Raw genomic sequence first — 60,948 nt, 5'->3', positions numbered from 1 at the left:
TGAGAACGGGAGTTTGCAGGCAGGAGATAGCAGTGTGGGACTGCGAGCCAGCTTTGGGGGGGTAGAGGGGATGTCAGGCATCATGAGAAGTAGGGAAGGAGGGCCTGAGACCAGCACACACACATCCCTGTGGCTGCACCTGCTGTTAGCATCTTAGCACCAGGAGGTGCACAGGAGAACAGTACCCTGGAGTTAACTGTGGACTGTCCTCTTAACAAAGCTCAACTAGATGTCCTCAAAGGGATGAGTTAAGAGATCTGTTGTTTCTTTTTTTAGGTTGAAGTCTTTCAAACAAATATGTAAAAAAAAATGGCAACATTTGTTTCCTGCAGCCCTATACATCAAATAAATAAACACAGTAAATCCTCTGTTACAAAAGGCAGGGGAGTGGTTATGGGGACCCACCAAGGGGTAGCTTCCATTTCTGGCGGCTTCTGCAGAGCTATACTGTATTCCTAGTTCATGGCAGGCTGATCTCACTAGCACTTATCCTGTTCTACCTGCTCCCCGAGGCACACTGCAGAGGACTGGCCGCGGTATTGTCAAACTGGATAGAATCCAGAGCAGAGCAACAAAAATGATCAGGGAAATGGAGGATTTACACAGAAGAAATTGAAATATATTTTTGACTGATGATAGTATATTTTCTCCTCTGTTCAACATTGGTGAGGCCACAGCTGGAGTCCTGTGTTCAGTTTTGTAGTGGGCCGCCCCACTACAAAAAGGGCGTGGACAAATTGGAGAGACCAGCAACAAAAATGGTTAGGGGCTGCTGCACATGACTTAATGAGGCGAGACTACAGGAACTGGGTTTATTTAGTCTGGAGAAGAGAAGACTGAGGGAGGATTTAATAGCAGCCTTCAACTACCTGAAGGGTGGTTACAAAGAGGATGGAGCTAGACTGTTCTCAGTGGTGGCAGGTGACAGAAAAAGGAAAATCACTAGCGGTGACAGCAGGGCCCTCAGGGCAGGATGATGGATCCACGGGGCTGGGACGAATGCGCTGAGACGTGCGTGAGAGCGAGTAAGTGCGCCCTGATGCATGCCCAGGGCTGTGCTGGCTGCTCCCCCCTGCAGGCCATGGCGTCTCGTGGCGGGGGTAAGGGGTGCACTGGCTCAGCTTGGCACGCTCTCGCTCAGGGGTAGGCAACCCCGGCCCGGGCACAGTGTGGCATTTTGCTTGGCACTTGTGCCTGGGGCAGACAGCGGGGAAGGAGCCAGGGCTGCGCTGCCACGACAGGGATCCGGCCGGGCACACCCTCCCCTTACAAGCCGAGGGTGCAGGTGGCTGTGGCTGTGGCAGGCGGGGGCAGGCCGGCTCCCCGGTGCATGCCCGCTCCCCCCGCCTCCCGTCTCTCCTCCCCTGTCCCCTCCCCTGCTCCCGCCTCCTTCCAGCTGCAGGTCCCGCGCTGAGCCGCGGCCGCGGGCGGCTCCGGAAGATGTCCGAGCGCGGCGGCTTCTACAAGCAGGAGCTGAACAAGACGGTGTGGGAGGTGCCCCAGCGCTACCAGAACCTGACCCCCGTCGGCTCCGGTGCCTACGGCTCCGTGTGGTGCGTGCAGCCCGGCGGGAGCAAACAATGCGCCGAGGAGCCGGGCGGGTCCCCGGGGTGGGCGGCGGGCTGTGCTGAGCCGGGAGCCGGAGCCCCGCGGCGCACATCGGGCCCCGGCCCCGGCCCGCGGGGGATGCTGCAGGCGGCCGTGGGCAGAGCGGGTTTGCGGAGGGCGGCTTCCCCAGCCCCCGCCGGGCCGGGAGGAGGCGGCCCCACAATAGCGGCGAGCCCTGGCATTCCTCCGGCGTTGCTAGGGGAACCCGGGCCGGGCCGGGCCGGGCCGGGCCGGCTGGCTGCTGCGGAGAGGCTTCCCGCAGCCCGCACGGAAGGAAGACCTTCCTCATCCCCGAGCCGCAGGCAGGCACGGGACCTGGCCCTGCTCTGCCCCTGCTGCCGTGGGCGGGGGGCGGGCGAGGGAGGGAGGGAGGACCCGCCTGCCCGGCCTCTCGGGCAACTTCACGTTTCCTCCCTGGGACAAAACTTTGGGTGGGCAGATCGCGGGACCCGTCTTTGCCCCCGCCCCTCGGTATCTTTTCGCTACCTGGCGTTGCCCTGTGACCTGTGAAGCCTTCACCTCCAAAGACTTCGTGTGAAACCTGTTTGCAGATGTAGGGAAACAAGGCGGAGGTTTGCTTGCGTCCATCAAGGAGGCGTTCATTTTCTGACCACGTCTAGCTCACTGCACATTGCAACACTGACAGGGATCTGCGCAGTCATTGTCCCTGGGAATCGGAAATCAAGCCTGCCTGCCTACCTTTTGAACGGGGGAAGGAAGTGTTGGGGGATTTTTGGCATGAATATCAAAGTGCTGCTTATTCCTATTGGGAGAAAAGTGGTTGCCCTGTGTCATGCTGGCTCTAGGGTTAGGTTGAACGGGATTTTCATGCCTACAGCTCACTTGATCCATATTTGTGGTTATAAGAACGCCCTCTCTAAACTACGTGTTTATGAGAGAGATGTAGTGCCTGGCAAAGAGATTAATGATCATGATCACAAGATAGGAGCTGAAAGAATCAGGATGAATTGGAAGCAAACATCATTTGAGATGAGCAGTAGGACAAATGAAGAAGTTCAAGGGGTCAGAGTCGGTTCAGTTATGCCAGCATAAATCAGTCAAGTCGTTCTGGATCTACAGTGGTATGGAAGAGAATAGGATTTTGCTTGCTGTTGTCGCTGGGTTTCCAGGCCAGGGAAGACTGCAGATTGTTTGTCATGCGAGGATTTATGGCCTCTGCTTTCTCTTAAATGCTTCTATTCTTATTAATTGGTTGCTTACCTATCACATACACGTTATTCATTTGTGCTTCCTGTCCTAAAGGATCAAGATACTTTCCCATCTGATTCACCCTTTTCTGTATTTATAAGAAGCCTGGAATTGTTTTCAGAAAGTATGTTAATTTTTAAATGGCCATTGTCATTTGGAAAATATTTGTCTTTTCTGGATGATATCCACTGATTTATTTTCAAAATATGTTTATTTACATTTTCAAAATATGGTTATCATCAAAGACACTAAAAATAACTATTTTCTTGATTGATTTATGTGCAATTGACAAAACCTTTTAAATAATAAGTTTCACTCTTGCCCCTGTACAGTCAGTTCCCTAGAGCATGCTGTATGTTATTCTTTTTAACTGATATTATTTTTTTGGAATCTTTCATTTAGCCGAAGGGAAGAGAGAAACATTTTTAAAGCAGGAAGATATTAAAAGCTGTACCTTGATTTGGAGGCAGGCTCAGACTTGTGCAGTTCCTCGAAATTTATGTTAACTAAATTTTAGGTTTGTCATTTCCCTGTAAACAAATGTGTGAACATCAACATCTTTCCTTGCAACTAAAGAGGCAATCCAGTGAAGAACATGCTACTATGACTGGTATCAGCTTGTCCTAAATTAAGAACTGCCAGTTTGAAACAGAACTTTTTACCCCAATAGGTCTCAAGTGATTTATTGGATTTAGAGTATAAAACACACACCACAGTTTTCTGATTTTTGTCTTTTTCTTATGCTCAGCTACTTCTAAGACAAACCTATTCCACTGAATCTGTAGTGTAATACCCAAGATTCTCCAACAATAAAAAAGGAAGTGGAAATATATGGTACTTCACTTGCCGCACAGCTGGTCTGTTTTCAACTGCAATAGGATTACAGTTTACTCCACTTACTTTTTTCCTCTTTGATGCTCAGGAATTTCTACTAATTGATCAATGAGAAAGCCCAGAAATTAAGACCCAGAATATCGGGAATATGCTTCCAGACTAGGAAAGGTGGCTAACTACTGGAACGTAAATTTGGGTCAAATTTAACCCCCTAACTTTGGTAAACTCTTACCTATAGTAGAAACTGGTTTGTTTGAGTCTGGGGCTCTTAATATGTCCCATCAAAAGAAAAAGATTGTACAGGCAGACCTCAACTTACGTTTCAACTTACAACGTTTATAAATTGACACCCAGTTTCAACTTTCTGACATCAGTTTTGACTTTACAACGCTTGATCTGATGTGATGCCACTCCAGCAAACAAGATCACTGTGTCACCCATCTTCCTGGAGAACATCTGTCCAAACTTCCTCGGACACTTTCTTTCAGAAAGCAGATGAGACTCCAGAAAAACCTACAGCCAAGACTCCTGAGAAGACTCCAGCCAAGAACCCTTCAAAAAGTCCAACCAAGAGCCCTTCAGAAAGTCCAGCAAAGTTACCTCAAAGAAGTCCTTCCAAATTGATATGATTGCTATTGTCAATATAAATACATTAATATAGCAATATTACTCATCTATAATTGATTAAGTACAAAATTCTGGGGTATTTTTGGTGAAAATAGGGTATCGGGCCTTGGTTCAGGAACCAATCCCCCATTTATAACATTTTCTTATGAGAAAATTGGTTCTGAGTTGCAATATTTTGACTTAAGACGTGGTTTTCAGGAACCAATTGTGTCGTAAGTCCAAGGACTGCCTGTACAACAGTTTTAGTATCCACTGATACTTTGAATCTTTTCCACATACTGGAAACCAGTTGATAACTTGTGTATCTGTCTTATTCAGCCAGGAAAAATGGTCAATCCCCTGACTAATGTATTACAGTTCTTCCCTGAGTAATTACGTGTTTCTTCAGCCAAGTACTTAAAGCATATTTAAGTCTTACTGAAATCATTGGAATTAAGCAAATTCTTAAGTGCTGTTCTGAATTGAAGCCATAGTCCTGATGTCCAAACATTTGGCTTTGAGGAGTATCAGATTTTGATTTTTAATAGAATCAAACATTTCTTAACAATAGTGAAATGCCCCCTGACTTTCTAATTCAGGGAAGTTCTGTCGTAGTGCTTCTCCTTCCATTTGAACATAACTTCCCAGGCATATATAACAATCTTATACAATTATAAATAGGAATTTGTGTAACAAAAGTTGTAATCTAAGTATTTACACTTAGACCAATTCCTGCTTGCCCTTTTCATGCCGGTAGGTCAACTAAAATCAATAGAACAATTTGTGTTATGTGAACATGTTTTGGCCCAGAATCTAGATGCAACCAATTAGTTAAGATTCAGTAAGAGAAGATTACAATCTTGGAGTGGTTTGTGTATGTTGGTTAAACTTAGTAGAAATCCATGTACTTTCTTTAGACAGAAATAAAGGGAGATTCAAACTTTTTTCATAGAATCATAGAAAATTAGGGTTGGAAGAAACCTTTAAGTTTCTAACTTAAACTTCCCTTTCCGCAACTTGAGACCATTGCACTCATTGTTCTGTCATCTACCATCACTGAGAACAGTCTTTCTCAGGGGTGGGCAATTATTTGAGCTGGAGGGCCACTTAAGGAGTTTTGGTGAGCTGTCGTGGGCCTAGGTCCAGGTCAACAACCCTCAAGTCACCAACCACCCCCTCCCCCCCGCCCGCCAAAAAATTGCCCGCCCCTGATCTAAGGGCAGAGAGAATAAAGGTTAGGAGAACCGAAGCTTCATTCCCCGCTTCTCCCTGCACCCTTTCCCCTGCCCAGAGTATCCAGCATGCAGCCAGGCCAGTGCCTTGCTGTGTTCCTGTGTGCCACCTTAGGCCACATGAGTGCAACTCCCATCAACCTGGCTGTGTGGTAGGGACTCAGGGCAGGGGAGAGGGTGCAGGGAGAACAGGGAAACAGAGTGTGGCACTGGCCCAGCTGGTCCCAGATGACCCGTGGCTCCCAGACCCCTTCTTCATGCATCCCCTCCCCCACTCCAAGTCTGGAACATGGCTGGGTTGGGCAGGAGCTGCAGCATCTGCACCCACATGGCCCAAGGCGATGCATAGGAACATAGCGCAGCACTGGCCTAGCCGCATGCCAGGGACTTGGGACAGAGGAGTGCAGGGAGAAGAGGACTGGGAGCCATGGGTTATCTGGGCCCAGCCAGGCCAGTGCCACACTGTATTCCTACTTGCCACTTCAGACTATGGGTGCAGATCCCAATCTGGCCACGTGCCAGGGACTTGGAGTTGAGCAGCAGCTGCACCAGCTGTTCAAACTGCGTCCGTGTGGCTCAACCTAAAGTACCATGCAGCAATACAGCACAGCACCACATTATCAGTGCCTGTGCCTCTACCACGCCCCATCCCAGCAGGCCCTGGATTATCTGTGGCTTTTGGCCCTCTTCCTCCTGCACCCACTCCACCGCCAGTGGGGAGAACCTAACCTAAACTTTGACTCGCTGGGTGCCAGGCTGTCTCATCTACAAACAGGAGTAGTATGCAGACAGCCTTGCTCAGCACCCCCTGCCTTGGAGCATGTCCTAGGGGCTCAGCATATGCTGAGGGCAGGCCAGCCAGGGAGGGGAGTGGCTGCTGCTGCTGCAGCCAGCTGGCATGGGGAAGAGAGGAGGGTGAGTGGCACCGAAAACCAGGGTGGTGCAGGCCAGAACAATTCACCTTCAGAGGAGCAGCCGCAAGTCCAATAGAATTATTTGTTGGGCCAGATCCAGCCTTCGGGCCGTATTTTTCACACGCTGAAATTACAGTCAGCAATTAAATCCTCCCTAAGTCGTCCACTCTCTAGAGTAAATAAGTCAAGTTCCTCAGCCTGTTCCTTAAGTCATGCTTCCTGGCTCCTTAGCCATTTTTGTTGCTCTCTACTGGATTCTCTCCAATTTATCCATATCCTTTCTGTAGTGGGGGGGGGGGGCCAGGACTGGACACACTACTCCAGGCTTGTGGCCTCACCAGTGCCAAGTAGAGGGGAAGAATCACTTCCCTCAATCTGTTGGCAACACTCCTACCGATGCAGCCCAGTATTCCATTAGCCTTCTTCACAACAAGGTCACACTGTTGGCTCACGTTCAGTTTATTGTCCACTGTAACCCCCAGATCCTTTTCTGCAGAGCTGCTGCCCAGCCAGTCGGCCCCCAGCCTGTACCAGTGCATGGGATTATTCTGTCCTAAGTGCATGATTTTGCACTCACTTCTTGAACTTCATGAGATTTCTTTTGATCCAGTTCTCCAATTTGTTGAGATATCTCTGAATCCTAGCCCTATCCTCCAGTGTTCTTGTAAGTCAAAAACCTGATCAGACATGATTATTTGGAGTCTGTTTTCTTTATGTGAATGCAAACTGTATGCTTTAGTACCAGATGGAATGTATAGACCACTTGTTCTCAAACTTTTTCGAGTCATGGCAGTCCTCCTTAACTTTTTTTAATTTGGTTGCACCCAAGCTGAGAGTGACTGTTATGTTGCCTCAGCTTACCTTAGTGGTTCTCAATCAGGGTGCCACTGCCACTTTCTCAGCCACGTTGAACTATCTCATGCTTTTTTGCGCAGCCATGTCAATAAGGGTGGTGGCAGGAGTGTGTGCTGCTGCCTGCATTAGGTTATTCTGATCAGCCTGAAGTAGTGAGGAACACCCATTCTTGTGGCAGCCCTTCCCAGTCTGGCCCTCACCATGGTCCTTCAGGAAACAAAGGTGTGGGGGCCAGTTTTACCTGCTCCATATGCCTCTGTTACCAGAAAGTGCCATGCAGAGTCAGACCAGGAAGGGCTGCGGAAGGAACGCACGCTTTATGCTTGTCAGGTAAGCCTAGTGCAGTCCTTCCCAATGTGACTGTGCGTGAGCCATGGGAGGCAGTTCCAGCTAGCTGCTGTAGCACCCCTGAAAGTCTTGTGGCAGCCCTGGGTGCCATAGCACGCTGGTTGAGAACCACTGATATTGACCATTTCTGACCCAAAGTTCTGCTAATCTACTCATTCTACAGGCAGGCAGTTTAGGGGTTCATTCTTGAAGATCAGGGAAAGCATTGCAGCAAGCCTGCCAAATATCATTCCAGAGAGCTCTGGTGAAGTCCTTCCCTCAGGCACTGGGCCCTTGCAGTACATTCTTTGCTACTCAAGTAAGCTAACTCTGCAGATACATTGCACAGACTTCCTTACCTGCATGCTTAGATTTGACCCAGTAGACGTTCATTCATTTACTTTGGTGGGTGAAGAATCAGATCCTTTAAGCTTAAAACCCCAAGCCCTGTGAAAATAATGGCAGTATGTATAGCCCATGATTTTCAAAGAGTCATAACTTATTCAAATAAAAAACAAGTTATACTGGAATATTCAAAAGCCTGTTTTCCTTGCAGAAAGCTGCCCATGTTGTACCAAATGTCAGTTTTCCATGCCAAGTGATTTATCTTGGAGTTGTTTTTTTTTAAAGTTGTGAAAAGAAGTTATAATGTAAAAGTTTTATTCGTTGGCAGTTAAAAATTAATGTTTAGTTTTAGTGCAGAATGTTTTAGCTCAGAATTGCTCCCTGGAAACATTCAGCTTTTGTTGTAGAGCAAGATAAACATACCAGGCAAGAAGAGAAGGCTTCAGGAAATTGTACGCGACTGGTAACAACAGATTAGCATGGAAAGTGTTATGCAACTTTTATAACAATTACTTCTGTCATAATAAAAAAATGGTTTATTAGAGAAACTGCCACACTAATATGCATTTTAGCATCGGCAATACAGAACCCTTTTTTGAAGAAATGCATTAATGCATTAAACATCTCAGCAGAAATCTTACATTCTCTGACATCAGTAGAACTAGGAATTCACTCCCACTGCTTGTGAGTTTTAAAGTCATTTTTGTTTTATGTATATTTCTTTCATTAACTTAGTGGTTGCAACCTACTGAAGTTTTTGCAGTGAATTTCTTAGTATCTGCCCATGTTGATTGGAAGGAAATCACTTCGAAGTGTATGATGTGATAATTTTCTTCTGTGTTGCCATCTTGCGTCAGCTTTAGGTCAGGAAGAAAAAAGGGATTATGCCATAGTTACAGGATGTGCTGCATTTTACATCTTCTTTTGTCTTCTTCAAGTACAGCCCTTGGGTGAGTGGCCTGCCTGTCTTGATCTCTTTCCAGGGTGGAGCCATGTGATTATACCACACTTTGTATGAACCCCTGGGGTGTCTCCCTTTATTTCCCAAGTACTAACCTAAGAGACCCAACTGTGTTTGGCACCTGTAAGTCTGTCCCTCTAGGAGCTGGTAACAGCAGCTGATTAACTCAGAAATTGTTTTTTCAAAACAAAGCAGTATGTATTCACTCAGAGTTGCACAGCATGCAGGGAAAAGAGTAGAAACAATAATGTCTAGAAACATATTTCCTCTTCTTTACACTTAACTTTTTCCAGGCTATCTTTGTTAAGCTCTCTTCCACTCCATTGACCCCACCTCTGGCTAGAAGAGAGAGATGTTTTTGCACTCTGTCCCAGGGTGTTTCTCTGTCTGCCTGCTGATAATCCAATCTTCTGCCTTTTTCCCTGAGATACACTAAAAAAAGATGCTATCCTTTGATTCTAGGTTTTAGTCCGGGAGGAGAACACCTTGCAAGACTTGCTGGAGCCAGGCAAAGATATTCCCCAAACAACAGCATCCCCCTGTTATCTCAAGGACCCTAGGTGTCATTTATGATGGCTCCTTCTCTATGCTAGTCTTTCATTTTCTGTCAGCTTTACCATTACAGTCTCTTAACTTAGGTACAATAATGTCATACAGACAAACTAAGGACTATGTACTTTTAAAAAGCAATACATGTAATTGCTTCATTCTCTACAGACTATAATAAAATAGGTCCTGATTTACAAAAATAATCATGTGCGTAAGGCTCCTTGATATTAATGAGACTTAACCATGTGCTTAAAGTTAAACTTGCAGACATGCTTTAGTGGGGCTTTTGGGGGCATTTTAATCTAATAGCTGAATGAATCAACTTTCCCTGTGGAAGTGCCTGATCTACACAGATGCTGTGGAGCCGGGTTAAACTAATGTGGTGCTTCTTCCAGTAAAGTGTGTTTTGTTTTGTTTTGTTTTGTTTTGTTTTGTTTTGTCTTGTCATGTTTGTCAGCAGCCTAAGTTAGCATGCTCTCCTAAAATCCTGTCCTGGATTAGTCTCATTTTGTTTGAAAATGTAGCGATATAGTCTCTAAATTCTAATGTTTCACCCCTTCAATCCTGTAATACTTCTGAGCTTAAAATCACCAAATACATGAGGGCTCAATGAACAATGTTTTACAATCAAATCTGCATCAATGGATCCTTGTACCCTCACAGAGCCAACTGATTTCAGGGTCTTTGCACAGTCTAAAGGGTGGTGTACCCATTTGAATTTGTTTGCTATATTTGAACCAGCATAGAATTTCTGGTCAAAGCAAAAAAGAAATCTACCAATACGTCAGTGGGAAAAATGGGGATACCATCAAGCCATAGTCTTTCTTGGCTCCAATAATATTTAATTACTCATTCAAAGTGGAACAACTCCAGCAGGAGACATAGAGAGACTGGCTTTATATCTCAGTAAATAGGATAGACTAAGTAGACTCAGAACTTGAACCTGAATCTCCAGCAGTGCCCTAATTCAGAGGGTTGGATATCTTGAAATAGAGTCATCTCACTTTAGGCTCTCACTCTCACATAAAAATGACTCAAGTGTCGCTTTCATTTCCATAAAGACTGGGAACATTTCCAAAATATTGGCCTTTGTTGCAAACAGTGAAAGATGTTTCCTGCCTAGATCTAGTTCTGATAAGTTCTGCCATGGTCCTGAGAAGGGCATTCGTTGAAGATGATTGCCAAAGAAGTGAATTCTTCTTGCAGAACTTTATAGTTATTTACAGGGGTTGGAGACCAGGTTTTTCAAACAAAGCCTGGTAAACGATAATACGAAGGGAGTCTTAACATCTATTTTCTATGATACTTTTTTTTTAAAGAGAAAATGGAAGGACTCCTGCCAGGAAACAGGCTTTATGTTTCTAGATAAAAATTGAGGTACAATTCTGAAATAAAAATTGAACAGAATGGAGTCTGCTTTTCCTGATTTTTTCATAGCTCTGTCATTTTGGAGTTCATGTGGAATTTTTCTTGAGCTCATTCACTCAATCCTCCCATTTTATAATGGATCTTGATACTAATACAGCCTGCTTCTGATTGCTGGAAAATTTGTATTAAAGTTACGAATTATTATTTTTGTCATTTGTATTAAAATGGCACTTAAACTATAGGTATAGACACCATTGACCTAGGTGCTGTACAAAACACACAGAATAAAAATATGTTCCCTGTTCCCAAAATGTTACAATTTATGTATTGGACAGTAGATGGATGTAGACAGCTGGACAGGGGAATGGAAGAAAACAATAAGACAATATTGGTCAACATAAAAGAAAGTGCACCATCAGCTTAACAGTTGTCCCGTTTTTATAGGCATTATGGAAAATTATGTTTTGGATAAGATAACACATTTATTTTGTGGATGTTTATAATATGCTTCCCCAAACGGGAAAAAGCACAAAGCAGCTTGTTTGAAAATGTGGGAAGCAGGCAATGACACTGAGCAGAACAGAGATGGGAGGAGTTGAATGTATGGGGCTGTTTAAAAAGGGGAAGGTAGCGAAAGGGCAGCATTCTAATTGTTATGTGTGGACAAGATGGAAAGCATAAGTGGGCATGTCTACACGAGATGCCTTAATGCGCAATGGACTGTTCTACTGAGCATTAACATGTCACAGGAAAAATCATGCGCGTTAAGCATCGCAAAAAAAAATTTGCCTTTGCTACTGCGTATTAGTGCAGCTACTGCACTTTTATCTAGGACCTCACATTAGAGGTACTAAACTTAATGCACAGTAGAAAAGGCGCATTAACAAACATATAGATGCACCCAGAGTGTAGCAAACCCACTCCAGCTTTAAGCCCGAATGAAGCGTTGTTAAAAGCCTTTTGAAACTGTTCCAAATGTAAGTTCCCTTACTTTGAGAAGTGAAATAAAAGGGAGATGGAGAGGTCAGTGAAGTTGAGTGCGGTTTTATTTAAGATGAGAACTAAAGTATGCTTGTATTTTAAGGGGAAGAGAGTGAGCACTGGAGTTCAGTAGGTAGGATGGGATCACTAGGGCAAGCAGAGGAGTTAGAGGGAACTTACATGTCTGTGCTGGGGTGGGGGAAAGAGTTGTAGGAGGGAAGAGAAAGCAAGTGGAAGGGAGGACAGGGGAGTAGTGAATAAGAAATAAAAGGTAGAGTGAAAATAAGATCTAAATGAAACGGCAAATAATCGCTTTGTAGGAGAAAGGAAGGACTGAAGGAGTAAGTGTCAAAGTGGTAGCTGGGATTGCAGCTAGGGGATAGAATTTAGTTGGAGAAGTAGAGTTATTTGGTTAGGAAGATGGCAGAACTGAAAGAGGAGAAAATTAATGTGTAGCAGAAGGAGCCAGCCTGATCAGGAGAGACGCTTTGCTGCACAGCAATAGGAGGGGAGGAAGTGGATGTTGGGAGTGAGCCAGGGTTGGGCCTTGTAATAGGAGATGGGGCAAAAGAGTCAAGGGTGGAGGAGAGCAAAAAATACAAGAAAATAATGGCTATGAAATCTGTGAGTGGAAGAAGGGGAAGAGAGGTCAGGGAGGAGAGGGCTGAGAGCAGACAAGAAATAACTAATGCTGCTGGACTGGAATGCCTAACAAAAGGGCAAAATAGTGATGACAACAACTCAGTGATGATCAAAGAGGAAAAACACAGCGACAGAAAAATTAGTGAGAACAGTGCCGGATAAACACCAAGGTCCCTTTTGATGCATAGGAGAGTTGACTTAGGGCTGTAAGTTAAATTAAAAAATGAAAGGGAAAGGCATAGCTAAACTTGCAGATGAGCAGAGATGTGAGTTTTCCAGAAAGTTTTGAATTGCAAAATGTTCCTATTCCTTTCAGTGCCCTAAATCTGATTTAACGTGTTTATTTGGCTTATATTTAGTAAACAAAACTACTAATAGTACCCCCATGTTAATTTTATGTCCTAATAGCCACAAGTATTTGAACTGAAACATTTGATTAGGAAAAAAATGAAATACAGCACACTTAATGTGGCTTAAATGTTATATTTAAACAAATTCAAAGCTTTATGTGGAAAGAAATTATTTTTATTGGAATATTTGTAAAAACGTGAAGACTATACACAATAGCATGTACTGCCCTTACATTGTTTAAATTTAAAGAAAAAAAAGAAGACACTGAAAACTGTTGACACTAATTTTAGCACACCCAAAGAACTGTGCATGATATGCTGTGGTTGTCCACTCATCTACTTCAACAGAGCTTAACTCTCTTCCACTGAGGTCATTGTGGCACCTCCAGTTTCACTGTCACTATCTGTAGAATCACTTGCACTACTTATTAGTTCCATTTCAGAATCAGATTGAGACAACTCGGATTCAGAACTACTTGAACCACATTCTCTTTCATTAAAGGATGGTTTTACCAATGAGTCCATGGGTAAGGGCAACTTACCATCACGCTGCATCTTTTTCACTAATTGTGCTTCTGACTGATTCTCCAGAAGCAAGAGATTTTGAGAAATAGAAACAAACTTAGAGATGCGTTCATTTGTTAAACTATTCCTCTTTTTTATTTTGATTGATCTGAAAGCCTTCCAGTTCCATCCACAAGAAGCTGCTGTTGGTGGAATGCTTAGGATCCTTAGAGCAATCCTGGACAACAGTCAGGTGTTCCAGTATCCCTTCTACCATGTGAGAGGAGACATATTCTTTGCTGCCCACCAAATGATGTCTTTGCTCCAAAGTTTTTCTTTTGCGCAGTACTCGGCAATGTCTGTCATCACAGCTATTTCATCGATATTGGGGATATTCTTAGCTACTTCCATGATTGTATTGAGAGATAATTCATCTTCTGATAAATGCTGTCCTCTGTGTTGAGGATCCAAAAGGTTTGCTGCCAGATGAACTGGATGAGAGCAAAACTCGGATCTCAATTTGTTTTACTCCTACTACTTTTTTGGATAGAGGTGAAGAAGGCAAAAGCTCAATTAGTTTTACATTCAATTGTCTGAGTATCTGTGGAATATTTGAAAGGGTCGGTGTATCTCCTTCAGGTTTCTTGATAGCCACTGAAACTGGTAGTAGCAAATTTAATGTTCCTTGAACTCAAACCCAAACCCAGAACACATTGTTATTGAGAATCTGCTTCCGAATGTTCACAGGAATAACCTGGGATACCGTGTCATCTATTGGAGCACACTGCAAACAGTTCTTCGTGCGCAGCAAACTATGTGAACACTTTGTAGTCAAGCCCCATCTAGTTTTTCCTGGCAATAAAAGTTCACTTTCCTTCCCCTGCTTCTCTTTCTGTAATTTCTTCAAAGTCTGATTAGCAACATGATAATTGTTGAATACCTTCACAATTGCTTTGCAGTTTGCCAATATTGCCTTCATTGTATTCTCACTTATGATGTCCTTTGCCAGAAGATTAAATCTATGAGCAAGACAGCCAAATACTATTCAATGGGGATACTTTTCCTTTAATGTTTGCTGTGCAGCTTTCATATTACTTGCATTATCAGTTACAAGGGCTTGTATCCTGGAGAGACCTACACTTTTAATCTCTTCTCTCAGTAATTTGGCTATGTATTCACCTGGATGACAGGAAGATTTGGTAGCAATTGCTTTCAGGAATATTGGTTCAGGTGTTTAATATTCAGTAAAGGATTTCCTTGTATATCAGTCCATCCATCTGACATCAGAGTCAGTGATTCTGCTTGATCAATCCTTTGAATAACCATTGTTTGAACTTTGCCATACTCTCTATGAGAAAATGTGATAAGCAATAACATGATGGTAACTTATATGATGGGCGAATTAGTTTGTAATGTTCCTTCCAGTATTGATTTTTATTTATGGATAGAGGTGTACCACTTGCAAATATAGCTTGAGCTAAAATCTCATCTACTTTTTCTTAATCTTCTTTTGAAATTTTTCCACAAAGCTTGATAAAAAGCTTGACTGTCTTGAACACCTACTCATGGTGGATCACATATCTGGTGATAGTCATCTTGAAAGCGAGGATCCTGTTGCTTCTTCCCCCAGAACTGGCAGCTCAATATTTTCATTTCCTATTTTTTTGCAAATCTGCTTTTTCACTTGAGCTACCAAGTTCCTGCAACAAAAGGGGGAAAAGATTTTAATTTTAGCCAATTGTAGTCTTGCCTCATCCATCAGAAGAAGTGGCAGTGAGCTAGCTTCCCCCCTCCCTGCCAGAAAGAACACTTTGCTGCTCAGTTGCCCTGGGACTGCAGAACCAAAGGGAAGTATAGTCTGGCCTCTGCTATCAGCCAAAGGACTAACCTCACTCTGCTGGGTCAAAATAGTTAACTGTTTATCTATTATGTAATTTTTTTACATAAAAGCAGTGGTGGGAAATGAAAGGGAGCAGCAGTCGAGCTGCCCCCACCCCACGAGCCATGGCTCCATTCCACAGCCCCTGCCCCCTCCCTCACCGTGGGGGCATTGATCTGCCCCCCACCCAGCACCCCTTCCCTCCCCCTTCCCCTTCTGATTTACTAGCTAGAGGCAGCTCTCCACGCTGCCTGCTCTGCTCCATGCTGCATTGCATGGGCATTTATCGGCCAAATTATCAGCCCCATAAGGCCAATATCTGATATAGGCAATTTTCTTCATATTGGTACCGATCCGATAGAGGTGCACCAATACACTGATCCGATAATCTGTAGCATGGAACATTGTTTTTGTTTTACTAGGATCTTCTGAAACTATGTTAATGACCTACTTCCCTATCATTGCAGTGACTGGGCTTTGGCAGTGCCCTCATCTCCTCTACTTTGATAGGGTGTTTTTCATGTATAGAAGGGTTTGAAGTGGCAGTTTTTGTGTTTCTTTGGTTAGTGAGCTCCTATGAGCAAAAAAGGCAGGACTCAGTGGCACAGGAGGCCCCTTCCAGTCCTGTATTTTACAAGCATGAGTAACTACTCATATGATTAGTTCCACTGACTTCATCCATGATGTCTGTAACCCTAAGCCCCTTCCCAAAGGTCTTCAACATGACTATTTTTGTGTGTAGTTACTAATATATGTAATTATTAGTAGAATGGGCATCTAAAAGGCAAAGATCAGACAAAAATCACCCTGGTAAACCTAGGGGTTTGGAATAGTTTAGTTTAGGATTTCATTATTTTAGAATTGTGGTTAATAATTGATTTGTATTAACAGTTGTAGGTAACAACTAGATTTTGTTGGTAAACTAAGACTTGTCAAATTGCAAATTAAGGAACAGCTGTCTGCAGTTTCAGTATTTTATGATCAGTACAGTATATCTAGAGTGGTTAACACAGTAGCAGTTTGCTGCTTTTGTATTTAATCCTAGCTGTAAATTCATCCTAGATCATTGACACCAGTCATACTGGAGCTAAAACAATTGAACCTAAAACTCAAGGAAGTGTGTAAGAACAATATCTAAAGAATACAGAATAGTTTTACAATGCAATAAGGCATTAGCACCAACAGGGTAAAGCAGGGATTTTCAACTTCTTTTGGTTGGGGTACCCCCGGCGGCCAGTCAGGAAGTGGGGGGGGGTCCCCTGGCGGCCGTTTGACGAGCGGGGCAAAGTGCCACAGGCTTCTCCGCACCGCCACCACATACCCCCAGGGGCCTTTCAAAATACCCCCAGGGGTACCCCTGGGATTAAAGTAATGGTTGTTCCTTTACCAGGAAGATTAATACATTATTTCATTGTAACCTGTTACACATCCTCTTTCCTTTTGTCTTGCTACTTTAAAACAAAATATATATATACATTCAGATATGTACCCACATATAATTTGGTATTGTCAGCAGGCAGGAAACAGTGTGTGTGCTGACTTTGTACTGGTTAGTCAGGATTTTTTGGGTTTCCTCTGAGGCACTGTGCTGTTGAGACAAGCTTAGGCTGGAGGGGGTTTTGACTGGGCTGCACTGATGCTCCCATCAGTACTAGAAAACCCAGAGGTTCCTAGCTAGAGAGTTTTGCTCTGTCACGGGGCATAAGGCATAAGCTTTTGTAGGTGACAGCCTGTTTCATCAGATAGGGTTAGTGTGTACAGGGGAAGATATTTCTGTTCCTTGTGTTTACTTAGCTTGTTTGTCATTATGGCTTATCAAAGGCTAACTGCATAATAGTAGGAGTGCAGCTTTGCTCCCTTCTAATTCTGCTATGGTTCCAGTAGCTCTTATGGTATATTTTCTTGTAGTCAGAAAGCTGGAACAAGTGCTGTTTCCCAAGGCTACTGCTCCATAATTCAGTAGACTGGCTGCTTCAAGATCAGTGTCTTCTGAGTCCTTTCTAGTTCATGGATGTTTGTAAAGATGTGTTGCACCCTTTATATACAAAACTAAAACTGCTACAGAAATACAAATGTGTTCAGCATCATCACTTTCACTCCCTCATGTAGCATTTACTTGCACCATAAAAGAGGAAATTGATCAGTTGTCATCACAGTTTTATACAATTCAAACTTTATGATCAGGAATGGTAAACTAGGGGCTTGGGTACTTCATGGCTAGTGAAGACACTAGGGACTCTCTTTCCTTTCTTCCCTTCCCTTCCCTTTTGCCTGCTACTATATGGGAGGGAGCCACTATCCTGTTCCTATCTCTGTAAGGGACTGCCAGCAAACCCCCAGCCTGGTCTATTGTATGTCAGCATCTCTGTTCCCATTGCACCACCCCAAGGTGGAGGAAAAGATATACATACCCTGCATTTCCTCACCACCCCATACTAGGACATTTTTCCCCTGTCTAGAGGAGCTAAGAGTGTGTCCTAAATTCCTCATTCCCACCCATACCTGCCATTGTGAAGGGATGCAGTCCTATTCATCTTCTTTCACACTTCCCACTCTCCCCATGATAAACTGTTACTCACCTGCCCCTCCCACTCCTTCCCCCATACCAGTGACTCCCTTTTGCTGCCATTGTAGGGGATCCATGTGCCTTCCTACCTTACTCTCCACCCACATCCCTAGTGCCTTCTTTCTGCCTTGTTTGTGCCATTCAGGGTGTTAACATTTTAGATTCTGTTGGGAAGACTGGCAGAGATGAGGTGGGGTATAGTAGTGCTGAGAGACATTAATAAACACCAGCTCTGATCTGAAGGCAGTTGCAGAGCTGCTAGAAGGTGTGCCTGGTAAAGAGGTGGCAAGGACTGTGTCCTCCATTTTTTTTACCTTGCAATTTTCTGATTTTCACCCAAATCAGTCGGTTGGTGCTCACCGATGCTTGGGACATTGCCTGAGATTTTGCAACAGCTCAGATAGACCATGTACTTGTATGCATATAGTAGCTCTCAGGTTAGAGACAGACTTAGAAATTTGCATGAATGAGTGCAGACCTTGAAAGCTTATCCAGGAGATTATATAAAATAAGAAAAATATTAGCTTCTTTCTACCTGTTTCATACTCTCACACATACATAAAACAAGGGTTAAAATGACATAACTAGTTATTTTAATTACATGCTGTTTTTTATAAGCATATAACATATATAAACCAGAGTATTCCAAACCCAGGAGTTAGGCATGAAAATCACGAAATTGGTTTTAAAACAAAAACTACTTTTTGTTTTGTCTTTTCTTTTATTGTTATTCACCTTCTGTCATCTGAGCCTTTAAGCTACTCTCATTTGATATGATGTAGCTATACTTTGCAACCATGAAACTTACTTTTTTCAGAAAAAATAAAAGAGGAAAGGGTTAGTTAGCCATGTAAGTCCGAAGTCAGACGAAAAGCAGGGCAGGGTGGCACCTTACGGGCATTTTATACACATACCTTTTTGTCCCGCAACATGCTGGAGATCTGTCATTTCGTAGCAGACTCGATTAATTGTATAAGTAGCAAAATGCATGTCAGTGCACATTAAATGGTGACGGTCTGCTTTTGAACCAAAGCACCTCCAGTGTGTTTTAGTTCAAAAGCACACGGCCGTCATTTTCTTGGTGCTGATGCGCATTTTGCCACTCATACAACTACATGCGTTGCAGCACTGGATGCTTTTCAAAGCGCCCAGCGCTGCGGTGCTTGCACATATAAATGAGCCCTTAAAGACTAACTTGTTCACAGAGGCATAAACTTATATAGGAGATAACCTGCTTCTTCAAATGCTATGAATAGACTTGCAGGATCACGGGTACTAAATAGAAAAGAATAAAATAATTTGACTACAGAACATAGGGGAGGAAGCGAGGAAGGAAGGAATAGAAAAGAGTTAAGATTATTTCAGCAGCTGGTGGTTTCATAAGAACATTAAATATTGTAAAAGTTTGTAACACTGAAACAGTCTTTTCTACAAATTAAACAGTGATAGAAAAATGTACTGAGCAGTCTCTGACCAGTGTCAAAAGAACCCTGTCCTTCTAAATGGAATAGTAGCTGTTTTTCCAGCCTGTTATCTCTTGACCCTGCCAAGGCAGCAGACAAGAGGAGGTACTGAGGGGGTCTGGGTCAGGACAAATCACAAAATTAGTTCTTGTAAAAATAAGGTAAGTAAAACATGTTTCCAGGAAATTTAATGTATTGCATTTCAGTAGTAAAGAACCATTTAAAATGACTTTCCCCTGAAATGTCTTTATCCCTGCTAATACATGTGGATATAAATTCTAAGTGAAAATATACTATTTAAAAACAAATTTGTTTTCACTGTCCAAGATAAATTAAATGCAAACAGTAAAGATTATTGTGGAGATTATGGAATATGTCTTTATCATTTGTATGGCTATTATGGATACTTGTTTACTTGCATGAATTGTTCTGTGGAAACAAATCAAAAGCGGCTGTTACAAGGATCAAGCAGGAAATGAAAAACTGACCAGAGATAAGACACCTGCGGACAAACAGCTTCATGGGAGTTCAAGAAACAGTAGTTGGACTGTTAATTGGAATGATGCTATTCCCAAATAGAAGTAGTTAGCTATTCCCAAGTGTCAAGCAAAGTTACAGAGCTGCTTTGGCAAGTCAAAGGCCTAATATCAAAAGGGTACTCAACAGTTAAAAATTGTCTCTCCAGAGAGAGGAAGGGGGAGCAATTTGTCAGGGCTGCTCTGGAGAGCTGCTGAGAGACCCAGACACTACAGCAGAAGACAGTTTCTCCCAGCACAGGGGGCACATCTGTTAAGATGAGTTTACTGAAACCAACAAGGAATAATTATGGTTCTGAGATTTTAATAAGTTTGACCCCCTCCTCTGATGCCATATGCCTTTTGATGGTTGATATCTTTGTTGTGAAGCAGTTGTTCTGAATCAATTTAATCAGCAGCTGGGCACAGGCTTCAAGAGGGAAGTTGCTTGCAAATGCCAAGCACAGTTGAACCAGTGGAGTTCTCAAGTCTGGAAGCAAGGATTTTATAAGCCAGCAATCCAGCCAAAAAGGCGAGCTGAAGATATTGAAATCTGCCACCTTTCATCGCCTTACATTCTGGAGGGTAAAAGGCTTGGCTCAGATTGTAACCAAAGAGAGGAGGACGTAGCTTAGTGATCCAGGCTGAAGTGGAGAGAACTTGGACTTCCACTTAGGGAAAAACAAAGCACCCAGAGCATAGACGAGAGATCATAGGGACAGTTTGCCCTTGGTCTGTAACAAACATAATTGGAGAAAATTAAACCTAATTTTAATAACGTAGTTGGTGAAGGTGATGGGGAGACAGGCAAAGAAACCACTTTAAAAGGACATTGGATCAAACCATCATTTGGTATAGTCCACTGATTGGAAAAGAGCTATGCAACTAGCCTAGTTACTCTCAACTGGGGTGCCACAAGACCCTTTTAGGGGTGCCGTGGCATGGTGCTGCCACCAAAGGAGCCGGGTGAACTGTCCCACACACCTGTTTCCAGGAGGAGCATGGGAGGGCCAAGCCAGGAAAGGCTGCAACAAGAGCAGGTGCACATGCCTACTTTAGGCTTATCAGATAACCCTAACGAAGGCAGGAGGGCATGCTCCTACTGGAGGCACTGGCTGTGCATGACGCATGTGGGGCAGTTTCACTTGGCTGTGGTGATGGCAGCAACAGCACTCTGGTTGAGAACTGCTGAGGTAAGCTGAAAGCAGTGCAACATTGTTCTCAACCAGGGCACTGCCAAATTAAAATAAGTTGTGGAGGTGTGCCCTGAGTCTAGAACAGCTGAGAAACAGTGGTCTAGCCCATTCATTTTAGACGCACAGTTTCTCTTCAAAAGTCACATCACTCTACTTTGGCCTTTATTCTTGCCCCTCATTTGTTTCCATCCTGGTCGAAGTAGCTGCTGTCTTAAGAATTGCTGAAGCCAAAAAATCAGTGCTTTATACCATCCAAAAGCTATGTGGCCCTGAGTCATTCCAATGGTAGAAAGCAATCTGTTTTTAAAATCAGCAGTGTCAGTCTACTAAAATGCATAATTGAACTCAGTAGGAAAGAAGAAGTTTAGCAAGATGATGACACATTAAATACAGCAGTCCCTCGAGTCCTTATACAGAGCAGCCTCAGACTTTGTACACTAATGCAAGCATGAGGGGAGTTTTATCCAGTGACAAGGGTTAGGTGCTAGCCACAGACCAGTGCCCAGGATAGAAGTATGCATTAATTCACCTGTGCATCCATTCCTTTCTTCCTATGTCTGCCATGAGTTACAGAGCTAGAATATATGTGAGGAACAGATGTTGCTGAAGAATGTGGAATGAAACCCAGGCCCCAATGAAATTAATAGAAAAATGCCCGTTGACTTTCATAGGGTTAGGATTTAACCCATGGACTCAGGACCAGTCCTTGCCATGCTGATGAGGCAGTGGCTGCATATTTTTCCCTTCCACAATGTCCTTGCTGTCATGTGTACAAAGCAGCCACTAGAAGTTTCTTCTTTGCCACCATCTTTGACCATATCTCCAACTCTTTGAACTCCTTCATAGACACAAGCAGTGTGTATTCTTATTATCACTTTCAAGTCCTGTATACGCAAGCTCCTAGCTTACCATTTCTGATCATACCTCTGCCTCCAGCCTACTTGTCGGATCTCTTATTATTATGGCTTCTTTTACTCCACCCTACCCATGATGCCAGCTCTCTCTCATGCCTGTACTTTCTTCCTTCCTTCCACCTGCTCAAAGACTGCCCAGATGCTCTGCAGCCACAGCCCTCACCATCTACAAATCTTTCCTGAAGATCCAGTTCAATCTATGATGCTTGCAAGTAATTAGCTAAGTAATCTAATTATTTCATTTATTTCATGAGTGATTCACTTCTTCCATCCATAATGCCTGCAAGAAACTTGCTAATTAAGTCTACTTCCTTTTTCTGTATATTTATCTAATTAGAAACAAAATCATTGCTTCATTGCTTTGCACTGGTATTGGAGTTTCTGTGCAATCTAGTGAAACTAGATCTCTATCATCTTGCTGATATCACCATTTTCTTTCACATCTACCTTCCCCCATTATCTTATTAATCTCATTGTTGCATCTTTTCAGAAGCAAGGCCCTCTCTTTTGCAACTGGTTTCAAATGAACAGATCCCTGGCTGAATCCCACCCCCCACCCCCGATTGACATTAATGAGGCATCATTAGTGGATGTAGGAGATCACACATTGAACTGGCTGCAATATTCCAGGGTGGTCATTTGGAAGCAATTTGTGACAGGATTAATGTCTTCTGTCTGTAGGACGTGGCTCCTATCATAATTTTGGGAACCATTTAAAATAGCAGATGATAACACAAAGTGTGACTACTGAATGTCATCATCTCAGTATATTACACATACCATGTTGCTGAGTTTTCAACTCTTACTCAGTAAAGGTTTCCCGTAAGATAAATGTGTTAAAGTTCATCTCTTTTTCCTCATGTTGTCACTAACTATTGCAGATTGTGTTATCATCACTCTAAATAGAGAACTTCACAGATATCTGTGTTATAGTGGCTTTATTTCAGAGGCTCTCACTTAGGGTGCTGTGGCACCCTATGTTACCTTGAAATCCTTTCAAGTGTGATGCAGGATGCCACACAATAGCACTGTAAGGTGTGCAAACATGATTCATGTGATAAACCCAGTGATTTCAAGTAAGGATCCATCATGTCAAACACATTTGGACCTCTTGTGATTGTTCTGAGTTCTTGGTAACAGAGGAATTGCTCTATTATTTTTCTGTAATTAAAAATGAGTGAAAAATAAGAGCTGGCATTTTCCAAAGGGTTCCTTGAGTGTAATGAGGGATGCCTTGAGTCTAACAAGGTTGAGAACCACTACTTTATTTTAATGGAAAAGTAAAAAATGTTAGAGGTTGCTCTGTTAATGAGGGGAAGTAGATTCTATTTATTGATTAGTTGAATAATTGATGATTTTTAAATTTTCTGTATTGTCAGGAAGTAAAATATATAAAAGGACCAAATTTTCCCTCCTGCATCAAAGCAGGCAAAACTTCCTTGTGGCCACTGGTTCTATCTTGCTATTGTTTAAAAACTGAGTCCCCATTTTTGCAAATTGCAGTTCACATGTTTAGCTCTACACACCTGAGTAGTCCCACAGAAGAAAATAAGATCATGCAGGTACATAAAGTAATGCATGTATGTTTGCAGGATTTCTCACCTAAATTCCATGGCATGCATTTATACTAGGGCTGTCAACTTCCATTAATGCGGATTAACATCTTAATTGGTTCTTGGGTTAATTTTTTTAACGCTTTAATTGTGCACATGGTTCTGGAGCTTGCGCCTGGGCTCCACTCTGCTGCCATCACTGCCACTTCCAAGCCACACAGTGGGGAAGTAGTGGCAGTACAGAGGACCACAGAGCAACCCAGGCATGGGCTCCAGGCAGCTGCAGCAGGAAGGCAAGCAGGCAGTTGGGGAGAGGGTGCATGTGCACAGACACAAGCAGTGGCAGTATGCATGTGGCCAAGAATGCAGCCCAGCAGTGTATAGAGCAGTGACCAGCAAGTAAGTCTGTGGAGGGGAAGGGACAGGAGGAGAGGGGAGAGGCAGAGGGGGCAGATCATGGGACAGAGCCATGGCAGGAGTGGCATGACTTCCTGCTGCTGCGCGCGCCCCTGAGGGAGGCATGGGAGGAACGTACCCTCTGGATTGTGTGTGGGGTGGAGGTGAGCTGCCTGCTATGGGCTGGGGCTCTGCACCCTGCTGCTTTTGCCCCAGGAGCTGCATGCTGGCCATGCCACTCGTACCCTGCATGCCTGGTGGCGGGAGGCATAACATCGTATCACGCAGCTCCCGGGGCAAAGGCAGCAGAGCCCCAGACCACAGCAGGCAGCCTGTCTCCACCCCACGCACAAATCCTGGGGACACATGACTCCCCTGGAGTGCTCACAGTGGCAGGAAGCCATGCCTCCCCCACACCCCTGGATGAACCGCCTGTGGTTCCATCCCATGACCTGCCCTAGCCCCAGGGCTGCACTGACCCTAGCCCATGCCCCTGCCCTACTCCCTCCCTCACCATGGGGGGCCTCAGTCTGGCCCCCCATCCCTTCCTCTCCACAGACTTACATGCTAGACACTGCTCTATGCACCACTGGGTTGCATTCCTGTAGGGTTACCATATTTCCTGTTTCAAAAAAGAGGACACCTGTGAGTGGGGGTAATATGGGGGGGGCAGTGATATGCCCGTACCCTGCCCTACCCCCACTCCCAAGCCACAGCGCTCCCAGCCCTGCTGCTGACCCACAGTACCCTGCATCCTGCCAAGGCATTCAAGGACTCCCTTCCCTGGGCTCCAAACCCCAACATACACCACAGCCCCCCACACCTTCACAAATTCCCCCACACACACACATCCCACCCCCACCCCCCAACCATACAAAATAGCTGCATCATTTTGAGTTTTTCTGCTCGTAATTTTTATTTTTTAGCTGTGTGATTAAAATCATGATTAATTGCAACTGATTTTTTTTAATCACACAACCAAATGCAATCACATTTTTTAATTGTTTGACAGTCCCAGTTTATACTGGTGGTTTGTTTCTTAACAGTGGCTTCTGAAACAACCTTTATGTTTGATTAAGTGGATGTATCAAGATTTTAATTTGATACCAGACCTATGAAGATTATTGCATACCATGTAAATGTTCATCAGTTATAATTAGTATTTGCTAGACAATGTGGCAGCATCCCAATAATTAGTAAAGGCTCCAGTCTGTTCTCTAAGCAGCAGTATTTGAATCCCAGTATTCCCTAAGAGCCTTGAATTTGGGTAGGGAAGAGAGGCCAACATTAATGAAGCAAATTCTTTGGTTATTTTTCTGGGCCAGATGGGGAAAGACTATTACCTAGGGATGATTCTGAAAACATTATTATAGGAGTTAGTAATTTGTTAGAAAGATTGCAAGGGAACCATCTATGAATAGTTGTGGTTGTCTCTGTGTAGTTTTCCCAGAAAAGCTCTTTCAGTAAGATATAAGTGATGAAGCATGAAGAAATAAAATCACAAGTTGAACATAAAACTTTCTTGATGTTCATTTTAGTATGTTAATAAGGAGGGCCTTGCCAGGCAATGTCAGTAAAGATCATACCTTTTTTTTTACTTTACTTTATTTTTCTTCAGTTCAGCTTATGATACCAAAACAAGACAGAAGGTGGCAGTAAAAAAGCTTTCAAGACCTTTTCAATCACTTATTCATGCCAGAAGGACATACCGGGAGCTGAGATTGCTTAAGCACATGAAACATGAAAATGTAAGTGAAGAACTTCTACTTTCCATTTTGCTTCCCTAATCCAAGTTTCTTTCCCAGGTTTACTTTAGCTTCATTCTTATCAGCAGAGTGTAGATGAGTGTTTATTTCTTATACCTGACACCTTTGCTTTTCCAGGTATTGATCCTAAATTCATTGAAATCATTGGAAAGACTCCTATTGGCCAGAAAAAATTTAGAACTGCTCCTTAATAATCCAGCAATTTCACAGTATTATTGGATTTTTAAGACCCTCTGATCACTTATGAAATACAAATCAAGGGGTCATACACATCACTAACAAGAATATGTTACACCAAAGAGCAGCGCTGTGTAAAGTGTCAATCACTAATAAAGAATATTTGAGAAGCTTTGTCAATTTTAGATTTGGTTGAAATATTAAGCTTAAATTCTGTTCTCAGTTACTCTTGTTTAGTTCTCATTGATGATAATGGGAGTATACTATACTCATCTGAACATAGTTTGTCCCTTAATGTGGCTGAAAGACTAGGATTTGAGGCTTCGATTCAGGAATGAATTTAGTCATATTCACATCTTCAAGCACAATTTCATCAATATCAGTGGGGCTACCCATATGCTTAAAAATAGTTTACTGAATTGGAGCCTGAATGCAGAAAATCTATTAAAATGGAATCAAATTCAGTTTATAAGAATCAGTTATATAAAACAAAGAAGGGTTGTTATGGCAGATTGAAAAATGGACTGGGGAAACATAGTTAAAATAATTTCAACAAACGTGGAACAAGAAAACAGGAAGAACCTAGGTTGATTCTAAGTGGGGGAAGGAGGGTGATTTAATTAGAGCATCTCTTGGAAGCCGCTCTAATTAAAGTGCCTGCAGCATCACGTGTATTCGGTATCCTGCGCTTCAAAATGGTGGCGGGGGTGCTTTAACTAAAGCTTGTTTGATGAGCTGCCATTTTGAAGCATGCGGATGCTGAATACATGTGACATTGAGGCTGCTGGAGAGTGCTGTTTAGATTAATACTCCAACACGTTCTAATTAGAACACATCAGAGCAGGTATCAGACACGTGTATAGGTGCCCTTAGTTCTGTTTTTATAAGGTCGTGTAATATTGTCAATCTCAGAAGGAATTTCTCTTCAGATGTCAAAAAGTTTTAATCCAGATTCATCCAGTTTTGTTGGTTTTGTAAGGTTTTAGAGAGAAACCATGATATAATTTGACCTGTGTTGTTCTAGAAATTCTAAGAGCAATTAGTGTAAGTAGTGTATTATCTCATGTATTTCTGAAAACAAATAAGAAATCTACTCTTCTGTTTCAGGTTATAGGATTACTAGATGTTTTTACACCTGCAACGTCAATAGAAAATTTTAATGAAGTGTAAGTAAAATTTAGCATGAAGGTGATTATTTTGTCAGCAATTAAGGTAAATACAATTCATTTGGGGTCACTTCAGTGTTAATCTGTGTCTGTCCAGGCTACCACAGGGCCTCCTGAGACAAATATTTTGGTGCCCCAAATCCCCATTTTCCCTATGTGGGGCATCTTGTTAGCTGGATTATATCTCCCATAATGTATCATGGTCTCTCCTCTGATTGAATCTCTACTGTGCATTGTGAAGAAAAACGTAAAAATCTGGACTGAAAGAGTTTTTCTTATCTTTGAAGATATCAAGATGGCTAATTGTGGGGAAATAAATATTAGTATATGGAGAAGGAAACTACATGAGTGTGAAGTTAGTTTTACATTTTGTTTAAATGGGTTTACCTACCTCTAAATAAATTATTTTATTTTTACAGGTATCTTGTGACAAATTTAATGGGTGCTGATCTGAATAACATAGTAAAGTGCCAGAAGCTAACAGATGACCACATTCAGTTTCTTATATACCAGTTACTTAGAGGTCTTAAGGTATAAATTGTATGATTACATTTTTTTAAACCTAGAAACTAAAATGTGATGATGAATATTTGATTGCAGTCACAATATTTAAATTATTTTGACTATATGTTTTAAGAGGTGACGAGGCAAATCTTCAGAATATCTTTGATGCCTTACTTTTTAAAACAATAATCCTTTTAGAATTACTAAATTACTTATGAAACTACACACCAGACTGTAGTCCCTCTGCAAATATTTGTGCACACATGCTTAATTTAAGTCACATAGGTAGTCCTAAAAGATATTTTCATGTGTAATATTAAGAATGTCAATAAGTAGTTGCAGGATATGAACCCCTGACCATGGTGCCCATATATAGAGTATTATTTAAAGAAGTACTTTTTATGTGGCTCTGTGAACTGACAGTGTTCTGACACTTGTGAACTAATGTGCACGGCATTTCCCCCACAAGAGAAAGTAGTGACCAGGATGAGGACTTGGTATTCATGAAAGAGTGAGGAGCTTGTGGCAAGTAACATATGTACACACTTTGAAAAAAGTGAACAAGTTTGAATACTTGAGGCCCTGAACCTGGAGGTAGTTTCAGATGGGGGGCAAGGGTGATGATTCAGTGAGGTTCTGTGTAGAAATTTGCCTTTATGGAGTCACTCTCAGGATTGGGGCACTAAATTGTTAAAGTTAAATTTTATCCTAGATAGTTTCACTCTTACATTCAAATGGTTGTTTATTAGTTAATATTATGGAGGGGAGCTGTGATTAGCTGACTTGAAAGGAGGCTGGAGCTCTTTGTTTTTAAATTCCAACTTGTGAAACAGACTTGTGATGCAGTCCTAGGCAAGTCTTTTAGTGAATTAGCCTGTCTTATTTGTGCAAGTAGTTTATTTGGTTTTAATTTATTTATTGATGCCAATAAGGGTTGTCAAATTGACCCCTTAACTTTTTTGCCTTAGTTTATTTAAAACTAAGCACCTGAGTTCAATACCTAAGAGGAGATGGGTTGAACTTATTTATCCAGTTTGCAAAGGCTTTGAAAGGGAAATTGTGCTGTATAAGTGCCAACTATTATTTAAGACCTGCAGCCCCAAACAGAAAATTAGTTTTCAATCATACATTCAGGTGTTCTTCAGTGCTCTTGAATACTGAGATTACCAAATTACTTTCCTCTTTCCATTTTCTGGAGTAGCAGTTCTGTTGTCTCGTTAACTTAAGAACTTTGATAATGGATTCTTAAATGGAAATGTTCTCTTAAAATAGTCCTTGAGATTTCAGTTCATTTAACCAGTATCCTGCTAGTGTTGGCTGTAAAGAGTATAGCTGATGAGATATATTCTTGGGTGGTACTTGAGTCTGGGGCACCTGTGCTTTTGGGAAAAACATAAGACCTTTAGAAGATGAGAGACTGAGGCTTCCTGGAGAGACTTCTGGACTAAGTCCAGGAGCACTTAAGAATGACCAGGGATATTCTAGTAAAATGGCTTTCATTGGAGAATGTCAGTGTGCTGAAACTTACACTTTGCACAGAAGCATACTCATTTGAACAAAACTTTCAAGAGGAACGACTTGCCAAAACCAGAAAAGGACAGATGTTCCCCAACTTAGGATAGCAAATGGCCTAGTGATTAGGGCACTGTTTCTAGTCAAACCCAGGAAGAATGAGGACTTAACTTCAGTCTCCCGCATCTCAAGAGAGTACCCAATCCCCCGCTCCCCCCTCCTCCCCCTCTGGGTATTAGTTACTCTGAGTTAGGGCTCTCTCAATGTCTTCCATTGAAGACGTCCTGCTTTGTATCACTAATTGAATAGGCATTTGATCAGAAGAAAAAAAGCACCGTATAGCACCCTGGTTAGGAAGTTCACCTGAGTTTTTAAAAACGCAGGTTCAAGTTTCTGATCTGACCCAGAAGAAGTAGGGTCTTGATTCTTAGGCTACTTACAGATGTGGGGAAAGAAAACAAACAAAGATGCTTTACTTTAAGCTTGGCATGTCGCTGCACCAAGCGCAGCACATGCCCAGAAGAGGCATCACATTAGTTGGACCCAGTTCACTGAACCTCTGTATAGATCAGATGCTTCAGCTGGGCTTTTTGGTGCTTTTATCTAATAGCTTGAATCAGCTATTAGATAAAAACACCAAAAAGCCCCACTGAAGTGCCTGATCTATACAGATGGTACAGAGACAGGTTGAACTAACACACTGCCTTTTCTGGTAATGCACTCCTTTGGTTTTGTTTTTTCATATCTATGAGCACCCTTAGTCTTCTACATCCCAGATGAGTGGGCTTGCCACAAAGCTGTGGGCTGTTCGGGGATGGGAGTTTCTTTATTGTCTTGATTGAAAAAGTGAAAATTTCTAAAATCTCAAAACCTCACAGGATGGGAAAACAATTTCCTGTCCAGTCATAGTGAACACGTCCAGTCATAGTGTTAAAATGTGCATATGAATTCCTGCTTGTAGTGAACCAGTCCATCCTTCCCAATATAACCACATGTTTTCTGCAAAAGGACTGTTTGAGGTAACTGATTTGCCTTGGGCTGGTATGAAGCCACTGATTTTTGTAAGTCTATGAGATCAAAATAGAGGGCCAAATTAGTAGGGAATGAATGCCTTTTTATCCAATACCATATAATAGTCAGAATGACTTCTTTTGATATGAGAGTTAGCATTACAACTCTCAGGCTGTAAGCACTGCTTTTGATTATATAATTTTAGTTTTCATGGATACCTTTCCTGAAGTGTTTACATTTGACAGATGGAAAGCAGTTATAGTACAAATGAGTCACTCGTTTGTGCTACCTATGTTATGTTTGTACTAGGTCAGGCAGCATTTCTGTCCATTCACCTACTAAAACTTTATAAAAACATCAAATAGTGAGGAAAAAAGAGTAAATAAAGAACTTCTACCTCTTTCCACTTGCCTCTACCCTCAAATTCTTACCATCTCCTTTTTACTTTGTTCCACAGTATATTCATTCAGCTGGAATCATTCACAGGGTAAGTTCACTAACTGTATTTACCTGAATCTAGCATGACTTCAAATTTAAGATCCCACCCCCTCCACCTCAAATTAAATTCTATACATGGAAAATTATAGATTTTGGAGGGATGTCTTAAATGTCTCCCTCCCCACTGAAACAGCAGGGAAATCAGTGGCATAAGTAGAAAAGAGCGGGGACAGACGGGCAGCCTGATTCTGGTCCTTTGTTCACCCCTGGTGACTGCCCCCCCCCCCCCCAACCACTTAACCCCCGCCCCTGCCCAGGGCCTGTGCCCTAGTCACTTGCCCCCATGCCCCCCCACTAGGTCTGCATCACCCCATGCCTCTGTGTCCAGTTTGCACCACCATGTGCCTCAGCACTGGACCAATGCCACCCTGTGCCTCTGCATTGGGTCCCATGCCTCCATATTGGGTCCCACACCACCCCATGCCTCTGCACCGAGTCCCATGCCACTCTGTACTGGGTCCTTCACTGCTCTGTGCCTTGCTGAGTGGATTCCTGCCATGTCTTTATGTCAAGTACTGCATTTTTATTTGATACTCTATTCTAATATGAGGCTTTGTTCTCCCCGTTTTGAATGGGCAAAGCCTTGTCTTGGAATCAAATAAATACAGTACTGCAAAACATTGCAGCATGCACTTTTCAGTATCAGGGTTGCTGTGGCAACCTTGTTACAATTCTGTTTTAACTTTATGAAGTGTGCCTGACCTATCTCTGTGTTTGTTCTGATGTAGGACTTGAAACCCAGTAACCTAGCTGTAAATGAAGACTGTGAATTAAGGGTAGGATTCATGCTATTATGATTAAGATTCTTGTAATAATCCTGAAGCTAGCACTTCTCTGAGCAGGCATTAGTCGCCATTCTTACTCTCACATTTATTTAATCTACTTATTACTGTTGCTCTGCTGGCATAGAAAAATAAATCACATTAATACTGTTACTTAACCAATGTTATAAATTACCGTTTCATTTATAGAAGGTCTGCAAATGCTTACTCTGTATAAATCATGCTAACACTTAAAAGCAGGCCATAGAAGGCATTTAGATTAATAGTTTATCTGATAGATGCTTCCAAATGTCAACCTTTGCTCAAGGGGTGGTGCCAAGGCTCCAGGATTTAGCTCAAGATGCCTAAATGAAGCATCAGACCAGCATATATGACAGCTTGTGTACATCTACAGGACATTAGCTTTTAAAAGTTGTTTCATAATGATTAAATTGAACTAGTATATAAATGACTGTTTTGATAATCTGGACTCCTGCCCAAGATGTTCAAAAACCATGAGATTTTTTTTTTTAAATAAATTCTGAGCAGGGCCATTTGCCTTCTGGTTTCTGGGTATTTGCTTGGCATTTTTAAGTTGTTCTCCATAATCATGAGGGACAGAACATGTTATTTTTAATTGGCAATAAGATTATAATGTAATCACTTTATTCTATCACTGTGGGGACTTAAGAAAAATATCAAGTATCATGAGACTAGCAATAAAATCATAATGCATGGCAAAATTGAATTATCAGTACTGTACAGTTAACCTTCAGGGCCAATTCTAACATAAGATGAAGTCCTGCAGCTAGTTCCTGTGGATGCTGAACTAAATTTCATAATCAGCCTATTTACATTTTCATGCCTAGATTTTGACACTCATTTTGCAGGAATTATGGGACAGCTTGTCATGGTCATTTATTTATTAAAAGTATAGTATATGCTTTCATACTATAAGGTGTTAATGAAGATTCTAAATCTTATTTTCTGGAGTCTATATCCTCCCTCCCATCTTACATTAGGGTATGCTCCATTTTTTTATTAGGTGTCAAAATGTTCTGACAAAAAGCAGATTGAGGTAGTTCTTCAGGGAAAAACTAGAAATTAAATGTAGACAAAACAGGGAAAATAAAATGTATACTACATAACTGAGAAGGAAGTGTTCACTTAAAAAGGAAAATGCAGCCTGCTGTAATTCCTTTTCTTGTACTCGTATTGAAATTCCAAGCTCTTAATCTGATGATCTTTGCTTCAAATGCTGTATTTTCATTATTTTATATCTATCTAGAAAAAATATAAAAAGGTTATTTTGAAAGAATAGATGTAAATATTAACATCTAGTAATTATTAATCATGTGTAATAAAATCTGTTAAAATGTTAAGACCTAACATAACATTCAAACTGGGTTATAATTAGGGATATTTGAGGAGTATCTCAGGAATTCTTCATGCTCCCATTGGCACAGAGAAGACTTGCCATCGGCTCAATAAGAACAGGATTAAATTTCCATGTTAAGAGTGGCTTGACTGAGTCTTAGTTTCCATCTTTCATGAAGAGATGCTGGGTACCAAAGACACTTTTGGCACTGGATAGTATTTCCACTAGAATGGTACAGTTTTGCAGAAATGGCTTTTATGTATTTTAAGCTGCTGATTAACCCAAATAGAGAAATAAATACCAGAAGGCTAAGAAATGCATTTAAAAAAAACTTGCAATTATTTTTTATCGGACATAAACCTACCAAAACAAAGGACATTCACTGGGAAATATTTTGCCAGCCAGCATATGTGTGATGTAATTTAAGACGACTCCTCTTTTCATTTCAATGGGGGAAGTTGTACTGAAAAGCAAATGGCATATAGTGAGCCAGTAATTTAAACTTTTTTGTTATGCAGTATATATGCGCTTCTCAGTAGTATCAGGGTGGTAAATGATGGAATATAGGAACTATGCCACACACAGCAGACTTTTTTAGGTCTAATAGTAGTTAGATTATTGTTCTCTAATATTTGAAGGAAACGGAACTACAGACAACAATCAGAGTTGGTAGAAGATACTGTAGTTCCTCAATCACAGACAAACCTTGATTCTTGGACTGAGTTCCACTGAGCTTAATGGGCTCTGTATAAGTCTATCCTTAAGGCCCAGATTTTTAAGGTTTAAGACATCAAAGTCACACTTAAAGGATTAAGCAAGTTAGTGACTTTGAAAATTGGTCCTTAGTTTTTCTTGTTAAATGTGTGAGGTTCAGAGAAAAGCCAGGCTGGCCATGGACTGTTCTGGGTTGAATTCCTGGCAAACTGAGGTTCTTAGACTGCTGGAGAATGCCAGAAATAAAAAATGGCACAAACCAACTACAGTATTAAAATTAATGAGAAATTATGTGTTTATTCTGTAGATTTTAGACTTTGGTTTAGCCCGACAAACCGATGATGAAATGACTGGATATGTAGCAACAAGATGGTACAGAGCTCCAGAAATTATGTTAAACTGGATGCACTATAATCAAACAGGTAAAGTAAAAGTAGATTTTGCAGGGGGTTTTTTTACCTACAGATATATTTAGAAAGGGAAAAGCAACTACTGTCTTTGACAGTCTGGGTGTTGTTTATCATGCAAATTGTTCTCCTTATTTTTGACAGTTGACATTTGGTCAGTTGGATGCATCATGGCAGAGCTATTGAAAGGAAAAGCCCTTTTTCCAGGAAATGACTGTATCCTTAATATAAAATGCAATTACATGAAATGCAAATGCACTCAGTTCTTTTTCTTTTTCTTATTACAGAAATGTTATCATAGCAACATTTACCAGGTAGCAAACTTCCAATACAGCAAACAATGTTTTTCTAATTATTAAGTTTACTGCAGATGATACCTAAACATAAGAACCATCAAAAGAAAAAGAAGGGGAACAGCTTTTCCTAGATCTAGATAAGCTATATGCAATCTTTTTTCTCTGTCTGGTATTTAACTAGTGACCCAGGTAAAAAAAAAAAAAAATTCTGATTTCTTCCATTAGTGCAGCTTCTCAAAAACAATGTGCATTTATTTAAATTAAATTAGTATGTATATCATTTACTGTTGTGAAACTGGTGGCTTTTGTACATTTTCTGCATACAACAGAAAGTAGTGAGACTATTACAGTCTATGCTGTAGCATTGATGGGCTCTACTCAAGCCTGTTTCTTGAGTGACTGGAATAGTTTCATAGTTTCATAGTTAATAGGGTCGGAAGGGACCTAAGCAGATCATCAAGTCTGACCCCCTGCCATGGCAGGAAAGTATGCTGGGGTCAAATGACCCCGGCAAGATGTTCATCCAGCCTCCTCTTAAAGACCCCCAGGGTAGGAGCCAGCACCACTTCTCTTGGAAGTTGGTTCCAGATCTTAGCCACCCTGACAGTGAAGTAGCGCCTCCTGATATCTAGCCTGAATCTACCCTCTGCCAGCTTGTGACTGTTGTTTCTTGTCATTCCTGGTAGCATTTGGGGGAACAGGGACTCCCCCAATGCCTGCTGGTTCCCCCTGAGTAGTTTGTAAACGGCCACTAGATCCCCCCTCAGCCTTCTCTTGTGGAGGCTGAACAGGTTCAGGTCCCGTAGCCTCTCCTCATAGGGCCTGCCCTGCTGACTCCTGATCATATGGGTGGCCTTCCTCTGGACCCTCTTGTTGTTGTCCACATCCCTCCTGAAGTGCGACGCCCAGAACTGGACGCAGTACTCCAACTGCGGCCTGACCAACCAGTGTCGCATAGAGGGGGAGAATCACCTTGGACCTGCTTGAGATGCATCAGTGGATGCATGACAAGGTACGGTTGGCCTTCCTGACTGCATCCCCACACTGTCGGCCTATGTTCATTTTGGCATCAATAATGACTCCAAGATCCTTTTCTGCCTCTGCACTGATGAGAAGGGAGTTCCCCAGCCTGTCGGTATGCTACTGGTTCTTCCTCCTCAGGTGCAGCACCTTGCACTTGTCAGTGTTGAAACCCATCCTGTTCTCTTCCACCCACCCCTGTAACCTGTCTAGGTCCGATTGCAGCCTATTCCTCCCTTCTAGTGTGCACACTTCTCCCCACATCGTAGTGTCATCCACAAATTTGAACAGAGTGCTTTTTACTCCCCCTTCCAAGTTGCTGATGAAGATGTTGAACAGTGCAGGCTGAGGACTGAGCCCTGGGGAACCCCACTGCCCACATCCCTCCAGGTCGAATAAGACCCGTCCACCACCGCTCTCTGGGTGCGGCCCTCCAGCCAATTTGCGACCCATCTGATTGTGTAGCCATCAACACCACAGTCACCTAATTTCTTAATGAGAGTGGGGTGAGAGACAGTGTCCAAGGCCTTCCTAAAGTCCAGAAAGACTACGTCCACTGCTACATCTGCGTCTAAGGATTTTGTGACCTGGTCATAGAAGGCCACCAGGTTGGTCTGACAGGACCTGCCTCTAATGAACCCATGTTGGTTGCCCCTAAGCATAATCTCCCCTGCTGGCCCCTCGCGGACATGCACCAGGATAATTCTCTCAAAAAGCTTACCCAGGATCAAGGTAAGACTGACTCGCCTATAGTTTCCTAATGCAAAAAAGACAGTTGTTGTGTAAAATAGAATAATAATAGGAAATGCAAAGGAAGTAGAAATGGAGACACAAGAGAATGAAAGATGAGGAAATAATTACTGCAAGAGATCAGAAAAACTTTTTATATGAAAAACAGGAGCATGGTATACATCTTATTTTGTTGTATTTCATGTTGACAACGCTGCTGCTGAAGTTGACATTACCAGGTGCAATAAGGACATGGCATATCAGAAAAACAGATGCCAGACAGCTGGCATTTAACAGATCATATCTTGCCTTTGACCTTGCAATAGATTTTAAACCAGGTAGGCTCTATTGTTACAAAGGACATCATGGCAACCCTCAAGTTCCTTCACATTCCTTGTTTCAGATTAGTTGATTAGTTTGTGTATTATTTTTTAATTGTTATTTACTTATTATTCAGCTGATGTGAACTGGTACAGTTCCACTGATTGAATTGGAGATATAGTGTTCATTTTAGACTATCTGCATAGGACTTTATGGTTCATTTACACACTAAAGGTTTGGTTAATGCTTACTTTTATTATCTTTCGGGGAGTTTTCTTGAACACATATAGATATTGATCAACTAAAGAGAATAATGGAAGTTGTGGGCACACCCAGTTCTGAACTTCTCAAGAAAATATCATCAGAACATGTAAGTTGACAGTTGTGTATATAAACTGATTTAATAATTTACTGGTCAGTAGTAACTGGTGTAGTAGGACATTGGTATTATTTCACTGATTTTTCTGAATTGATAGGCTAAGTACAAACAGTCAAAAAGCCTGAGACTGAATTGATTTATTCTTCACAGGTTAGTCTAAGCTGCATAGATTGAACTGATAAGCAAGTGAAGACATTTACTTTTGATTCCAGAAATGCAGCCACGTGCCTGCAGTGGCTGAGGCCAGGAGGGGGGCGTGGCACTACAGCATGCCTCCCTGCACCACTGAAGCAGACAGCTTGGGCCAAGAGGGAGGTTAACAGGGGAGGTGCAAAGCATCCTGGGATGCTGGGGAACTGTGAGTTAACTTGAATCTGGAGGGAATTTAGGAGAGAAATTCAATAAACTGATTTAACCTAAATCAGTTAAGTCTGATACTACATCCATCCAGGTTTATCTTAATCCAGTTTCAGCCATTCTGAAAGTGGTTCATGTGCACTGAAGTTCTGTTGTGTTACAGATTTGAACCAATTTCTGATCTCTTATAGTGGTTTATGTGTAATTGTTCTCCCTAGCCATAGTGAGCAATATGTTGTCTTTTTGAAGTCTTGGCTGGTTGTGCTGTAGTAGCACCATTCAGCAAGTACAATAGAGTGAAATCTTTAAAATTGCCTGCAAGATTTAAGAAGCTTCAGTTTCCAATGAAACTAAGCCTCTTACTCATGTAGACGTTTTTGACAATGTTGATTTCAATTTTTCACTTTGGAATTTGGAAACTGAATATGTAAGAATGTAACTCAAAGTTTTGCACACAGTTCTGGTAATCCTTGATTTTTCTGCTGTGCTTTAAAGTTAATGTTTGGCCAAGAGAATTATATTATCATTAGAGGCTGCTTGCAGATATTTAAAAAAAAAAAGCGCTTTACTGGAGGAAGCTGCATGTTGCTTCTACCAGGCTCCATAGCATCTGTATAGATTGGGAGCTTCAGCGGGGCTTTTTGGCACTGTTATCTAAAGCTGATTTAATCAGCTATTAGATAAAGCACCAAAAAGCTCCACTAAAGCACCTGATCTATACTGACGTTGGGCAAGCCAGGTCCAACTAATACACTGCCTCTTCCAGGCATGCACTGGGCTTGGTGCAGGAGTGCACCGAGCTTAAAGTGGCACTTTTGTTTTAATGTCTGCAAGCAGCCAGAGTGGTTTTTGTTACATTCTTGCATCATAAATATTTGTGATAAATCTAAAGAAAATACTGAATCCCAGAACCACCATGTTCTTCATTGGAGCTTACCATCTGGATCTCAGTTTTGAGGGTCATACCTACTCTACCTTTTGCTAAATACTTTAATGAAATCTATTTTCACCTTAAGAAGCACGTGACTAAAGAAATAATTTTATAATATAATTATGTATAAGTTGAATGACTGGGGCAACCTATTAAAACAGATGTTTCTTATCCAATAACCTATCTTTCTAAAATCTGTAATTCCATCTAGAAGCAGCAGTTATACCGTAAAAGTTGATGAGTATCTATGTACCCTCATTGGAAGTAGAAGATATCACTTATCTCTCTCTTGGAAGTACCCATTCTCTGCCCACATTCTTTTCCCTTCTGTCTTGTAACTTCTGCTTGTTCTAAATGTTACTTGTATCCTTGTCTTGAAGAAGAATAATTTTGCATTCCCTGCTACACTCTTTTCAACACATGGTTAAAGGTTTAATGAAGAATCCAACCTTACTATCATTGATAAGCAGTGGATTAAAGAACAGGAAATTCAGAGGGCCTTTTGTATAAGCCAGATGTTTCAGAACAGATTTCTGAGTTAGCTTGCAGATATGATGTCTCAATATAGGCATGATTTCACTTTGAGCATTTCCAGATTCACACTTATAAATTCTCTGTGGAGATTACAAGGGCAGAGAAAAAAGGTTAGTGAATAAACAAGATTTAGTCAACATGGTATCGAATGTTCGCTAGAGGTCTCCTGAAAATAAAGCAGAGCTGATGCCCAATTGTAGATAGACTCAAGTGCAGAATCAAAATGTGAATAAGTCAGCAAAGACCTGGATTATCAAACATATGCTATCTATTTGTCCTAAGAAAAAGCAATTGCCCATAGTTTGCATGCAGAAATGTGTGACAGACATGTCTTGCTATGCAGTTTGTAAGCCCGCAAGGTCTGATAATGTAAAGCAATGATTCTCAGCATCCTGGGGTACCATTAGATCCTATTAAGGTGCCACATAGTATTAGCACTGTTAGGTGTGAAAACTCGTACACATGATTCTCAAGATAAGCCTACAGGTTTCAAATAAGAATCCGTCGTATCATGAACATTTCTGGCTTGTTGTGGTCTTTCTGAGTTTTCTGCAGCAGAAGAATTGCTCTGTTATTTTTCTGTAGTCAAGAGGGATTAAAGCTAAGAGCAGGCTATAACAGGGAACCAAGGGCTCCTGTTACTTTAAGGGAGAAACCACAGCAGGTATGTCCCCAGGCAGGGGAAGACGGCTGATTCTGGACTAACTGCAGGGGAGTAGGCAGCCAGGGACCTATAGGCTGCAAGTGACCTACAGCAGCTTGGCCAAAGAAACAGCAGTAGGCTTCTCTAAAGGCTGAGAGTTTGTACTGATGCAGTAGGGACCTGTTGGTTATGGAACAACTGAGGAGACTGAACGATGATCCTGATGACTACAGAGAGTAGATTCATAGTTTCATAGATGTTAGGGTCGGAAGGGACCTCAATAGATCGTCGAGTCCGACCCCCTGCATAGGCAGAAAAGAGTGCTGGGTCTAGATGACCCCAGCTAGATGCCTATCTAACCTCCTCTTGAAGACCCCCAGGGTAGGGGAGAGCACCACCTCCCTTGGGAGCCCATTCCAGACTTTGGCCACTCTAACTGTGAAGAAGTTCTTCCTAATGTCCAGTCTAAATATGCTCTCTGCTAGCTTGTGGCCATTATTTCTTGTAACCCCCAGGGGCGCCTTGGTGAGTAAAGCCTCACCAATTCCCTTCTGTGCCCCTGTGATGAACTTATAGGCAGCCACAAGGTCGCCTCTCAACCTTCTCTTGCGGAGGCTGAAGAGGTCCAGGTGCCCTAGTCTCTCCTCATAGGGCTTGGCCTGCAAGCCCTTAACCATACGAGTGGCCCTTCTCTGGACCCTCTCCAGGTTATCCACATCCCTCTTGAAGTGTGGCACCCAAAATTGTACGCAGTATTCCAACTGCGGTCTGACCAGCGCCAGATAGAGGAGAAGTGTCGCCTCCTTGGTTCTGTTCATCATGTATAATAAGAAGGGACAAATGCCTGTCTCCTGTAGATGCCTTATGTGCAAGACAAAGAGTGGTCCTCTGAGCAGACCCTAATCCTTTAAAGAAGCTATTTTCATTAGTAGAAGGATTGCAAGTCCCAGCACCTTGATTGCTGTGAGTTGGGCAGATGTTCTTTACCTGCCTAAGAATGGGGGCCCATGGAGGCTACACAGGATTGAGGCTCTGCCTCCTCGAGACCTCTTGATTCAGGATTTTATCCTGGTTTGTCTACTATTTGACAGAGGTAAGTGAAACAGCTCTCATTTTAGAAGAAAATCACTTTAAACCCTCTTGTTTATAGGCCTGGTTTAAGAACCTCTAAACTTTTAAAGATGATTGGCTTCATCTAGACCCGTGCACAGAATGAATTCATATGTACAGGGGCTTCCATGAGAGAGAAATTTAACAGATAGAGATTTTTGTTTTCCAGAGTTGCCCTACTTTCTATTGGGCAAAAACATAATATGTTTATATGCTTTAATTTGTTCCCAGGCTAGAAAGTACATTGAATCTCTACCATATATGCCTCAGCAGGATTTGAAAGCAGTATTTCGTGGTGCCAACCCATTAGGTAAGAATCTCAGACTGATCCATTTTAGTTCCATCAGTAGCATTTCAATTCAGGTTTTACTGTTCTATATACTAGGCCGTGTTGGAGAATAACAAGGAATGCTGGCCTAACCTTTTCAATATCAGACCACTAACTTCCCTTCATGAAGCTTATTCCAAGCTTTTTTCTGGTAGGAAGATAGTGCCAAGTGGATTGCAGTCTGTACTGAGAGGGCAAATGGATGTTTTCAGAAACTGAAGGCCAGTTAAATGTTGCATGAATACATAGATAGAAATTAAACTGATTTTAGTGCAGAAAAAAGTAGATCAACCTAACAGAAGTATTATGGAAATCATATTTCATTTATTTAAAGTGTCATACTATTTTTAGGTCAATGTGATTAATAGTAAAAATCTTAGTTTAAAATCAATCCTATGGACAGCACCCATCACCTCTTATTTAATTGAGGCTCCCTTTTAAATATGATCCATTCTTTGAAACAAGTTGTACAACTATTGAGATTAACAGAATTATTTTTTTTAATCTTATTTTATTTTATTTCTTTATTTTTACAGTGGGTTGACTCTCAGAAGGAATAAAAGCCAAAGTGGCAGTTTGTCCACTCCTATATAGAAAAGCTTTTGAGCATTAGTATTTTCATCTAAATGTGAAGATATACTACAGTCCAGTAGATTATTATTGGTGTGATGTCTATTGAGATCTCATAATTTTGTATTTAAAAACTAATTGCCATTCTCTGATATAATTTATCTTCTAATTAATGTGTAGCATATGAATCAATATTGTACTACTTGGGGGCCAAGAAGTACATTTAAGCAACAGATAGTGTGATTTGAGAGAGATGCTTGCAAGAATTCTAATCAATACATGAAAGAGGAACAATCTAACAAATTAACAATGATAAAGCTTTATATACTGTAATAGATATTATACTACTTGCAGTCCTCCAGATCTCCTTCATATATAATATTGTACAGTTTAGTATAAATTTAAAGTGAACATATTCATTCACATGCTTTACATAAAGCATAGGACTGTTCATATACTTTAATTCTAAGCGCATGCGTAAGTGTTCACAGGATAAGGCCTTTAGAAGCCCAGATCAGTGACTAGATACTTCTAAATCAGTTGGGTGAATAGTGACCTTAAAAGACCCATTATAATTTGTGTCTTGCACTAAAAGAGGACTCAAAACTCTATTTAGAATGTACATCTTCACAGGCCATGTGCTGTCTCATGGTTTTGCAATACTCTGGGGTTCTGCCAGTAATGTTGAATGATCTTGGAAAGAATAATGAGGAATAATACTGCATATATGAACTGACACAGTATGTGTGGGATATCTTATAATCTGCTTTCCTCTAAAATCATTTTCCTATATCTTGTACTAATTATTGATAACAATGTAAAAGATGATTCTCAGGGGACATATGTATCTATCACTCTGCCAGATCTCTTACTGCTTGACATTTTCTTCTGCTAGTTAAAGGGTTCTAAATTTAACTTGAGTTTCTGTTTTGCCCTAGCTGTAGATCTTCTTGAGAAGATGCTTATATTAGACAGTGATAAAAGGATAACTGCCTCAGAAGCTCTTGCACATGCCTACTTTGTACAGTATCATGATCCTGATGACGAGCCTGAGGCTGAGCTATATGACGAGTCAATAGAGAATAAAGAACGAACCATAGAAGAGTGGAAAGGTAAGGTGGAATTGTGCGTGGCAGTTCATGTGCATGGAAAAAAATGACTTTGCTTAAAGAGAACTTTTTTTGCTTGTTCTCACTGAAAGAATGTCAAGCCAGGCTGAAACTTCAGGGTAATTTCATAGACATTAGGCCTGGAAGGGACCTCATAAGATCATAAGGTCCAGCCCCTGCCCAAGGGGCAGGAAGTCAGCTAGGGTCAAAGGATCCCAGCAAGATAAGCATCAAAGTGTTTCTTAAAAGTGTCCAGAGTAGGTGCTTGCACCACCTCTGGGGGTAGTCTGTTTTAGGCCTTGGGGGCTCAGACAGTAAAGAAGTTTTTCCTCATGTCCAGGCTAAAACGGTCTTGCAGGAGTTTGTGACTGTTGGACCTTGTCATCCCTTGGGGTGCTCTGGTGAACAGGTGTTCCCCCTGTTGACAGGGGTGAATTATAGGCTGCCACCAAGTCACCCCTGAGCCTGTGTTTCTCCAGGCTGAAGAGTCCCATAGCTCGCAGCCTGTCTTCATGATGCCTGCTCTCTTGCCCTCTGATCATTCACATGGCTCTCCTCCGGACTCTTTCAAGCTTCTCCATGTCCTTCCTAAGCCCAGAATTGGATGCAGTACTCCAGCTGCAGCCTAACCAAGGCCAAGTACACCGGAAGGATGACATCCTGGGTCTTGCTCGAGATGCATCAGTAGATGCAAGTCAGAGTTGTGTTCTCTTTGCCAGCTGTAGTATGACATTGGTGGCTCACATTCATGACCCCCAAGTCTCTTTCGGTCATGGTGCTAGCGAGCATAAAATTGCCGAGCCTATAAGTGTGATGCGGGGTTTTCTTCCCCGAGGTGGAGCACCTTGCATTTCTCTGTGTTGAATGCCATCAGGTTTTCATCCGCCCACCTTGCTAGCCTGTCAAGGTCAGCCTGGATCACAGCCTATCCTCAGGTATAGACACTTCCCCAAAGTTTGGTGTCATGAGCAAACTTAGCCAGTCCACTTCCAACACCAGTGTCCAGATCGTTTATGAAGACATTAAAGAGTACAAGTCTGAGAACGGAGCCTTGGGGGATGCCACTAGTCACAGAGTGCCATAATAAGCCAAATTTCTGTGTGTGTTTTATTGTGGACTTTTTTCCCTGTGATTCTAGCCCCTCTATCATCATATCAGTGGATTTTTCACAACGTGCACACACAGACAGCTCCAGCTGAAGGGCACGGGGGCAAGTAATTCTATAAAGGTCAGGTACACGCTTACATTTTCAACCTCAGTGGGGCAGATCCTCTGCTGGAGTAATGGATCTATGCCACTTTACACCAACTGAAATTATGACCTCAGTCTCTCTTCTGCAGTAGCAGCAAATGTTTCCCCATGTGACTGTTAGCTGTCTCCTGTATGAACACTCACAATAAATCATACCTATAAAGTAAATAATAAAAATAAATTATGCCTGTAAAATATGCACCTAGGATAAAATTGACACTTCTGTAAAGGGAACCAACTTGTGGTTTAGGCATTACTTAAAGGCATTACATATTGTGCATTAGTGTCTCTCTCAAGCCCAGTGCTTTTCCAAATTGTGTGCGACAATTAGATAGCTTGTAGACATCTGACCCAAATTGTGCATGGCTGACTACTATGACTACTAAAAGGCCTGTGGTGGTTCCCATTTGCCACATACACACATGTGGGGAAGGGGAGACAGAGCAGTGCACAAGAAGATCATAGAATCATAGAAGTAGGGTCAGAAGGGACCTTGTAGATCTTCAGGTCCGACCCCCTGCCTGGGCAGGAAGAAAACTGGGCTCAAGTGACCCCAGCCAGGTAGGCATCAAGCCGTTTCCTAAAGACCCCCAGGGTAGGAGCCAGCACCACTTCCCTTGGAAGTCGGTTCCAGATCCTAGCCGCCCTAACTGTGAAGTAGTTCCTACGGATGTCTAATCTAAACCTACTCTCCAACAACTTGTGGCCGTTATTCCTTGTTATCCCAGGGGGCGCTAGGGGAAACAAGGTCTCCCCCAAACCCTTCTGGTCCCCCCTAGTGAGTTTATAGACGGTCACCAGGTCCCCCCTCAGCCTTCTCTTGTGAAGGCTGAACAGGTTCAAGTCCCGTAGCCTCTCATTGTAGGGTCTGCCCTGCTGATCCCAGATCATGCAGGTGGCCCTCCTCTGGACACTCTCAATGTTGTCCACATCCCTCTTGAAATGGGGTGCCCAGAGCTGGACACAGTACTCCAGCTGCGGCCTGACCAGTGTCGCATAGAGGGGGAGGTTCACCTCCTTGGACCTACTTGAGATGCACCTGTGGATACACGATAAGATCTGGTTAGCCATGCCGACTGTGACCTCGCATTGTCAGCCCATGTTCATCTTGGAATCAATGTTGACTCCAAGATCCCTTTCAGCCTCCATGCTCTCAAGAAGGGAGTTTCCCATCTTGTAAGTGTGCTGCCGGTTACTACTGCCCAAGTGCAGCACCCTGCACTTGTCAGTATTGAAGTGCATCCTGTTTTTGTTAGCCCACCTCTACAACCTATCCAGGTCTTGCTGCAGTCTTTCCCTCCATGCTAATGTGCCCACCTCACCCCAAATTTTGGTATCATCAGCAAATTTGAACAGGTTGCTTTTCACCCCGTTGTCCAAATCGCTGATAAAGAAATTGAACAGTGCGGACCCAAGGACTCAGCCCTGCGGGACTCCGCTGCCCACATCCCCCCAGGTCGAATATGACCCGTCCACCACCACCCTCTGAGTACGACCCTTCAGCCAATTCGCAATCCATCTGACCATGTAGGCATCAATGCCACAGTCACCTAGTTTTTTAATGAGGATGGGGCGGTCGACAGTGTCAAAGGCCTTGCTGAAGTCCAGAAAGACTACATCCACAGCGACACCTGCATCCAGTGCTTTTGTGACCTGATCGTAAAAGGCAATCAGGTTGGTCTGACATGACCTGCCCCTAATGAAACGGTGCTGGTTGCCCTTGAGCATCATCCCCGATGCCGGCCCATCACAGATGTGCTCCTTGATGATCTTCTCAAAGAGTTTCCCCAGGATTGAGGTAAGACTGACGGGCCTATAGTTGCCCAGGTCCTCCCTCCTCCCTTTTTTTTAAAGATGGGGACCACACTGGCTATCTTCCAATCATCTGGCACTTGGATGATTGGACCACAAGCGCTCGTAAATCTGTGCCAAGGGCCCTGCAATAACCCCTGCTAGCTCCCTCAACACCCTGGGGCGGAGAGCATCTGGACCTGCTGATCTGAACACGTCCAGCCCCTCCAGAAGCACTTGAATTCACAATTTTACACCAACTGATGTTAAGTAATGCCTAAACCACAAGTTGGTTCCCTTTACAGAGGCGTCAATTTTATCCTAGGTGCACATTTTACAGGCATAATTTATTTTTATTATTTACTTTATAGGTATGATTTATTGTGAGTGTTCATACAGGAGACAGCTAACAGTCACATGGGGATACATTTGCTGTTACTACAGAAGAGAGACTGAGGTCATAACTTCAGTTGGTGTAAACTCCAGATCCTTGAATTCTTCTTAAACTTTCCTTATGTGTGCCCAATACATATGGGAGAATTCAGGAATAATCACAAGGCTTGTAAAATACTTAGATATATTCTGCTATGTGGTTCATAAGCACAGCTATAGATCTGCACGACTTGGAAAAAAGTAAAAACTTCAATGCTTTTAAAAAGGTTGTGTGGTATTTGAGGAGGGTGTGGGGAGACAGGGGAAGTCTGTGGACAGAGGTTTGGGGGGTTTTTATGGGTATCCAGGCTCTGAGGACTCTGTTCCCCACTCCATGTTAAATGAGGAGTTCTGGGAAGTGGAAGGAAGCTCTTTGATTCAGTACTTACCAGCCCAGGAGCAAAAGTAACAGTACTAACCTCCACCACTAGGATAAAGAACCTTACATCAATGGGAGAATCTCTGTAATGAAGTCCCATTCCAGCATGCTATTCTGCCCCTGCTCTTTCCCTGACACATCTCCAACCTTTTTCTCTTTGTTGAGGAGTCAGAGAGGCTAGTACGAGAGATATTCTGCCAAATTGCAATCAGTGAATAATTCTCTTTTTCAGGGAGAATTATTTGTCCAACTCCAGTTAATTTTGTATTGTTTCCATGATCAAAATGCTCTTAAAAAAGCAGAGGCTCCATCTCTAACCAGATGAGAGTTCCCACATGACATATAATCTGAATACAGCAAAACTAGTTGACGATATATTTTTGCCTGCAGCCAATCTGTCTACTTCCAGCTTGGGTTCCTAAATTCTGGCTTACTATTCTATGTAATGAAAGCTCTTCTGAAAAGGGGCCTTTGTATCTGACAATGAGGGAACTGCTCATTGGGAGGAATATCAGGCCTGACCCTGAGTAGCAGCTAGGGAGTGTTCAGTGTGTTTCAGGCAGGAGTTGGTGTGAATACACCAATAAACTATGTTTGCCCTTCACCACTGAGTTCTGAGGCTGAATTGGTTCCTGGGCTACAGAAGAATAGGTTGGAGCTATTCCAAATTATGCTGATACCCCTCATTGCCACAGTTTGTTCTAACCCCTGGAGATCACTGGAATGTAAGTGAGCCCCTCTCATGCCTTTTTTTTCCTTCCCACTACACCCCTAGCATGCAAGGATCCCTCTAAACTGAGTAAATCCAGTACAGTAGTGCAAATTAATCTGAAAGCAGTGCAGGAAGTGGGCCAAAGTGTCTAGTTGAAGAGAAGCAGCCCAAGTGAAGTGGCCTGGGAAGGGTCTTCTACAATCTGTCTTTGGACAGATGAGGAGAACTGATTATAGTCAGCCACATCCATAACATTTCTCTGCAGCAGAATCTGGCAGCACATGCTACCTTCAGGGCCAGATTAAGGCATAGGCAAACTAGACACGTGCCTAAGGCCCTAAGTGAAGAAGGGGCCCAGTTGTGCTCATTTTAGATATTATAATTATTGAGTGAAAAAAGTAATATCAGTATGTACTATTAAGTAGGGGCCCACAAGTTTGTTTGCCTATGGCCCACTAAAGGGTTAATCCGGCCCTGGCTACCATGTATGTATCTTGTATGCTATGAGTCTGTGCTGCATTTGGCATTGTACCTACAAGAATGTAAGTTGTCTATTTGCTGCTTCTTCAGTTGGCTGAGCCTTTGACAGGAAGATTAAACAATTTCCCTTTCGGAAAGTTAATTCCTCTTTATGATGCAAGCCTCCTTTGGATTATTATAGAGACGGTCTTGGTTTAACTCTTTCTGAACTAAAACTGGGAAGTGGGATGACTTCTCTTTAAAAAAAACCCAAGAACGTTTATTGCAGCAGCTTCAGATTCTGTTACATCAGAACATTTCTTAGGAGGCTCCCCTGTGTGCAAAGGGCCAGTACAAGGCCTGTGGACCATTTAAGATCTTCAAAATAAGACTTGAACAGGATTTATATAGTATGTATGTCTCTCTGCCAGCCCTCTGCACTGGAATAATTTTTGTCTGTATAAGCACAAAGCTTCCTCATTCTCTTCTCTGCCCTTCAAGAAATATCTCATTCTCTGAAAATAGAAGAAACGTTGAGTCTGATGGTAGGGTCTGTTGACTTCAGTTATTTGATTTTTAATAGTGTGAATAGAAGCAGGAATTTCTTGATGCTCAAACCGTTTCTCAGAGGAAAATCACAATTAATATTTTAGATGCTGCATTCAAGCAAGCGTGTGTTCCCATTCCATGTACTGAATAATTAAGTGCACAGGCAGTCTTATATAAGATTTCTTTTAAAGGTTTATATGGGTAGCAATTCTTTAACAAGTTCTGGGGAAAGCTTTATTTATGGAGGTGGACCTAATTGAAATCTTTGAAGGGGAAAATCAAGGTTTTGGTATTGTTTCGCGAGAGAAGTCCTTACTTCCTTTTTATGACTAGAGAATGACTCATTTGAAGTACTCTTCTCCCCCCTGTCCCCAGCTTAGCTAGAAGAGTGTCAACATCTGACAAAAAATTCTGACAAATATCCTTTGTTCCATTTATGGAACAAAGTATCCCAAAAGAAGGAACGGAGCCATTTTTGCCTGATTACTTGCAGACATTTGCTTGAGACTCCCTCACAAACTACGGAACGTACAGGTCCTCAAGTTTTCTCACAGTTCAGTGTTGTCTGTCACCAGATGCTGGCTTACTGTGAAGCTTTTGCATAGCTTTTTTATCTGTGGTCACTGGCTTTCCTGGGTAAAATATAAATGTCCTGTAGATTTCCTGTTTCTTCTCAAGGTTCAAGACATTCACACAAGTATTACTGCTGTATTAAAAGAGGAGTTAGTCTGATTTCTTAACACTTTTCCTTATGCACAGAAGTGTTTGATGTGTACTATTAAAACAGTTAACTTGGTTTCCTGACTAGAAGAACTAAGTCCTTTTGGACTGCTCTGCTGATGATTGTGATGTTCAAATATAACTTTTTAGCTATGGAATATATTCCATGCATTTATACCAAAAATATTTGGTCCACAGACATTTTGTGAATGTAATAACTTCTGAGTGGGCGTCAGTTTGGGCCAAATCCCAAGCATTAGTAGTAAAATCTTGGCTAAGAAGTGAAAGTTACTTGCCAGCAGAACTGGTGAAGTGTATGTACAAACTGCATCATATTGACAAAAAAGCGTGGGATGTTGCTTGCACAGATGGCAACCATATTATCTCTACCCACATGGTAAAGGAAAAAATACTAGAAGGTAAAACTTGTATTGCCTGATGCTTACACTTCTCTGTGGGTGCATCTACACAAGAGACTACATCACTGTAGCAACGTACTACAATGACATATCATTGGCAGGCAAAAAACGTGATGCCACAGCTACGTTCCCTTTCGTACTTCCTAAAGGAAGGACTAAATGATGGTTCAATAGCAACATCACCATACACATGCTGTTTAAAAAAATATTCATCATGACTTTTGAGGCATGAGACCTGCACCATGTGAAAAGCTGCTTGTCATTTTGACATTGTTCTGTAAAACTAAGGAAGAGTCACCATCAGACTGAGCAGATTACTGTATTTTGAATATGTTGTATCGCATATATGTATTTAGAATCAAAAGTTGTGTATGAAGTATTGTTAAAGTTGGTAGAAGAAAGTCAGTTTCTAAGAGAACATTTTACTTATGAAATAAGTCTTTTTCAAAATAACACTGCTTATTCTAGTATGATATTTTGTTTCTGGGTGATACAATGCTTAACTTCCCCACTAGACTATAGCAGGGACAGGGTATCTCAAACCTGCTTGGATACATGTGGAAGGTATTGAGGTTTCCTAATCAATATTTTCAGCATCTGAATTTTAACAGGATATACAGAAAAATACCCTGGGAAGAGTCAGATTCCCAAAGAGCACACACTCCTCTCTGATCCCTCCAAACACTGCTCACCAAATGCCACTTTTCAGCCCAATTCAGTCTACTTTTTCCCAAGATGCCAAAGCTTTGCCAAAATTTCCAAGTCAAACTGGAAGGAAAAAAAATTCTAATTCTTCTGAGGAGGCTGTAATAACTTTTTTTTTAGGAGTTTCCATTCTTAAAACATGCATCCTTCTTAATAACTCACTACTTCATACAGTATCTGCAAAGTCTGTTATCTAGTTGATGGAAAAGAAAATGATTTTCCTCCATTGTTACATAGTATAACAATGTCTGAGGAATATTTGTCAGGGAAAGCAACAGAAAGATACACAGTCAGCAAAGAAGAAAGGAAACCACCATGTACAGAGAATAAAAGGAAGCAAAATAGTCACTTCTCAGTAGGAAACTTAAAGATAATTCATGGAAGGTGCATAATTTTCTTTTTACATTGAAAGCCATCTTACAGTAGAAGAGTCTTAATATATCCATGTAGTTAATAGAAGAGGATATGTAAAACAGGTGACAATAAAAGAGTCCTAAGAGGATAACCCCAATTCTAAGACTATTTCAGTCAAAATTTCGCAAGCCGAATGTTTTAAACTAAATCTACGTGTAGGCAATGACATAAGTGGCCTGAGTATCAGGAGTGTTGACCACCTGTGGCTTCCATTGATCCTCTAGTCAGCTTAGCAAGCCTGAAAATCGTGTCATTCTGTTTGGGTCTCTGAAAATGGATCTAGTGACTAACTTTAAGAACTCAGCTTTCATGTTTATAGTACTCAGATTGCAACAAGCAATTTGGATCCAAGTAAACTTAAGTTTGCTGGAATCAAGTAGCAGATCCATTATGGCAAGAACAGGGGGTGCAGTAACAGATGTCTGTGCACATGCAGTGAGCTCACTGCACCTGCACCTGGCAGCTGAGACTGGAACTCTTGGCAGTGAACTGGCAATGAAGAAGGGTGATGGCACCACCACATTCTTACTTGGACCCACCCCTGCTGGAATCTATTGCATTAATTCCAATGTTAACCCTATCGTCTGTATAAAGGCAGATTAAGTCAGAGGTCAACAACCACAGCCCACAGACCAGTTCCTGCCTGTGGAGCTGTTTGACCGACCTACAGTTGTGGAGCTTCAGTGGCATTTGGTGGAGGGGGGGCCTCGGCTGTGATTGCTTTCCCCCATGCTGCCACAGAGAGAAGTGACAGCCTCAGGAGCTCCCCCTTCCCTATCCTGCTGCAGGGAGAAGTAGTCACAGTAGTGGCAGCAGCTGGCTCATAGCATCTGCCCAACTGCCTGCCTTTGACCTGAGCTGGGTCATTCTGGCCTGCAGCCTATAAAAGTTGCCAACTGCTGGACTAAATTGTTAAAGCATATGGGAAGGAATAAATCCAATCTGGATTTTAGGTCAGATTGTTTCAGAGAGCTGATGTGGCCAAAGAAGAAAAAGAAAGAGAAGGGGGTCCTGCCTCATTCAGACTTTGCTGTACTGTGGAGCCAGTGAATCCTGATGCAAAAGGGCCTGAATATACCCCACCAATCTGCACCCCACGTATGATCCAAACCCAGAAGTTTGCTGGTAAGGATGCTTGAGGTCATGCCTTTGCGGCTTCTCTTTACCCTCAGCCTCCAGCATGTCAAAGACTAACAGCTGGGGATGAACCTCGAGCAGGTTAATTGATATTCTTCTGGGTTTTGGAGCATCCTGTCAGGCCCAGTAGGAAGGGGATGCTTGTGTTGAGATTTCCTGGTATCATGGTATAGTTAGGCCTTCACAAACTTAAATGGCCACTCCCCCCAGATTGTCATATTCATTAATCACATCCCTTTGTATGTAGGTGACCAGTTGTCTCCCTCTTTTCTTTTTAAACCTGGAGGGAGGGTTGCCTATCTTAGCACAGGAGTCTGATGGATAAATCACTTGCCCAAGAACTGCAGGGAGACCTGACTTCTAGAACCTCCACAGCCAGAGTTTCTAAATTCTAGGAGCAGAGGTCCTAGACCCTCTGCTTTGACCTTCCTGGAAAGTATCCTAACCACCTGGCTGTGGGCTGAGCTAGGCTAAAAGCACTCTTAACCCTTCCTGGTGGTGCTGGCTCATTGGAAGCCAAGAGTGCAAGAGTCTTGGAGTAAGAGGAACATTCAACAAGCAGAAGTTTGATCCTGTAGTTCAGTTTGAAGAGAACTCTCCTGAGAAGGAGGGAGCAATGGGCTCTGCCCATGTATTTTGCATGTAATAGTTATTGAATAAAATATGTAAATTGCATTAGCAATTATTCTATTGTGAATCTCACCCTAAGGTCCCTCATTAATCCATAAAGACTTCAGGCTCATTTACATCTCCAGTGTGGAAGCACTTCATGGCAAAGGAAATATTAGGTCTTATTGAGAATAATATGAACTTGCATATTTCTTGGGAGCAGAATTTTCTATCAGTTTTATTACAACAATTAACACTATATATAAGGGCTTTTAAGGCACGTTAAGTGCCACGTTGAAATAGGGGGACCTTGAAAGACCCATTTATATAAAGAATCTTGTCCAAGTGGGTAATGGAATATTGGGCTAATTTCAGAAGAAATCAACAGTATGTTTCTCCCTTTTTTCTGTTCTTCAAGCTTAAAAATCACTGTTTGATCATGAAAGGGACTGAGCACCCAAATTTAACAGGGATAATAGATGCTTGGCTTTTTTCAGGCTGTACACTGATGAACTTTCTTATTCTCTAATACACATTGCTGAGGTTTGCAATCCAACCCTCACATGGAGTTTCCTGGCTGGCAGTTTAATCATGTAGAAAATACCACTACATGCAGTCCAGAGCATGTCATCTGGAATACTGAATGCATTATGCAGTACCTTGCCTTAGTTACTGCAGCTACATTTCAGTGCATCTGTGCTCTCAGTAGAGTAGAGGGAACAAGAATAGAATAAGGAGCTTCATTACTGAAGAAAATCTATAATATACAACCTACAATATTCACTTATAGTACAGTTTGAGGAACCAAACTTGAGAAGAAAATTAAGGTTCTAACCCTGTTCTGTTCTGAACTAAGTGACTCGCAGGCTATTCTAGCTTACACCTAGCTGCCAGTGGCTTTCAGGGTGTGGATGGATGTTATATTTGTAGGACAATATTGGTCCTTGTAGTGCTATAAAAAGGTTTACAGGTGTGCATCCCACGTATAGCACTACAAAAATGGGACAAGTGCTGGTTGAAACAGGACCTTCTCTGTAGTGCCATATTCTGTAGAACTATACATAATGTCTGTATATTCATATGTAGTGCTACAAGGAGGTCTCTTGCTGCCCCACCATCTCACAATGCTCTGCTCATGCCCCCCACTCCTTGAGGGAGGAAGAGAAAATAGCTGGATCAATGAGAGCCCACCAAGGAGCAGAACCGCAGTCCAGCCAGGATTGGAGGTTGCAGCTCCGCTTACTGCGATAGAGACCACTGCTCATGCCATAGCGAGGGCAGCAAGGATCAGGGAGGTCAACATGGTGTCAGAGAGCCTGCTGAGGGAAACCACTGCCGCAGGAGGGTAGTGAGAAGAGCTGCTGCTGCTCCTATCCCAGTCCCCAGGGCAGAGCAGAGCTGCAGCCCACCCAGGATGGGGCTGTGCTGTGGGGGTAAAGGTAAAGCTGAGAGCAACCCTTTTTCACTCCCTGGCTGAGTACACATCACTGAATGCTTTTGAGGCAACTTTATAATTCTCCAGCCAGGGGGCTTTGCATGTCTGTTCCTGCCTGGTACTGCTACATTTTTGCAGCACTTCAAAAGTGCTGCAACACCTGTAATGCTATCTATGAACATCTGCCTTGGTCACAGGAACTCCTTACAGAAGGATCAATTGCTGTGGTATAAACGCATCCCAGCGAATCTCCTCTTCTTCAGGCGCCTGGGGTTCTGCGGAGAAATGCCACCCAGCTCTTTCTTAACCTGGCAAAACCTTCTGCTGCTCAGTTAAAGTGGCATTCAGCTACTTTGCATAACCAGATCAGTACAAAGCCACTGTGATTTTATCTAGTCTTTAAAGACTTTCTCTAAAGAAATGCCAAACATAGACATTGATTTACTCCCTCTGAATATGGATTATTTTAATAAACCAGTACATATGAGCAGGTGTAATCTGTTTTAAACACTAGCTAGTTACTAAAGGCCTGATCCTGTATAGGTGTGAAATTTGCCATTTAGTTCTCTGAGAAGAAAAGGCATTTAATGGGGGGAAAATCCATAGATATGATTCTCTGTTATGCAGTCAAGGCGTAACTTGCTCCTTGGTGAAAAGAGATTGATGTCATGGAGAGTAAAAATAGTGACTCATAAGTAAGGCATAGTGCAGTGTTTTCCCAACCTTTTCCAGCCCAAGGCAGGCTTACATTAATAATTTTTTTTCTGCAGCGCACTTGTTAAGGCATTCCCCATCCTCACACTCGTTTTACCTCTCACTAAGTCAGCCTGGCAGGCCTGTGACAACATACTCTGTTTCCACTTCAGGATTAGACTGTTTCAGACTCAGTTGCTGGACAGACACTCCTCAGAATGGTGAACTCTTACAGTCTAATCCATAGCCCACTGAAGTTCATGGAAAGAGTCCCACTGAATCAACTGGGTTTTGGATCAAGTCCTACTTAGCTTTTATTTCTAAATTTACTATTTCATATTAGCCAGCTGTTTCAGAAATCTTTTGTATCATTCTTGTCTGCTGTTATGTCAAAGTTCCACAGACAAACACTTTTTAAAGGTTTGTATTTAACATTCAAATAGCTCACAACTATTTTTCATTCATTTTTCAGAGCTTACATATGAAGAAGTGATTAGCTTTAAACCACCTGATTTAAAAATGGATAGTCTGGAAATAGAACAGTAAATACAGCTATGTTTTGCCTTGCTGCACTCTGAAGACTGTTAAACATACTACAATTTAACATATGTTCACAAGAGTAGATTTTACTATCCAAAGATTTTGGAGAAGATATGGAAAAGCAGGTGAATGAAACTGAAGCCAGATGTCTGTTTTGAGGTCTTTTGTTTCTTGGGGTTTTTTTGTTGGTTTTTTTTGGTTTGGTTTGTGTTTTTGCCTTGTACTATGAATGTAATCCCTCATAAAAGGTGATAAAGAAATGCTTCATTCTGATAAAATGATGCACTGAGTTATGTTTAACTGTGTTTTCTGCATGTTTTACTTTTTCAGTTGTAATGCCAAAAATGAAGGTAACTTTATTATTTGAAATTGTACAGTTAAAGCGTGAATGTATGCAAACATCAAGGTAGAATCCCATACAAGCAACCCATTTTTTCCTGGCATTAACCTTATTTTATCTGGTTTGTCTTGTTTTGTTTTACTTAGTTTTCTTTATAGCTAGTGCCTTTATGAAAAGAGGGCATAGTAGAGAGATAGACATAATATGCAACTGTAGTCGTATCTGTGGTGGTCTTACAAACATATTGGATGTCTCTTGAATGGTCTAACACCAGTTGGAAGTCAACGAATAAATCTGTCTTTTGTTGCCATTGAAGAATCTGTTCTCATTATTTTTCCGATAGTCTTTTAATCTGCTGAGTCTAAGTGTGTGAGACTTTTAATTTGTGGTGCTACTATAGGTCATTCCATCACAGGTGTCTTGGTAAATTTGCACAAATTACAAGAATTCACACTGCAGGGAACTCCTACAGTCTTCCAGAAACCTCACACGTGCTGTTATAAAGATACTGTATTCAGGTCACAGCTTTGGACTCAGTATTCCCTTATTGTTTTCTTTTCCTTCTCTTAGCCTTGAGAGACTGACATAGCATTTGAGATTAACAAAACAAAACAATAATAAGGTTTAAAATTGGACATATACAAATAGTTTGGACATTTGTAAAAATCAAAATATTGTAATCTCAACTTTGAACAGTATTCTAAGAGTACTGAGAGCTCTGAACAGCTGAACAATTTAAACTTAAGATAATAAATAGTATGATATATCAGATGCTACTATAGCTTAAAGAATTAACATTATAATTTAATTTACCCACTTGGAAGTATGATACTAATAAAAAAAAATTATTAACAACCTTTGGTATACAGCTTCTTGTGGTCAACAACGGTGTCATTTTTACTCCTGTGTAATTCACAATTGACTGTATCAGTGGATGCTATTCATTTTTATATGGTTTGTCTGTTGTTTCACTGTCTCTTATTTTGAGATGTCATTTTATATTAATTTTTTACTTCCTTTTGCCTTGATATTTTGTTGTTAGGTTGCATCGCACAACTAATATTTGAACAGATGAGTTCTAACACATTTATTTATTTTCGCTGTATTTTAGCTGTGTTGATTTTTTTTTTAAATAATTGACTACTCAAGAAACAAAAGCCAATGTCTTTCTTCATGACAGTGTACTATCATCTATCACTGATATAACCCAAGTAAAAATCTATGAAAACTATATCTTTGGGGTAATTTTTCTAGGAAGGTAAATAAAGATTTATTACATGACAGTATCATCTTATTTATGAAAACTTGTTTTCTAGATAAGCTTAGTGCATTGTATTAAGGTAACTGAGACACTTCGAAGTACTACAAAAATATATATATACAAACCTTCAAGTTTCCTGACTGGAGAGCTGCAAAGTTGCTATGAAGGGGAACCAGAGGCAATAGGGGGATGCTGTGCCCTGGGCTGTTAATAATCAGCTGGAAGCTGCCATCTGTGTACCTCAGTATGTTTGCTTTCTTGTAGTGCTATGAGCATATTTAGTGCAGCAGATGTAATGCATATCCATGGCCTGAAATTCAGTAGAACATGACCAAAAGAACTCATTTATCCTCACAATTTATTTATCTAAAAATAATTTCTTAGTGCTTGATCCAAAGTCCATTTAAGTCGATGGAAGTATGTGGATCAGGCCATAGTGGCCACTGAATGATTGCTTATGATTTTGTGTTACTGCATTTATGGCCTGATTTAAGTTACAAAAACGTGATTATCTCCAAATATCACATTTACTTTATATTTTTTATTTTCCTGATTTTCTTGCAACACTTCACTGTTGATACCGTTGGTTCCCTCACCTGCTGTACCTCTACTGTAACTCAGATGAGCAAGAAATAGTAGTATCCAAAAATAGGAAGATTTTGCATGTAGATGGAAGGAATCCAACATAGGAGCATAGAAACTGGCAATAGATAAGTGCCAAGGTGCCTCTAGAGCAGTATCTTGTCTCTTACTATGGCCAGCACCAGATGCTCCAGAAGGAGGAAGTAGCAGGCAGATACTGTGACCCCAGGATCAGGATCCTGATCTCTACTAATTAGCTATCATATAAACCCAGAAACGCATGGTTTAATCTGCCTTCCAAAATTGCTCACATTCATTAGGACAATTCTGGATTATCTTCATATTCCTAGAAATAGCCAATCTAAGGGAAGAGTTACGCAATTCTGCTTTGTGCTTGAAAAAGTTATCATTCTTCCACCAGATAGGTTCATTGCTAAAAATATTCAGTACAAATGTGTTCACAGTTACAGTTAAACTAAATGACACACTGGCATATAATAAAAGATGACACAAGCTCAACTATTTTGATGGATCATCGAAAGATACAAATTATTATCTCACAATAATGTCTAGAAAAATGAAAGTCAGGGACAGCTTTCATTACTCAGACTTGAAAGATCTGGAAGAGATTTCTTAGAATGTCTGTGACTTCACTAAAAACCCAATAATCAAAATACAGCCACTCCTTACTTAACATTGTAGTTACATTTTTTGGAAGTTTTGCTAAAAACTTCTTTATTTTTTTTTTTTCATCAGATGTTGCTTGTTTGGCTCAAATGAACATCAAATGATGTTCACAGTGTTTGAAGTAGTGGTGGCCTGTTATGATTACTTCTTTAAATTCTGAAGATGTTTGCAATAACTTTAGTCAAGTTATTGCAAAGAACTGTTTATTATACTTCACTACAGGGGTGTAGGTTGTAGCCGTGTTAGTCTAAGGACATGGAATCTTTCATTCCATCCAGGAAGAGCACACACCAACTGCTGAAACTTCCTCAGCCTGACAAAGGGTTTTTGAACCCGAAAGCTTGCTTAAAAATTGTTTTCCAACTGTTTAAGTTGGTCTAATAAAAGATACCAGATTCACCCGAAGAACCTTGTTATACTTCACTATACACTGTATACAAGTGTTCTTTTGCCAAGAATATAATGGATTTACAATTTTTAAGTTTTAAAGAGACCGTTGTGATCATCTAGTTTGACCTACATAATAAAGGCAATAAGAATTTCCTCACCTTCCTGAATTAATTCATGCTTCAAGTTCAGTAACTGTGGGTGAATGGGAAAACATATTTTAAGCATATCTTTTTAACATTTCTAGAGATGGAGAATCCATCATAATCCTTTGTAAATTGCCCTAGTTGCCATTTTCTCTCTCTCTTAAAACCTAGCAGTTTATTTCTAGTCTAATTTTGTCTACCTTCAAATTTCAGCTGTTGCATCTTGTCTATAGCTATGACATACCAGTGTTTTGTGCAAAACTGAGAAGGCTTTTTATCATTTCTAATTTTTGTCAATTTTAAAAGTAATGCCAAATCCAGATTTGGGAGCTATAGGAATTGGATTCAGAAAAGGAATTCATTACTTGAAGGCAAAGGTGCAAACACTATTGGGAGACTGTATCCCAAGTAAGAGGAGAGAGATTATAAGAGGAAGAAATTGGTAGGAGAGGGCTACAGGCCTACTTTCATGACCAACCACTTTAAACAGGCTGTTAAAACTAAGCAGAGGCTCTACAAGGAATGGGTAAAGGAAGTGGTCATTCAGTGGTCAAGGAGTGCAGAAATAAAGTGAAAGTGAGGTTTAGCTGAGTTAGCCCATACACAGGAAAAAAAAATTTTAAATAAAGCTAGGGAAAGAATCTTCAACCATGTAAGTAAAAAGAAAACTAGGAGGGAAGAAATGGGAACACTACACACTGAAGATGAGGTGAAGAACAAGGTTAATCTAGGTATGGCCCTTGTGCTAAATAAATGCTTTCCTGCAATCTTCAATAAAGATGATGGTGTAAATGAGGATAATCATAAGCTACCAAATAGAAATGATCATACATATGGAAAATACGTCCGAGGTGGAAGCAAAAAATCTTACTGTGATAAAACTCCCAAACTACTAGGTGAATCGACACATGAAGCAGGAACTCCTGTAGCCCAGATTTTGAATTAGTCTATCAAATCAGGAATAATAACTGGGTGGATGGAGAATAGTAAACAATAGTGCACATATTCAAGAAAGGGAAAAGTGTGGCTCGGGCAATCACAAATATGTTGGCTTGACTTTGATACTAGACAATGTATTCAACAGATATTGAAGGAAAGAATAGACAATAGAACAACATGGTTGTCCAGATCATATCATCCTATGATAGGATAACTGACTTCTTCGACAAGGGTAATGCAGTGGATCTCATCTACCTAGATTTTAAATAAAAGCTTTTGATTTTGTGTCTCATGGGGTGTTATCAGCCACACTGGAAAGGATAGGGATTGATGTAATGATAATATGAACAAGGAGTTGGCTGAAAGTGAAACTACAGTAAGTCATGTTGAAAGGTAAGTTATTAGAATGGAGAGTGGTTACTAGGTGTTCCTCAAGAATCAGTCTTGGCACACACCCTGTTTAACATTTTCATTAGCACTCTTGGTGCAGGAATTAGATGCACATGTTTTAAATTTGCAAATGACACAAAGATGGAAAATAATGCTAATACAGAACAGGACTGTATTATACAGGAACAATTAGATAACCAAGGAATGGAGCAATAGACAAAGTATGACATTCAGTAACATGAAATACCAAGTCATGCACATAAGACCGGATAGCAAGAACACTGGAAATAAGATGGAAACTTGTAGACTGCAGGCAAGGATGGAAGAAAAGCACCTAGGTATACCGGTTGACTGTAGGATGACCAAGATCCATCGTCTGGTTGCAGATGTCAAAAAAAGCTAGGACAATTCTAAGTTATACTGAGCAGGTTATATTCTGTAGAGATGAGAAAGTATTAACACCACTCTACAGAGCCTTGGGAAAACTCCATATAAAATATTGTGCTCAGTTTTGATTTACCTGTGTTCAGCAAAGATTATCTTAAATTGGAACAGGTACAAAGAAGGGCTACTGGAATGGTTAAGGAAAAGGAGAACCTACTTTAGGAGAGAAGATTAAAAGCAATTGAATGATCTAGCTGAGCTTTGCTTACCAGAATTAAGGCTGAGAGGGGTAAGATTATTTTTATATATACCTACTCATAAATGTATCATGGATGGAGACGAGCTATTTAAATTAAAGAACAATACTGGCACAATCAAATGGCTACAAACTGCTTATGAACAAATTTAGACCAGAAACTACAAGAAGGTTTCTAACTATTAGGGTATTTTTAGAATGATCTTCTGAAAACAGTTCTGTGGACAAGGAACCTGAATCACTTCAAGATGGAAATCAAAAAGCTGATGGAAGGGACAGTATGATACTGGTCTACTCTTTAACCAGTAATCAGTATATTTTATATGTGGATTCAAATACTTCATACCCCTGTGTTAGGGGATATGGTGATAATCACAGCATGTTTCAGAGCTTCTGTTAGTCACCTATTGGAGGTACATACATCTGTTTTCCTCCTAAATGTTTGAATGGCTTCTAGGATTTTATTCACCTTCCTCTGAAGTACTGAACATTGGTCATAGCTAGAAGAGGCAGTTTTGACTGAAGTCTCCTGAAGCTTAAGAACCTCTCAAGTACCTGACTGGAAAGTCCTGTGCACAGGGTCAAACAGAGTGCCAGATCTGGGGTCAAATTAGGCAGGATTGGGAGGATGGGGTGCTTTCCTCTGTAGTATGAAGCATAGTCCTCTTTCCAGGATCATCTGAACATATATTAACCTAATAATTTCTCTGACATTACAGTGGCAGGGCCCTTATCTCCCCTGCTTTTTACACATGGCATGTTAAGGCACTTTGGACTTTAGTTTCATAAAGCACTTGGAGGATCTGGTGAAAGCAAGGGGCTGAAGTGAGCAATGCTTAGGACTCTCTGGATAAATGATTACCTGTTAAAACAACAAAATGGCTAATATATTTTGGGGTTTGTAGCAGAATGTAATCAAAGTTGGCAACTGCACTGTGCAAAACTGATGAAATATGAAAAGCTCATTATGAAGTGGTAGGTCCAAGTACTTGATAAAATTAATTGTTTTCGAATTGCTAGTAATTGTTCTAGAATTCCTAGTAATACCTCATCCATGTTTAACTGATACAAGGGACTAAGGAAATGCTAGCATGAAAAGTGTTCTCATATTTTCTAAAAAACACAACTTATACAAGAAAATGTCCTTTCTTGGCCTCTCCTTGAAGTTGCTGTAAGGGAGCTTTCAACTTAAAAGCCACTTCCTTCCTTCCTGCCATGCATACTGCTAGCTTATATTAAAGAGCACATGCCCTCTGCTTCTCAGAACCTGACCAAAGGTAAGCCTCTGAAGAAAGTACTGATTTGCAACACATTTATAGCTACAATCAAGACTTAACCTCATA

At 41.5% G+C, this 60,948-nt stretch overlaps 1 protein-coding gene across 2 annotated transcripts; it reads left to right on the top strand.

The window, feature by feature from the left end:
* Positions 1–1,382: 1,382 nt before the first annotated feature.
* On the top strand, positions 1,383–54,883 carry MAPK11 (mitogen-activated protein kinase 11). Of its 2 annotated transcripts, none has more exons than XM_006266207.4 (12): positions 1,383–1,553; positions 25,386–25,515; positions 26,818–26,876; positions 27,296–27,407; positions 30,361–30,390; positions 31,130–31,177; positions 33,562–33,676; positions 33,806–33,877; positions 36,318–36,397; positions 40,213–40,291; positions 41,818–41,991; positions 54,166–54,883. In XM_006266207.4, the coding sequence occupies exons 1-12, from the start codon at positions 1,441–1,443 to the stop codon at positions 54,237–54,239; spliced, it is 1,086 nt and encodes a 361-aa protein (XP_006266269.1). In that variant the 5' UTR covers positions 1,383–1,440; the 3' UTR covers positions 54,240–54,883. The 2 variants fall into 2 exon arrangements, with proteins under 2 accessions (XP_006266269.1, XP_059581895.1); XM_059725912.1 differs by having other exon boundaries at positions 1,464–1,553; positions 25,391–25,515.
* The last annotated feature ends 6,065 nt before the right edge of the window (positions 54,884–60,948 follow it).

This window comes from Alligator mississippiensis, chromosome 4 (assembly GCF_030867095.1).
Source record: "Alligator mississippiensis isolate rAllMis1 chromosome 4, rAllMis1, whole genome shotgun sequence".
In the NCBI taxonomy this organism is placed as follows: Eukaryota; Metazoa; Chordata; order Crocodylia; family Alligatoridae; genus Alligator; species Alligator mississippiensis.
The sequence above is the reverse complement of the archived record's forward strand: the minus strand, read 5'-3'. Positions and strand labels throughout refer to the sequence as shown.

Bases quoted from the DNA above. Each gene is read 5' to 3' on its own strand.
- MAPK11 (XM_006266207.4), top strand. From the start codon at position 1,441: ATGTCCGAGCGCGGCGGCTTCTACAAGCAGGAGCTGAACAAGACGGTG. The intron at 27,408-30,360 runs GTATAAATTGTA...TTTGTTCCACAG, and splicing joins AGTTACTTAGAGGTCTTAAG to TATATTCATTCAGCTGGAAT. The intron at 41,992-54,165 runs GTAAGGTGGAAT...TTCATTTTTCAG, and splicing joins AACCATAGAAGAGTGGAAAG to AGCTTACATATGAAGAAGTG.